This window comes from Gossypium hirsutum, chromosome D12 (assembly GCF_007990345.1).
Source record: "Gossypium hirsutum isolate 1008001.06 chromosome D12, Gossypium_hirsutum_v2.1, whole genome shotgun sequence".
Lineage (NCBI taxonomy): Eukaryota > Viridiplantae > Streptophyta > Magnoliopsida > Malvales > Malvaceae > Gossypium > Gossypium hirsutum.
The window spans coordinates 54,674,720-54,746,808 of record NC_053448.1 but is presented as its reverse complement, the minus strand read 5'-3'; the positions used below and the strand labels follow the sequence as shown (position 1 = coordinate 54,746,808).

The 72,089-nt window shown below is 32.5% G+C and overlaps 4 protein-coding genes, 1 long non-coding RNA gene and 1 pseudogene across 8 annotated transcripts; 2 read left to right on the top strand and 4 right to left on the bottom strand.

Annotated features, from left to right (window-relative positions):
- Positions 1 to 16,583: 16,583 nt before the first annotated feature.
- Positions 16,584 to 18,780, bottom strand: LOC107946595 (uncharacterized). 2 transcript variants are annotated; one of them, XR_001696963.2, is made up of 3 exons: positions 18,467 to 18,780; positions 17,005 to 17,099; positions 16,584 to 16,869 (listed from the first exon to the last, which is right to left on the bottom strand). It is a non-coding gene; the product is annotated as an uncharacterized lncRNA (long non-coding RNA). The 2 variants fall into 2 exon arrangements; XR_005921876.1 differs by having other exon boundaries at positions 17,005 to 17,627; positions 18,467 to 18,775.
- An 8,638-nt stretch (positions 18,781 to 27,418) lies between these two features.
- On the top strand, positions 27,419 to 29,160 carry LOC107946596 (bidirectional sugar transporter SWEET10). Its single transcript, XM_016880993.2, has 6 exons — positions 27,419 to 27,584; positions 27,700 to 27,736; positions 27,839 to 28,049; positions 28,147 to 28,308; positions 28,396 to 28,515; positions 28,622 to 29,160. Exons 1-6 carry the CDS (start codon positions 27,542 to 27,544, stop codon positions 28,856 to 28,858), a joined length of 810 nt encoding a protein of 269 aa, XP_016736482.1. The 5' UTR covers positions 27,419 to 27,541; the 3' UTR covers positions 28,859 to 29,160.
- Positions 29,161 to 40,225: 11,065 nt separating this feature from the next.
- LOC107946598 (membrane-anchored ubiquitin-fold protein 3) lies at positions 40,226 to 43,015 on the top strand. Its single transcript, XM_016880997.2, has 4 exons — positions 40,226 to 40,451; positions 40,541 to 40,822; positions 41,770 to 41,940; positions 42,635 to 43,015. Exons 2-4 carry the CDS (start codon positions 40,693 to 40,695, stop codon positions 42,688 to 42,690), a joined length of 357 nt encoding a protein of 118 aa, XP_016736486.1. The 5' UTR covers positions 40,226 to 40,451; positions 40,541 to 40,692; the 3' UTR covers positions 42,691 to 43,015.
- A 13-nt stretch (positions 43,016 to 43,028) lies between these two features.
- Positions 43,029 to 44,529, bottom strand: LOC107944057 (glutamate-1-semialdehyde 2,1-aminomutase, chloroplastic-like; annotated as a pseudogene).
- A 793-nt stretch (positions 44,530 to 45,322) lies between these two features.
- LOC107946597 (protein TAPETUM DETERMINANT 1) lies at positions 45,323 to 49,037 on the bottom strand. Of its 2 annotated transcripts, none has more exons than XM_016880995.2 (4): positions 48,904 to 49,037; positions 47,746 to 48,049; positions 47,400 to 47,501; positions 45,323 to 46,064 (listed from the first exon to the last, which is right to left on the bottom strand). In XM_016880995.2, exons 2-4 carry the CDS (start codon positions 47,822 to 47,824, stop codon positions 45,721 to 45,723), a joined length of 525 nt encoding a protein of 174 aa, XP_016736484.1. In that variant the 5' UTR covers positions 47,825 to 48,049; positions 48,904 to 49,037; the 3' UTR covers positions 45,323 to 45,720. The 2 variants fall into 2 exon arrangements, with proteins under 2 accessions (XP_016736484.1, XP_016736485.1); XM_016880996.2 differs by lacking the exon at positions 48,904 to 49,037 and adding an exon at positions 48,596 to 48,853.
- Positions 49,038 to 53,598: 4,561 nt separating this feature from the next.
- On the bottom strand, positions 53,599 to 60,848 carry LOC107946599 (protein MICRORCHIDIA 7). Of its 2 annotated transcripts, none has more exons than XM_016880998.2 (20): positions 59,995 to 60,848; positions 59,521 to 59,595; positions 59,361 to 59,395; positions 59,197 to 59,275; positions 58,955 to 59,047; positions 58,771 to 58,855; positions 58,173 to 58,248; positions 57,424 to 57,552; positions 56,993 to 57,091; positions 56,778 to 56,879; positions 56,240 to 56,401; positions 56,053 to 56,148; positions 55,744 to 55,795; positions 55,531 to 55,642; positions 55,374 to 55,447; positions 54,868 to 55,244; positions 54,599 to 54,690; positions 54,424 to 54,511; positions 54,201 to 54,323; positions 53,599 to 53,985 (listed from the first exon to the last, which is right to left on the bottom strand). In XM_016880998.2, the coding sequence occupies exons 1-20, from the start codon at positions 60,452 to 60,454 to the stop codon at positions 53,887 to 53,889; spliced, it is 2,508 nt and encodes an 835-aa protein (XP_016736487.1). In that variant the 5' UTR covers positions 60,455 to 60,848; the 3' UTR covers positions 53,599 to 53,886. The 2 variants fall into 2 exon arrangements, with proteins under 2 accessions (XP_016736487.1, XP_016736488.1); XM_016880999.2 differs by having other exon boundaries at positions 55,398 to 55,447; positions 59,995 to 60,790.
- Between the last annotated feature and the right edge of the window lie 11,241 nt (positions 60,849 to 72,089).

Sequence of the window (72,089 nt, the reverse complement as noted above, 5' to 3'; positions counted from 1 at the left end):
GGAGGTGGAAACCAATTCAGTTGGTTAAAATTTGTCCCTTGATCTCGCATTTACTTTTCGCGAATTATTTGGTGTTGTTTTGTAAGGCAGAATTGAATCAAGCGATAGTTGTGAAATATATCACGAGTTTAGTGTTTTTTCTGGGCATAGAATTAATGCTAGGAAACACATGTTTGTTTGTTAGCTAGCACAGATAAGGGTAATAAGGATGCTATTGTTCAAATATGATTGGGTTTCAAAGGGTTAATAATCTTGGCTCATACCTAGGAGTACTTTTGTTCCATCAGAGGGTTACAAGGGGCACTATTTAGTTTGTCATAGACAAGGTTCGTAGTCATCTAAATGGCTGGAATGAGAAACTTTTATTGACGGCTGGTCGAGTTACCTTGGCTAAGTCGATTTTAATGACGGTTCCTAATTAGTTTATGTTGACAACATTTATCCCAATTGGAGTCTGTAATGAAATAGAAAAGCTTGTTCGAAATTTTATTTGGGGTTCATCGCATAGAAGTTCACAAATGGATTTAGTTAAATGAGATTCTTTAGCGAGGTAGTCTTAGTTAAAGGAAACGAGGGGACAAGAATAGAGCTTTATGTCGAAGTTGGGGTTCAATATTGTTGACTAATTCGGACGCATTATGGGTCATAGTCATGCGTAGCAAGTATAAGATTCGGGATGGTTTCTTGGTCTCAATTTGTTTACACCATTTTTTTTGTGAAAACGGGGTCGACTTGGATTTTGAAAACGAAAACAAAAACGAGAGTCGTCACTAATCCTTTTTGATGAGGTGTGATCGGATCACCTCAAAAAGTGGTTGTTTTTAATAAACGATTTAATTTTATTAAAACAACGATTTTGGCCCACAAAATTTAGAAAAATAGGTTTGGGAGTCGGTTACGTACGAGGAAGGATTAGCGCCCTCGCAACGCCAAAAATTGGTACCTAGTTGATTAATTAGCGTCCTAGTGTTGAAGATTGAAAACTTTGAAGAGTTTTAAAAATATGATCCTTAAAAAACTCGAATAACAGGGGTCGAAATTTAAGATTCTCTTGTTTTGAAGGAATATCACATCCAACACGTTAGGATACAATACTTTAAACCTTCGAAACCATAACCAAGATTACCTTATGGTTTCCAAAACCCATACTTTGAAATTTTAAAAGGATATTTAGCTATTTGGTCGAACGAGAAATCGAAACCCAACACGTTAGGGCACGTTTTCTCGAAATTCCAAATGCAAAATATTGCCTTATTTAGAAGAATTTTCCTTTTTTGAATTTGAGTGAGAATTGATGAAATGTTTAAAAGTAGTGTATATGCAATTTTGAAAAAAGGAAATTACTTGAAACGAAAAGGAGTCATACATAACTAAAAGTAATAATACAACATGTATTTGAAACAACCATAACATGATATACATAATAAAACAATTATATAGCCTTGATACTAACAAAACCTAATGCTAACATATATGCGTAAAAGCAATGATACGAATGAAAACATAATAGCGTAATAAAAACACAAAACTAGTAAAGTGCCAAAAGGAGTAAAACATTCATGTATTATACATAAAACTTAATATAAATTAGATTATCGAATAATAGTAATAATAAGAACACAAAAAAAAACATAAAACTAATAAAAATCAGATTAAATGTTAAATATGAATAAATAAACAAATAAAATGTTATAAGGAATATTTAATAAAACTCTTTTTATTTAAAATAAAAAACAAACAAATATATGTATATAAAAATAAAAAAGGAAATAAGCAAAAAAAAACATAAAAAAGAGTCTGAGGACCGAATTGAAATCGGGTCACAAAATTAGGGTTTAAACTGCAAATAATGAAAAAAAGGTTGCAAGGGCAAAAATAAAAGGGGCTCAAAGGCTGGAGGACTGATCGGGCAATAATCCCCAGTCTTAAAACGCACCGTTTCCTCGCGAACCAAAATGAAACATGTAGAAAATTCGAGAGGCCAAATCGAAAATAAACAATAGGGACTAGATTGCATCATGAAGCAAAAGCCAAGGACCCCAGGCGTAAATAGCCCAACCACCGCGAAAGCACGCGGATCCCTTAGGCTGCTAAATCGGGTCCCGGGTCAGGGCCAAAACGATGTTGTTTTGGCACCTGAACCCAATATGCAAAACGGCGTCGTTTTATTATCTTATAAAAGCCAATTTTTTTAAAAACATTTTATTTTTGCCTAAGCCTTTTAAAAAAAACTTAAAATCCTCTCATCTCCCCTCATCCCTTTCTCCAGCCGAATGGGCCACCATCCGTCGACGCGTCGTCGCCGTGGCCAGTGGCCGACGGCGAAAGAAATGGGCCTCTCAGCCCTTATTTCGCAACGTACGAAAGTTAGGCTTTCAACCCGAGGGATCGAAGAAACTTTAGACCTTTTTTAAGGCTCGATTCCGACGATGGCGAAAAGACCTCCGCCGACGGAGCCACGGGGCGATTCAAGTACGTTTCTTTCCTTCTCTTTTTATTGTTTTATTTGTTAAACAAAACAAAGACAAAAATACAAAAATCTGAAATGAAATAAAATCACCTTTTAAGTTTGCTTTTTTTGTTTTTATTTCTCAGTGTTTTGTAAAAAAGAAGAAGAAGCTACAAAGTTAAGATTTCGACCTTTATAGCCGATCTAAACTATTCCTAATCTATTTTTTTGTCATTTTTTCATTTGGCCTCTATTGTCATTGTCGTTTTGTGCTGTGTTTAGTTGTCTGTTGTCTGCTACTCTTTGCAGGTGTTCTGACGCGTATGGGAAGGTGGCGATGGGACGTGACAACGACGGCGTTGGGGCATGGGCAGAGGCCTGCATGCGGCACTGGAGGCTTAGGGATAGGGTTTTTTTTTGAAAATTTTTTTAGTTTGTTGGGCTTTGGGATGTTATATTTTGGGCTTGTAATCAGGGTTAATTTTATTTGTATTTGGGCTTGGGTAATTTGGGCTTATTACAGCTGCCCCTCTTTGCTCGTTGTCGTGTAACGAGAACAGAGCAAAGACCTTTAAGAAAGACCAAATTTGCTCGGTCCTATCGAAGCTCGACTTCTTTTGGTGCTTCTCTTCTTCAGGTAACTTCATTCTAGTCCACTACGTCTTATTGCTTTGATCCACTTCACGGCATCTTTAGAGAGATATGACTTCAATCTACTCTGCTGCAACTCCATGAGGATGAGATTTGTGGTTTTAGTCTGCTCCACTCCAACTTTAAGGAGATAAGACTTGTATCTTCAACCTGCTCCGCTGCAACTTCAGGGACATGAGGTTTGATATGATAAGATCTATGTCGACCTACTGTAACTTCAGAGGTATATGATTCATCATTTTAATCTGCTCCACTGCAACTTCAGGGAGATAGGATTAGTAGCTTCAGTTTGCTCGACTGCAACTCCTAAAAGAGATAAGACTCGTTATCTTCAGTCTGCCCCACTGCAACTTCAGGAGGATAAGACCTGATATGATCTGCTCTACTGTAACTTCAGAGAGATAAGATCGGTAATTTATAGATTTAATCTGTTCCACTGCAACTTCAGGGAAATAAGATTCGCTATCTTCAGTCTAATTAACTGCAATGTCGGGGAAGTAAGATTCACTGTTGTAGCTTCAATCTGTTCCACTGCACTGCTAGGGAAGTAAGATTCGTCGTTGTGGCTTCAATCTTTTTAATTGCAATGTCGGGGAAGCAAGATTCACCGTTATAGCTTCAATCTATTCCACCGCACCGCCAGGGAAGTAAGATTCACCGTTGTGGCTTCAATCTTTTTAATTGTAATGTCTAAGATTCACCGTTGTGGCTTCAATCTTTTTAATTACAATGTCGGACAAGCAAGATTTGTCGTTATAGCTTCAATCTGCTCCACTGCACTGCTAGGGAAGTAAGATTCACTGTTTTGGCTTCAATCTTTTTAATTGCAATGACGGGGAAGCAATATTCACCGTTGTAGCTTAAATCTGTTCCACTACACTATTAGGGAAGTAAGATTCACCGTTGTGGCTTCAATCTTTTTAATTGCAATGTCGGGGAAGCAAGATTTGCTGCTGTAGCTTCAATCTGTTCCACTGCACCGCCAGGGAAGTAAGATTCGTCGTTGTGGCTTCAATCTTTTTAGTTGTAATGTCGGGGAAGGAAGATTCGTTGTTGTAACTTCAATCTATTGCACTGTACCGCCAGGGAAGTAAGATTTTCTGTTGTGGCTTCAATCTTTTTAATTGAAATGTGGAGGAAGCAAGATTCGCCGTTTTAGCTTTAATCTGTTCCACTGTAATGCCAAAGAGATAGGACTGGTGTTTTCAATCTGCTTCACTGCTGGTACAGGAAGACAAGATCTGCTATCTTCAATCTGCTCCACTATAAATTGAAGGAGGTCAGGCTGGATATAATGACTTTAATCTATCTCACTGCAACTTTAGGGGTATGGGTAACTTCATTAATCTGTTCTTTGGGGAACATGACCTGTAAAATCCATTTCATGGACCTATTTATGCCTAATGTTTAGGATGTCATGATTAGAATGAATCAAATGCTCCTAACTAGATGTGTATGAATGATATTTGCATTGAATGATATTTGTATGAATGCAGAATGTCATTTTTCGAGAATGATCCTCTTTTAATGCTTAGGTTGTCATTACTCGTTGTTCATCAAGGTTCTATCACTGATGCCTTCTTGTTCAGCTGGTATCTTTAACATAAAAACCAAAGAAATAGTCAGAATTTAAACTATTCTTTCTCTAATGCTTCTAACCCTTAAGTTGGTTAGTTCTAAACAGTAGCCCTATTTCAGGTCCTCATATTATTTAAAAGCCTTCAGAGTAATATGCAGAACTCCTTCTGCTTGAATATTATCAGTTCAGTAATCCCTATTTCAATGAAAAATTCTTGAAAAAGATTATCAAAATAGACAAGATAAAATTTTGTTGAGAGCAAAGCTTGAAATGAATAAATCAATCAAGATAGTAAATTTTGCTAGATTACAAAATGAGAATAAATTAATCAAGATGGTGTATTTTGTCAAAAATACAAAAAAACGAATAAAATAGAAATAGGTGCCCCCGATATCGTAGCATGAGCTTCTTTGCCCCAACCTCCTTGAAGGCCCTTTTGAACTTGATATGTGTTTAGAAGTCCTAGAAGACTTTGTTGATGCCCAAAAATGTAGCATCTCTCCTTCTTATTAATTAGGAGAGGAAAAGACTACCGAATGCCCCACCTTCGATCAAAATTTGAATTGCCCATTCCTGGGTTTTCAATTCAAAACCCTTTTGGTCTTAATGCGCCCTTTTGTGGATTTTCACCTTGGCCTCTCCTTTAATTTCTTTTTCTTTTTTTCTTATTTTTATTTTTCTTTTCATTTTCCTTTTTCTTTTTATTTTCTCTTTTATTTTTTCTTTTTTTATTTTTTTGGAATATTTTTGTTTGAATCTGAACTTATAGGATTAGGCGGGTTCTTGCCCTTCATCTTGGTCAATATCGGCGCTTTTCCAGATAAGGCCTTCCACATAAGGTCCGTTCTAGTTTGGCATCCACTTTCTTCTGAAGTCCTTTTGTATGAGAATGATCTTCTTCGATATCAGGTCCCTCTCATGAAATTCTCTAGGGCGAACCTTTTTTGGTGAGCTCGCATCATTTGCTTTTGGTACGTTTGACCATGTCAGATAGCGTTCAACCTTTTCTTATTAATAAAATTTAACTGATCATATCGGGCCTGAATATATTCTACTTCATCCAACTTCAGCTCTGACAAGACTCGAAGGGAAGGAAAATCAACTTCGATGGGTAAAACCGCCTCTATTCCATATACCAATGAGAAATGAGTTGCCCAGGCAAAGGGTTTTTTTCTTTTTTTTGTTTGTTTTTTTATTTGTTTTTTTGTTTTTTTTTTTGCCTCCACTGTATCGTTCCTTTTGGGGTGATAACTCGTTTAATCTTGAACAGACTGCAAACTTTTGATACAATGTCGTTGTTCAAATTCAGTGCATTATTAGATATGATCCCTTTTTGGCATTCCATACCGACATATAATTCCATTTTTCAAGAATTTGCTGACTGTTAACTTTGTAATATTGGCATATGAAGCGGCTTCTACCCACTTAGTGAGGTAATTGATGACCATAAAGATAATTGTAAAAAACCTTATGCGAGAACGGCTCAATGACATTCGTGCCCCACATAGAGAAAGACAATGACTTCTATTGATTCTTTCGTAAGATAGGATCTTGTTCTACCATCCTTAACAAATCAGGGGATAAACTACAGTCTCAGTTATCTTCGAAGTCTTGAGGCTTATCTGGACATATATCTTGCTCAAAAAGAGATTCTGAGTCAATAGCAGTGTCGCTCAAGTCTTTGATATCTGGAGACCTGTTGTAAGGACGAAAGCAGATCCAACGAATAAAAGAATCTAAGAATATTTATCTGTACAGTATGATTATGAATGAAATGGAAACAATGAAAGATATTTGTTAGAAGTGAGAAACAAGAATGCATTTTATTGAAATAAAACATTGGACATAAGCCTATCTCACAAAATGATTCTTATTACTAGTAGGCTCAGAGCAATAAACGTGTTTTAGACATTACTCCGAATTAGCTCTAAAAAATATAGGGATCTCTTCCACGGTCCCATTGTTCAAAACACTCTCAGGTGTGTAAGGGTAGACGCCTTATAAATTCTCTTGCCCGGCTCCCTCTTCGAATACGGCATTAATGTTCAAATTCCTCAACATTCCTTCTTGGCCTTTGACTTCTTCAAAGAATTCCAACCATTTATTATCCATTAGACTTTGCCCCAAGGCTTTGAATTCAACACACTCCTGGATTTCATGGCCTTCTTCAGCGTGAAACTCATAGTAGCTCCTCATCCCTTCTGGTCTCTTCTCCAAATTCTGAATGGTTAATCCCATGGCCATCATTTGTTTCAAAACTCATTTTAGTGGGGTTTTTACTTCTACAATATTGGTTTTCGTTCTTTGTCCTCCATTCTCAGCTATTCATTTACTCCTGGGTCTGGATGACTGCGTAACGGATTTCTTGCTACATTAGGTCTAGATGGATCATCAAACTTCACGATGCCCATATTAATGAACCTTTCGACTAACTTTTTAAATGTAATGCAGTTTTTAATCAAGTGTCCAGTATTTCCTGCGTGATACTCGCATTGGGCATTCGTGTCGTACCATTTGGAGTATGGAGGTTGCATGAGTTTTGAGTAGAACAGAAGTACTACATGTGTATCAAACAGATTCTGATATAGTTCTTTTTAGGTCATTGGGATGGGTGTGAACTGGAGTCTTTCTATATTTGGCCTCGAGTTGAATTCTTATTTTGAGGGGCCTTGATAACTAGCAGCTACCGTCCTTGGCTGCCCTACAGTGACTGATTTTGAATATCCTTTATTATACAAGCTCAGGTTGCTCACTTCATTTTCTTTGTGCTTTAGGGTTGATCTTTTGGCGCTTCTCTCGCGTCTGTCTTCCCACTTCTTATGGCATTTTCAATCATCTCACCAGACATTATCATATCTGAGAAGCTCATGGCAGTGCTTCCCAACATGTGGTTAATGAATGGGGCCTTTAAAGTGTTAATGAAAAGCATTGTTATTTCTTTTTCCAAAAGAGGTGGCTAGACTTGTGTCGCTACCTCTCTCCATCTTTGGGCATATTGTCTGAAGCTCTCACTTCACTTCTTTTTCATGTTCTGCAGTGTAATTCTATCAGGTGTCATGTTTGTCACGTGACCATATTGCTTCATGAAAACCTGTCCTAAGTCCTTCTATGAGTGAATATTGGCACGACTTAACTGGTTGTACCATTTGGCAGCCGACCCGATCAGACTGTCTTGGAAGCAGTGAATTAGTAGGTGATCGTTATTAACATACCCTGTCATTCTTCGATAAAACATCATGATCTGAACTTCAGGACAACTAGTCCCATTATATTTTTCAAATTTTGGAGTCTTGAATTTTGGCGGGAATACTAGATTTGGGACCAAACTCAAATCCTTAGCATTGATCCTACAATGATAATCAGTATTCTCCATTACTTTAAACTTTTCCTCTAGCCACCTACACTGATCCTCAAGCTGCTTCGGTAGATCCACTCTTGCTTCCGCCGCATCGTCAATATCAAGAACAATGGGGTTGGTTGGATTATCTCCCGGATTAGAACTCAAGCCTGTTTGAAAGTTTATTGGTACCAAGGTACCGGCCTGATATCGTTGGGGTCTGTTAGTAGCGGGCGCCCCTTGTAGATGCACGTCTGGTTGGGCCTCGATGCTTATTGGGGTAAAACCTGGGGAATAGGCAGGGTCTTTATTATCATCACCTAAATCGACTACAGGGCTTTTTCCTTTATCATTCCTTCCAGCCAATAGCTGTGCCAATTGACTCATCATAGTTTTTTGGGATTCTAGCATGTCTTGTTAGATTTTATCCAATCGTTTTTGCATCTAATATTGCATCTCCTTTTGTAATTGTTCCAATCTTTCTAACCTCTGATCCATTACTTTTGTTTGGCAACGGGTACCGTAGCGATGTTCAGTTGGTTGACTCTTGTTGGTTTCCAGATTAACTGAAACAACCTCATTTAATTAGGGCTCTTTCGTGAAATTTAATGCAAATGATGCAATGAAATGTAATGCAGATGAATGGAATGAATGCAAAAAGAGACGTTGATTCTGATTCAATTTTATTAGAACAACTTTACTAGAAAATAAATTTATTTACATAAAACGAATATTTACATATACGGCCTTGCCCTAATACTCGAAGTAAAGACATCGATCTTTTTCCTGAAATCCATATGTTAAGATTGAATCTCAAAAACTCTTTAAAGGGGCACCTCCTCTATCTCCTTTTTGCTTGACCCGAGCTGCGACCTATTGTTCACTCATCCTCGTGATGCTCATTGGCTTCTTTAAGAAAGTTGGCGTTAGCGGCTGTCGAATAGTTTTCATCAACTTGAGTCTTCGGGCAACGAGGCAAAGTCGTGTACTCATTCACCAAACTATCACCCTTCCCTCGTTACGTTTTCTCAGACCACATTCGGATGACCGTATTATCTTCCATTTATCAAGAAACTCATTTTCTTATGACAATCTCTCTATTTAGATACTTGAACGTGAACCAACACATCTTTTCTATTTGATAAAAAATGTAATGCAATCATAACCGAAACAAAACGAAACAGGTTAGTACAAAGCAAAAGTAAGCAAGAAAGAAACAAATAGAGCACCTATTCGGGTGACCACTAAGGGTTTGGCGTAGTTCTACCTAGGGAAAATTCTTAAGGTTCACTATATGTGGTTTGGCTCTAAAGAAAGGGTACCTAAACTTGCAGATTCCTCGATCCTCACCCATTATAGTCTCATATAGACCAAGTTCAGTTCAGGGGAATACATTTCCCTATGGCCATGAGGAGGTGAAAACCTCACGAAGACATAGGTACAGATGTATCCCGAAAGCGATTCACTATCCCATACGGAGGTGAAAACCTCACGAAGGTGTAGTTTCTTACTCCCACTTAGAAGGGTAAGATCGACCGATCATGCAATCCAATGTGCAGAAATATATCCAAACTTAAACTAACACAGGAATTATAATCCACAACGATAGAGACCAAAATAAAAACGAATGAAATGCAAAGAAAGGATCGTGCATTTAAACCAAGTTTTTGATTTTTGACAAAAAGACAAAAAAGTAATCAACACGTGGCTTGACTCTCTTATTTTGCATCCCCAGTGGACTCACCAAGCTGTTGACACCATTTTTTTGTGAAAATGGGGTCGACTTGGATTTTGAAAACGAAAACAAAAACGGGAGTCGCCACCAATCCTTTTTGATGAGGTGTGATTGGATCACCTCGAAAAGTGGTTGTTTTTAATAAATGATTTGATTTTATTAAAACAACGATTTTGGCCCACGAAATTCAGAAAAATAGGTTCGGGAGTCGGTTACGTACGAGGAAGGATTAGCGCCCTCGCAACGCCAAAAATTGGTACCTAGTTGATTAATTAGCGTCTTAGTGTCGAAGATTGAAAACTTTGAAGAGTTTTAAAAATACGATCCTTAAAAAACTTGAATAACAGGGGTCAAAATTTAAGATTCTCTTGTTTTGAAGGAATATCACATCCAACACATTAAGATACAATACTTTAAACCCTCGAAACCAAGATTATCTTATGGTTTCCAAAACCCATACTTTGAAATTTTAAAAGGATATTTAGCTATTTGGTCGAACGAGAAATCGAAACCCAGCATGTTAGGGCACGTTTTCTCGAAATTCCAAACGCAAAATATTGCCTTATTTAAAAGAATTTTCCTTTTTTGAATTTGAGTGAAAATTGATGAAATGTTTAAAAGTAGTGTATATGCAATTTTGAAAAAAGGAAATTACTTGAAACGAAAAGGAGTCATACATAACTAAAAGTAATAATACAACATGTATTTGAAACAACCATAACATGATATACATAATAAAACAATTATATAGCCTTGATACTAACAAAACCTAATGCTAACATATATGCGTAAAAGCAATGATACGAATGACAACATAATAACGCAATAAAAACACAAAACTAGTAAAATGCCAAAAGGAGTAAAACATTCATGTATTATACATAAAACTTAATATAAATTAGATTATCGAATAATAGAAATAATAAGAACACAAAAAAAACATAAAACTAATAAAAATCAGATTAAATGTTAAATATGAATAAATAAACAAATAAAATGTTACAAGGAATATTTAATAAAACTCTTTTTATTTAAAATAAAAAAGAAACAAATATATGTATATAAAAATAAAAAAGGAAATAAGCAAAAAAAACATAAAAAAGAGTCTGAGGACCGAATTGAAATCGGGTCACAAAATTGGGGTTTAAACTGTAAATAATGTAAAAAAGGTCGCAAGGGCAGAAATAGAAGGCGCTCAAAGGCTGGAGGATTGATCGGGAAATAATCCCCAGTCTTAAAACGCACCGTTTCCTGGCGAACCAAAATAAAACATGTAGAAAATTCGAGGGGCCAAATCCAAAATAAACAATAGGGACCAGACTGCATCATGACGCAAAAAGTAAGGACCCCGAGCACAAATATCCCAATCACCGCGAAAGCACGCGGATCCCTTAGGCTGCTAGATCGGGTCGCAGGTCGCGGGTCGCGGGTCAGGGCCAAAACGACGACGTTTTGGCACCTGAACCCAATATGCAAACGGCGTCGTTTTATTATCTTATAAAAGCCAATTTTTTTAAAACATTCTATTTCTACCTAAGCCTTTAAAAAAAACTTAAAATCCTCTCATCCTCTCATCTCCCCTCATCCCTTTCTCCGGCCGAATGGGCCACCATCCGTCGACGTGTCGCCGCTGTGGCCAGTGGTTGACAGCGAAAGAAATGGGCCTCTCAGCCCTTGCTTCGCAGCGAATGAGAGTTAGACTTTCAACCCGATGGATTGAAGAAACTTTAGACCTTTTTTAAGGCCCGATTCCGACGACGGCGAAAAGACCTATGCCGACGGAGCCACGAGGCGATTCAGGCACGTTTCTTCCCTTCTCTTTTTATTGTTTTATTTATTAAACAAAACAAAGACAAAAATAAAAAAAAAACAATCCGAAATGAAAAAAATCACCTTTTAAGTTTGCTTTTTTTTGTTTTTATTTCTCAGTGTTTTTTAAAAAAAGGAATAAGAAGCTACAAAGTTAAGATTTCAGTTTTTATAGCCAATCTAAACGATTCCTAATCTATTTTTTTGTCGTTTTTTCATTTGGCCTCTATTGCCGTTGTCGTTTTGTGCTTTGTTTGGTTGTCTGTTGTCTGCTACTCTTTGCAGGTGTTCTGACGTGCATGGGAAGGTGGCGATGGGACGTGACAACGGCGGCGTGCGAAAGGGAGGCCGACAGAACGTGCGGCGCTGGGGTATGGGCAGAGGCGTGCATGCGGCGCTGGAGGCTTAGGGCTAGGGTTTTTTGCTAAAAAAAATTTTAGTTTGTTGGGCTTTGGGATGTTATATTTTGGGGTTGTAATCAGGGTTAATTTTATTTGTATTTGGGCTCGGTTAATTGGGCTTGTTACACAATTGTAGGGCGATGTAGCTCTTTTGTATGGAAATCTCTTTGGGACACTTACGTGGAAGTATTTTCTAGTCAATAGGTTCTAGTTAACGGGTTCATTTTTGGAACGATACTTGGGTATCGCGCATGCTACCTCTTAAAAACTATTGCACTTTGTTAAGTGTAATGGATCATAATATGGTGGATAGAGATGAAAATTGAGATTGGGATACGTTTTCAAGTTATCTTAATGATTCCATCATATTACAGATTGCTATCATTGGCCTCCATTTGTGGGAGCGTGGAAGGATATTTGCGTATGGAAATGGTCGAAAACTAGGCAATTTTCAGTTCCGAAAGCTTATGAATTTTTTGCTCAAGGTAACCAGGGGTATCCTGATGATATTGACGGGGTCATTATGAAGATACAACCTGTCGATTGTGTGGGTCTTGGGATGAACCGATCTTCCTTATCTTACCGGATTGCCCAAGTGTAGCATCAGTTTGGAGGGAGCTCATACCTGTAATTAACAAATCATATTATTAGGTTCTTTACCTTGATTGGTTCTGTGCAAATATTACTAATCATGTTGGATTGTTTTTGATGACTTTGAATAGGAGACATTATTTGGACTTATGTGCTGGAAGGTATAGAAACAAAGGAACTTGATTATGTTCGGAGATGGAAACTTCAATGTTGATGGTATACTAGCACAATGATAGGGCTGGGCAAAGCGTGTTAAGCTTGTTGAAATGTAAGAGATTATAACTGAAATGGGGTTTGTTGCCGGTTGGATGGAAGCTGCCTCAAGCGAGCTAGATCAAGTTTTACTGTGATGATGCTGTGCGAGGGGAAGATTAACATACAGGTGTTGGTGGTTTTCTGAGAGATAGATTGGCTAATTGGATTACAACTTACAGTTAAGCGTAAGTTTCGTGCGCCAAGCAGAGGTGTAAGGTATCTTGGATGGACTTACGGTAGCCCAGGACAAGCAGAGTTGATGAGGGGAATAGACGAGCAATCCGTAAGAGACAATAAGAGTTGACTTCCATAGATATTTATAGTGGTAGCTAATGTCATCGCAGTTTTACTAGCTAATAAAGACCCAGGCTTAGTTCTTTTTAATTAACCGCCGATTAGTCTGTGGAATGGGATCATGAGCGAGGCTTTAGATATCACGTCTTCGAGGAATAGTGCTTTATAGCTTTTTGTTTCATATTGCCTTTTTTACAGAATAAAAAGTATGAAAATGGAATGAAAAAAAGTTTAGATATCTAAGTGGAAATATATATAAAATTCAAGAGGTAGTTCAAGGACTAAATTATAAATACCATAAATTTATATCAAAAGTAATTTTCAAATTTAATATTAAATTCAAAGTAATTAACTCTGAACATTAGACAATTTTAGGAGCCACCTAATGATCAATGTGCACATGATACAAATTAATCCCCTCCACTAATTTTAAGTTAAACGTCAATAACGACAAAATTGATGAAATTAGTTAAATATTCATTAATTACCCCCTATAACTAAGTCATAATTCAAACCAAATTTCTTTCTTTTTTTCCCAAAAATACAAATGTAAATTGCAATATATTTGACGCTTAGTGAATTAAAATGATTTCCATTCAGGGCGGAGTCAGAGAAATGAATAAATAAATAAAATTTGGATAATTTTTCAAAAATTAAAGAATTATATAAACAATTTTTCATTTTTGAGAGGCGAAAGATGTATTTGCGTTTGTACGAGTGCACTGTATTTCTAATAATGAAATATATATATATATATATGAAATGTTAAAATGTGTCATGAGTCAATGTAATTTGATAAAATTTAAAATTTAATCTCTGTACTTAAAAAGTTAAAAATTAAGCCCTCTTACTTTTTCATTTACAAATCTTGGTCTAATAATTAACATTGTTGGTATATTTTGTTAAAATTTATCAACTTGACATGTTGATTAGGCCACCTCTATATAGCATCACATATAATTGATGGAAAATAAATATTTTATGTTTATAAACTTGGATTGAAACTACTAAACTAATGGTGTTAACAATTGAACTAATTTTTTTAAATTTTAAAAAAGTAAAAGGATTTAGATTTTAACTTTTGAAGTATATAAATTTCAAATTTTATAAAATTATAAGGACTAACAACATAAAACTATTATTAAAAAAATTAAAACTATTATGTTATTTGAGAACCAAATATAGAAATCTCAACGTATCAGCATTTATCGCCTATTTATAACGTTTTCTTGTAGTATCGTTGAGTCGAGTCGCGATTTATTTATTATCTTTTCATTTTTGCCATATAACAATAATAGTAGTTACAAAAATATTATATATTTCTCATCATTAGACAATGATTTGGATAGAATTTACTAAAATCTGAAAAAAATTTATCCAAAACTCAATTCTTACTGATTAAAAATAACATAGCCTTATTAATATATGTTGGGTACAATAGTGAACTATATTGTATTTTCAAAAGAAAATATAGGTTTGAAATTGTTGATTGGAATAACCATAAATCTCGAACATGAAAAGTAACTCAACTCTTACCCAATAAAAACATTTTATTAAACAAAAATATTTTGCCACCAACTCGAAAAATGTAAAAAATTAGAATGCATTTTATTAATTAAAATTTAATGGTTACAATAATTAAAAGAACATCAGTTTAAACATGCTTGAAACGTGTAGTGTTGAGATATACTTCAAAATCTAAATTTTTTTCTGGACTTCTTTTGGTAGTGTTTGTGAACTAATAGATTTTAATCTTGTATTGCTTGATAGAGTAGAAAGAAAATTGGAAGGATGAAAACATAAGTTTTCTTTTCATAGGTATGTTTGATAGTAGAGATGGGAAAATGGAAATATATATAATTTTAAACTAATCTCTTTCATTAGAATGGAAAATGATCATTTCTCTTATTTTTTCTCCCCAACCAAACACTCAAAATTTATTTATTTTTTTATTCTTTCCAAATGCACCTAAAAATTTGTATTGATTATAAATAGATAGGAATCTCAATTAACGTCTGGTAGATTTACTTCCTATAAAAAGATACACTGTATAAATAATACATATATGTGGCATGCCTAGGCTCCTAGAATATGCTAAACAAAACATTAAAACCTAGAGCTAATCATATATATCTTGCCTACTACACTGCTACTATACTTTTAAATATAAATTTTTACCTATAAATTTTAGTAATTGTTGTCCTGAGATATTTACCTATAAATTTTATTTGGATTCTAGGTGGTAAACATTTATTTGGTTAATTTCATTTGGACGTAATGTATGGATACGTGTAGCCTAAAGTCAAGAAATTATTTTAAAAAGTCGAAATTAAATTCTAATTTTTACGAAAATAAAAATATAAGTTTATCATTTTAATAGCCTATATTTTATAATTTTTAAAAAATTAAATTAAAATTTTATCATTTTTAAGAGGTAAAAGTACAATTTACCCTTATTAATTTAAAATTTATGCATAATAAAATTTACACTTGGTAGCTCAAAGTTTTAAGCCTCGTCATTTACTAAGGGCCAGTTCTTCATTGCTTTTGAGAAGTGCTTTTGAGAAGTACTTTTCAGAAGTGCTTTTGAGAAGTGCTTTTGAGAAATTTGAGTGTTTGGCATTGCTGTCAAAAAGTACTTTTGAAGAATAAAATGTCCATTTTAGACATGAGATTATAAAATAATAAATATTTATTTAAATAATGTTCAAATTAGTTAATATTATGATATTTTAGTAAAAATATAAAAAAATAAATCATTATAACTTATTGTTAATATTTTAATATATAATACTAATTTTAAATATTTCTAAGTAATTAATATTAATTATTTATAAAATTTAATTATAACATATAAACTATATTTAAATATTTAAATATAAAAATTAAATATTTATAATTAAATATTGACACGATTGTATTATTATAAAAATTATTTTTTATTTTTAATTAATACTTTTAACACATTTGTATTATTTTATTTTAAAATGTATTTGAATATATAACTCATATTATATACTAACATAACATAGAAAACATAAACCTAACGAATTAAAATATTACATATATTTAGATTAAAGTTTTAAAAAGGGATAATATTTATATACCAAATATAAATACTAAAAATTTGTCAATAGCATTTACAATTTAAAGTGAATTGATTAAACTAGATGCTATATTTGATAAGCATATGAAAATGATTTGGTTATATTCAATAAATGATTTGTCAATAGCATACTTATATTTGATAAGCATATGAAAATAATTTGATTAATATAATACTTATATTTGATAAGCATATGAAAATGAAAGTCGAGACAAGCAGAAGGAAAGGATATAATTAAATGGTGTCTTTTGCTTCATTCCCACTTCCCTCACTTAGCTTGTAAGCTACCAGAAGGTCATGTCATTATTGATTTTAAAATGCTCGGTTAAGGTTCCCATGCATCCTACACTTACTAACACATCTGTAGCAATGCAACTAACAAAAGTTAGTCTTTGATCATACAATTATCCCAGCAAACAGCAAAGCATTCCAATCACTTTCAGCATTTCAAATCCCACTAATTTCGTACATACAGCGATCCATCATAGAGCTAAAGAAAACAAACTAGACTAGTACTATTTAAGTCCTTTCCTTCCCTTCTTCTGGATTCAAACACGGCCCCACTTAAACAAAACTGAGAATCATTGACAGGCACTCAAACAAACTGCAACAAACCCTTAGATTCTACATGTTTCCAAAACTGGTCTCCGACTTCTCCAATGCTACCACAAAAAAAATAAAAATAAGGCAGTAAGTAGAGAAGGCAATTCTAAACAAAGCCAGCACTAAGATGAACAGAAGCATGAGATACAGAGGAAGTCCAAACAGAATGAAGGCAAGAAAGAAAGACAGCTTACTGTTGTAGTTCAGAAGCTTCTCAATGAGGTCAAAATGAGTCATAAGCATTCTCCTACAGCAGTACCGAACCAATCCCAAAGCATCAAGAGCATCTCTGCATGTCAAACAATTTACATTTATAGCAATGATACATAAATTTAATTATGATTCGCATCAACTTGCAATTCAATATTATCAAATACATTCTTGGTCTCTTATCCTTCAGCCTATAACACTAACAAAAATTGATAATTTTGCATTTGGAGGGGCCAGTTAAAGCATGCAACACATGTTTTTAAAGCAGGAAACTCCATCAGCAGTCCCCTCTCTTAACTTTGGGAGGATAAAACTTACACTAACTCTTGATGTTTCAATGTTTACCTCTATACCTCAAAAACTAAAGCAAAAACTAAAGCTGATATACTTGAATGCTTTTCATATAAATTAAAAAAAAAACAAGATGAAACAAAAAACAGATCACATCGAATCCATCAAAGAATTTCCTGTATAATTTAAGCTTGCTAAAGCTATAAAATATCTAACAAAGAAAATTAAAGTTTGGTGCTTCATCTGGAAGCTTCATTGTGGCTGTTGTTTGGTTCATATTCTGGAGGACACCGTTTTCACCTTTACTAGAAATTACCTGAAAACCCAGCAAAATGGTTCGGCATGTGATGATTGTTTTTAATAAAATATCTAAATAACAAGGACAACCATTTGTTAGAAATTAGAAATTATGGAACATCCTATAGGGCCAAAATCTAAAGTCTAGCAAACAGATTTGAGCTATATATGATGACAGTGAAGTAACATGTAATATCAAACCAAAAATGAAAGCAGAAACAACTGTATATGCCATGATACAGACACGTATGTAAAAGAAGGGGAAAACAATATCATAAGCCAAATTACATCTCGCTTTACAAAATATTCTTGGACATAAGATATACAAAGAGGATATTGCTTTCCCAGAATCCCTATCACTTAAATTCTAACCTGCCTGATTATTTCCATTTTCAACATCACATGGAAAATTATAGAAAGTAAACTCAGAACAGAAAAGGTCTGGGACAAATTGAAGTCAAATACCCATTACAAAAGGTCTGGGATTTGCTTCCAAGAACAGAAAAAGAGTGGTCTATTGAGTCTATCTTTGAGTTTAGAGTCAGACAATTAGTTAGGAATTATGTTGTCTTGAGTTTACTATAAATTCATGGAAATTCCATTGTCATATTTCTACTTTCTTCTCTCGACTGATTCACAGCACAAGGGTAAAACCACGATTCTCCTATTCTTATCAACTAAAATAGTTTGGAAGAGTTACGAAGCGAGAAAAAGAGGCACAAAACAAAAGAGGCAGAGCAAAACAGCAGTAGAGGCACAAAACAGTAAAGCAAAAGAGGCACAAAAGCCAGAATTAAAAAGTAAATAAAAACAAAGCATAACTAATAATTAAAGAGAAGAAGAAGAAAACGAACTCACCTGCGGAAGAGGAACAAAGAACAGGAAGGAGCTTTCACAGCGAAAATGTGAAAAAAATAGGTATAGAACTTTCACAGCAGAGGAAAGAACGTTTTTCCAAGGGGGAGAAGACAGGTTATTTTGGTCATTTATCAGCCAAAAGCACTTCAAGCTTTTTAGATGGTGAAATTTTCAGCTTCTCCATCAGGAAAAAATAACGTTTGAGATGGAGAATTTTTTGAGAAGATGGAGGCCGTTCTTCTCTCCTTTTAAGAGAAAAGGACTTTTTAACGCAAAAGTCCATTTAAAACGCAATAAAGAACGGGGCCTAAAACTAACTAATGTACCTCCTTGGGATTGTGATTTGAAAATTTCCATAGATGAAAATTGTTTACAAGGAAATAGCTAAAGCTCGGTAGAAGTCAAAGAGAGATTATAAATTTCCCTTTTACCTCTCAACAATTAAATTTTTTTTATCAATCTCATTATAATGTTTCGAACTACTTATAGCCTCTCATCAACTCATAAATAGAAGGATAATACTTTTTAGCGCACTCAAACCCATATCCTCTTGCATTGGCAACAATACCCATATCAATTAAGTTAAGACTCAATCAACAACAATTCAAAATTTTAAATTTACTGCTTTTTTCTTTCTTTCTCGAAAGGATGTTATCATGGGTTAATCATTTCTATGGGTAGAAGCAAATACAATTTGGATGAACTGAATCTACATCTTACTATAAACATTTTTTGGGTAGTAAATAAGAAATACATGCCTAAAAATTAGGAATGTATAGGAATAAAATTCTCCACATGCAGAGAGCTATGAACATCCTCCTCTAGTAGTCTTCTTAAATACTTTGGTCAAGTAGTCAGCCACCTTGTTACTCCCTTCCAATATATGTCTGAACTTCACTTTCCAATCCAGAGTGCACCATTCATGTTTTAATCGAACTTAATTATACAATGTTACTAATTGATGCGAAACCATTTCAAATAGTATCAATTAGCATTGCATTATCACAATCAACCACTACCTGATTGAAGCCCTTTGACCAAACCAACTTCAAGCCTTCAACAATCATTCGTGCCTCAATTTGGAAAATATCGGACACCCTTGTTACCATATCGAAACTTGTAAACTAACTTTTGCTTGAACCTCTCACGACTCTCTCTATTGTCGCTTTATTATTGCTCATTGACACTAATCCATCATTATTTATATTTATCCAGCTAGGTTCGGGATGTTGTCACCCTTGTTTTTTTGGAAAAACAGGACAATTGTTTTATATTATCACTAAAATCAAAAGACTTAGTCCAAACAAGAGCTGAAGCAATGATTTCATGACTACTTCTACTAGCATTATTAAAGATGAAACCATTACGGCACTTCTAAAGAAATCAAGTCACAGTTGAGAAAAAAATTGGACATTCACCCCCCCCCCAATTCTTAGATTCCCCTCATTTGTGATGTAATTTGAAAAAAATATTCCAATTAAGACTAGGTAGGTACTAATGACTTCCAGGCGGTCTGAATGAAACCGCAACCCTTACTATATGAATTATTGACTCCACTGCCTTTCCACATTATTCACAAAAATAGAAGAAAATCATACATTTTCGTGTGTGCTCCTCATTTGTCAAAAATTTACTCCGGACAAGCACCCACATTATCCTATAAAGTCACATGAATCTCACTATAAACATTCTTTTTCCTCCTTGATGCTTTTGTCTGAAAAACAAAATCGGACCAAAAATTAAATTGGTCTGACTTTCTGTTTCGATCTAATAATTGCTTCAACTGGTTGCCACTTGTCAGTTTATCTAAATGGATTTTAATGTTAAATAAATGGTAAATATATTAACTAATTAGTTATGGATTTAAGTCTTATCACTTACAAAAATAATCAAATAATGATTAAATGTTTTATAAAATAAAGACATTTTTTATGTTCTCTTTTTCCCAATTTTTACTATTTTATTTTTTTAAGGTTAGCTTTAAGCAAGAGATTTTCTAGCTCAAGAGGAATTCAATTTAAATAAAACAATATTTCAAATTTAGATTTATTTATCAAATATATAAATATATATTAGTGAAATGGGTTGTTGAACTAATTTAATTTAAGCTTAATCTTAATTTTAAAAAGATTGATTTAATTTATAGATAAATTTAGTTCATTTGTTTTTTTTAAATAACCTTTTTATAGGTTTCAATATATAAATAATATATTTTAACACACTTAAGTTTACGTCCTCTTGCATTAGTAATAATATTAGTGTCAATGCAACTAAAACTCAATTAACATAAACAAATCTAATTAAATAGATATTGTAAGGCCCAACTTTGGCCCGGGCCCGCATAAATAAATATAAATTCCAAATATAAATTCAAAGTCCAATTAGTATAGTCCAGACTACAAAATTTAGCCCAGATCACTAACCCAATACAACCTAGCAACCCAAATTACAAAATCTAGCCCAATAACCAATTACTGGCCCAACGATGCAAAATCAGAAGTTGAAACCCTAGGGCAAACCCCAATGTCGCAAACAGGCACTGCCCTAGCACGAACCACGCCTTCGAGCCGCTCCCCACACGCGCCTCTGCTCTCACGTGCCCCTCTGTACCCTCCATATCCACCACACGTCCCCTCCATGTCACAGCTGGCCTCCGTACGTCGTACCTACGCGGCAAACAAACAAGCGCACACACAAAAGGAGCAGCAAAAAAATGATAGAAAAGGGACAACAGAGGGGATTTTTAGGGATTTCTTTTAGTTTTCTTTTGATTTCTTTTTTCTTTCTGTATTTTGGCTATAAAAAGCCAATACAAACACTGTAAAGAGTGGCATATTCGAATATAAAAAAAGAACGAAATACCGAAAGGTGATTTCTGGGTTTATTTTCTTCTTCATTTTGCTGGTTATTAGTTTCATTACTTTTCTTCCCTTTTCTGATTTTTGTGTTCATTAATCGATAGTTAAGAGAGAAACTAAAAAGAAAAGAAAAATCATACCTGGCGGTGGGATTTCGGCCTTCTCCGTTGTCATAGGAGAATAGGTTGAAATCAGAGGTTGTTCGCATGCTTGAGGAGCGCAGAACGGCGCAGAGTCTTTTAAGTTTATGTTTTGATTTAATGTAAACGGTAGTTTAAGGGTTTTTTAGTTTTAAACGCAGGACTTAAAACATCACCGTTCAAAGCCAATGTAATGGCATTGAAAAAGTGTCGTTTTGAAGACCCGATCCGGGAAGGATCCGCGCACTATGGATCGTTTGGTTTATTTACTTAATGAGTCCTTCCGTGTTTAATGAAATTATGATTTGACTTCTGTTTTTGATTTGTAATTTATACCTCGTATTTAATTCTGTATTCACTTAGATCCAAATATAAACGGCGTCGTTTGAGGCCGGGACCGGTGGTCTCAAAACGGTGTCGTATGACACTAGCACCCGCGCGGTGACCCGACTCGGGGAGGGATCCGCGCAGTTTTGTTTAAAGGTCTATTTATGCAACAGGTCCTCCTTTGTTTTATATTGTTTCAATCCGATTTCTTTTTGTTTTTTTTTAAATTATACCACATCTTTTATTCTGATTTCATTTTGGTCCAAGATCAAACGATGGTGTTTTTGTCCTCTGGATTTGAACTTTTGAAGTTGCGTGTTTAATTATTCTTTTGGTCCTTAGTTTTGGATTGATTGTAAATTTAGTCCTTTGAATGCTGCGGTCTTAATTCAATCATTTTTTTTTTATTTTTTAGTATTTCATTTAATTTTGTAAATGTTTATTGTTTTTACGATATCAAAACCTCTTATTATTATTTTTTTGAATTTTAAATTGAGTTTCAATTCAAATTTAGTTTTAATAGTATAATTGCAAATTGGATTAATATCTATTTTAAATTTATTTATAGTATATTTTAGCATTCGTTTGACATTGTTTTTTTAAGTGTTAACATAATTCTAAGATGTGATATATTTGTTCTAAATTATTATTTTAGTTTATCACACGTTTTTTAAAAGAAATCTAATATACTATTATTTTAAAATTTATCTTGTATTATGTATTGTTATGTATTCATTATTATTTAGATTAATCATTTTCTATGTAAATTCGTTATGTCACATACATTCTTTAATATTTTCATTCCATAATAGAGGTGTTCATGGGCCGGGCGGCCCGGCCTGGCCCGACGGCCCGCCTGAAATATGGGAGGATTTGGGTAAAAATATAGGCCCGAAATATGGGCTTGGGCAAAAAAACGAGGCCCGATTAAAATACTTTTAAAATACTTTTTTTAAATTTTTTTAATTTTAAAATTTTTTTAAAATTTTTTAAAATACTTTTTTAATTTTTTTAATTTTAAATTTTTTTAAAAATACTTTTTTTAATTTTTTTAATTTTAAATTTTTTTAAAAATACTTTTTATAATTTTTATTTTAATTTTTAAAATAAATTTTTGGTATTTATTTAAAAAATGGGCCAAGCCGGGCCGGGCCCGGACTTATGAATTTTTTCCCAGGCCGGGCCTGGGCAAAATTCTAAGCCCATATTTCGGGCCCAGGCCGAAATTTTTTTTGGGCCCGGCCCGGCCCAGCCCATGAACACCTCTATTCCATAATATGTTCTTCTTTAATTTCACTCATTATATTTTTATATAAAAATATTTTTAGCATGATATTATCGTATACATGTATATAATTTTTTTTAAATATCTTCATCTATATTTTATATATGTCAACTTCTACATATTATATTACTTGTCATTATTTATATTGAATTTTCATCTTATGCGTACTACTTGTAAATTAATAAATGTATGTTAGTTGTTACGAATTCATTTCAAAATATTGTTCTATAATGTTATCATCATTTTATGTCAAGTTTATTTTAAGTTCATGTGTAATGTGAATAAAATCATTATTGTTACTTTATTTGTATTTATTTACTGCATATTTGGCCACTTCTTAGTCTAAGTTTGAATTATCATTTATCTTTTACATTACATATTTCTTTTAAAAATTTTACTTTCATCATCCTATTTCATATGCCCTAATTTACTGGGTTCCAATTTTTCTCGATGAACTTAGGTAGCCATGTGCTTATTTTATTAAAATCATACAATTTTAAAACTAAGCATTTAGGATTTCAAAATGCCGAATCCTAACTTATTGGATGTGACATTCTGTTATCCTGATTTTAAAATAAAGGCAGTGTTTGGCGTTTAAGAACCTCGAGAAATCGAAACCTAACTTACTGGATTCTGATTTCTCATTTGACTTAAATGACCAAACAACCTCCTCAAGATGCATGAATTTTGAAATTTAAAAATTAAAAAGACATACCTAATTTTGACAATTGAGTTGTCACACCTTAACTCATTGAGTGTGACAATTTATTTCTTCGAAGGAAGTACGTCTTATCATTCAATTTGGTTTATTCAAATTTAAACTTCAAACGATCGTATTTTAGAATCTTTTCAAAGTTTCGACACTAAGACATTAAACAATCACTTCAGTACCAATTTTGGGCATCACGAGGGTGCTAACCTTCCTCGTGCGTAACCGACTCCCGAACCTATTTTCTCGAAATTCGTAGACCAAAAAATCATTTTAATGGTGAACCGGTCACACCTTAATAAAAGATCGGTGGCGACTCCTATTTTATTTTCAAAAGTCGATCCCCATTTTTCAAAATTTAAAATTAGTTTCGACAGATATATTCGATTAAAAAATTTTAATCATACTTTAATTTAATTATAATTTCGGATATATATAATACCACATTTATTCATTTTAAAAAATATTCCACATCAAGCACTTTCCATCTCTCTCATCCCTCATTTCTCGTTTTCCGTCAGTAGTATAAAGCTCAAGAACTTATCTACCCTTTTTATTTAATTAATTAATTATTTTTTTTTTGGGTGGTGGGCTTTCAACTTTCCAAATGCTAACCTTATATACAGGGTGGAAATAAATCCTTATCCTATGCCTGCCCTGCCCAATTCTTCGGACCAAATGCTATGCTCAAGAAAAAAAAAAGTTGCTTGATTCATTTGCTGATAATAATAGATTATTTCATAAATGATAAAATGGAAGTTAATCTGACCTGAAAAATAAAGTTGGAAAAACATTATACGAGAACTAAAATTTAGTTGATACGAGAGAAATCTTAAATTAAGTAGTTAGTTAAACCTAATAAAGGCAGCCATGCATGTTGCCCACACCCACCATTGCTGCCCACTTTGGATTCTTTTTCTTTTCCGGAAATTTTACGTAATGAACATACGATTTATATTAAATTAAATTAAATTAAAATAAGAAAAGATATTTCGTTCCCTCCTTATTGTCGTATGGATGATGTTTTGGATAATGTAATCCATATTTCATTCTTTTTGCAAATGCAAGTTGAACCTGGATTAGCTTTTCGGATTTTAAACTACTTTCACAATTTTTTTTTATTTCATCACTTTAAAATTCGTTATACTCACTAGAATTTTTAATTTCTAATAACTAATCGTTTGTGGAGTGACAAATCACTTACTTTCCATATCAAATTTCCAATCAACACAAGTTCAAACTTACACAAAATGATACACTTAATTTATATATATATATACCATGATGTAGGTGAACATTTATAAAAATATATCAACAAATGATGATTATTAGTGGAGTGGTAAGAGTTTTCTATATGATTGTTGGTCTTGTATTTGATTCTTAAATAATGTTATTCAATTGTTTTATTTAAAAATTATATACAAGTTTGAAAAGATAAAAAAATACCCTAATAATAATATTAATTACCCTTTAAAATAAGAGCATTTTTAATAATTTTACAACTAAATTGGTATTGAGTTGATTCGTGACACTTACTCATTTAGCCATTGTATATATAGTATATATATAATTCTGGCATTGTCATCTACTACTTTGGCCTTGAAGATAGATTTATTCATAGATCGGATTTGGCTAGACTCTGGCCCATATTATTTTTTCAAAATTTCATTTTTTTTTACAACTTAAAAACTTATAAATGTTTAAAATGATTTAATATATTAATATTTAAAGATGGAGTTGAAATAGTAAAATCCTTAATTCATATGGGCCAAACCTATTACAGTTGACAAAGAGTAGGAGTCCTGTATTTAGAATTAACTGTGAGAAGATAAAAAGAAAAATGAGAAAAAAAGAGAGAAATGTTGCTTGTTTTGGTAAATAAGAAGAACATCAAGATTATGTTGCATGGTGATGGTGGATGGATTGTGGAGGGTTGGATGGGGATGGATCCATTCAGTTCATGCCCAAGCAAGTGCGATTACACCTGGGAGTAAAAAGATGTCACTAAAAATCATGCCTTTTAAGATCCCTCAACTCAAAAGTACTCGTCAGACGGAGCAAGTGGGTTAGATTCTCTTTATGCATGGATATCCATTATGCATTCCTATGCAGTTTTGTGTTACCCTACAGCATCCCATCACCATACATACATACACCATCATAATCTTTTCTCCTCGAACAAAATTTCATCTGACAAATAATTTTAAAAAATCAAAATACGATTAGTTTAAACATTTTCATGATTATAAGTATTAATAATCCAACAATAGATTACGTGGGTCTCAATTTAATTTATTGATGAAAAACAAAATTACAAGACGAAGAACATTCAAAATCTTAAAAGTTCATACGTGTTTAAGCATAAATCATTGTATTGATTACATTATATTTGGATTTATCGAGTGACTAATCTACCTATAATGTTTTTTGTTTTTTTCCTTTTTTTGTGAGACTTGTATCTCATTGATGATCATTTTTTTAAAAACTTTTAATAAAATTTTGACTTAACATAAAAAGAACATTTAAGCATATAGTCTTAAATCGAAGGTCTTTATCAAAATCATTTTAAACCATGTGTTCATATATACTATGTTGTTATGTGGTACTGGTATGGTATGATATAATGGTAGCAGGGCAACTTTTTCTAAATAGGGCAATAGATACCCAAGTTGTGGAGAGGAATGAGGAAATTACACGAACCCAAATGTGACCCAATCAAGTGTGAGTTGTAAACCTTAAAACCACATGGTGGGTGACACATCATAAAGAGATCAATGTAGGACCCATATGGGAGCATTGTGTAAAAATATGTGTGTAGTAGGAAATATATAAGGTTAATGTGATGTAGGGGGGTTTAATTAGGTGGGGATTAGGGGTGCTTGCATTCAATTCAAGATCAACCGTCCTATTTGGGATTAATACACCTTTGTCTATTGCTAGCAAGGGAGCTTATTTGGAAGTTTAATTACAAAAGCTCTTTTTGCCTATTAACACCTTTTGTATTTCTAAAAGCTCACTGCCCAAGAAAAAAACAAATTAATACTCTTTTAATGCATGCCACACATTCAAAAAATAATAATAATTAAGTAGACTGGTTAAATCATGATTTATTTAGAATGACAAAATCATTTATCAATTCAATGGTTTTATGATTTTTTTTTGCTTGCTAGAATTATGATTTTATATGTATATTTTTAATTTTTATTTATAATTAATGATATGTTATTCTTTAATCATTGAGTTTTATGTTAAATTTTATACTAGAATTACAGTTTTTTAAATATATGTAAATTATTTATTAAACAATAAATTTAGGGTGAATTCAGAATAACAATTTTTTAGGTATATATATCACGCTATACTACAGTATATAATCTCACCGTCATCATTATTTTTACAATAATTACAAATAAACTAACCTTTAATATCAAATTATAAAAAATACAATTAAATTCAACATGAATTAGAGGTGTGATTTGTTATTTTTTTTCACAGCAATAATCAGATTTAAAAAGTAAGGAGAATTAAAAATTCAAATATTGCGCATGATAAAATAAAACTTGACCTCCCTTCTTTGTCGTTTCCTCATCCCCAGCCCGTTCTCCTCGGCTATAAATATAGACCTTGAGAATGCTTCACAAATCGTGGAAGTAAGAGGTAGAAAGAGCTTCTTCACTTTGACAACAAATACTCACTTTCTCTTACAGAGATTGAGAGAAAATCACAAACACACAATAATATAGCACAGTGATCATCATGGCTCTTCACTTGTCTTGGGTTTTTGTTTTTGGTATTCTAGGTATATACACACACACATATTCTTCATGTTTATTATTCTTCCTTTTAGTGAATATTATCAGCTTTACTATTCAATCCCTTTTGACGTTTCGTTAATTTGTCGTCATGTTTTCTAGGCAACGCTGTTTCATTCATGGTTTCCTTGGCTCCACTGTGAGTTTTCTCGTCAGCTCTATTATTTTTATTTTGCTGGATGATGTTAGTGAGAGTTTGTGTTATTAATGGAGGGTATTATGTTATCCATTACTGTTTCAGGCCAACATTTTACCAAATATACAAGAAGAAAACATCGGAAGGTTTCCAGTCGATTCCCTACGTGGTTTCGCTCTTCAGTGCGATGCTTTGGATTTACTATGCACTGCTTAAGAAAGATGCCATTTTCCTCATTACCATCAACACTTTCTGCGTTTTCATTCAAACTTTTTACATTGTTACTTACTTTTACTACGGCCCAAAGAAAGAAAAGGTAACACTCTCTTTACATCCATCAATTACTTCTCAACATATATATATATAGTTTATACATATCTGATTCAAATACGTTGAAATGGGTGAATTTGCAGATCGTCACAGTGAAGCTTATGCTTCTCTTCAACGTTTTCGGGTTCGGAGTTATCTTTCTCGCAACTTACTTCCTAAAAAACCCTTCCCTTCGTCTCCTGATTTTGGGTTACATTTGCATGGCATTCGCTTTGGCTGTGTTCGTCGCACCTCTCGCCATTGTGGTGAGGATAACTCATCAATTTTTAAGCTAATAATTAACATAATAAAAGTAAACCCTTTAAACTAATTTTTGATTTTTTTTTTTGCAGAGAAAAGTCATAAAAACGAAGAGCGTTGAGTACATGCCATTTACTTTATCAGTGTTCCTCACTTTAGGAGCTGTGATGTGGTTCTTCTATGGCCTTTGTTTAAAAGATATGAATGTCGCCGTACGTTAATTATCTCATTTAACCACAAATCAATTGATTTAGACATTTATATCTACTTTTGTTTTTTATCTTTAATGATTGTGGGTTCACGTCTAATCAACAACAGGTTCCAAACATCCTCGGCTTCATCTTTGGAGTACTTCAAATGATACTTTATGCCGTTTACAAGAACCATCCCAAGAAAACAGTGGAAGAATCAGATCCCAAGCTTCAATTATCGGACCACCCAGTCGTCGTCGTTGATGTTGCCAAGCTTGGCTCGGATGTAAATGCCGTCATTCCTAACTCAACCAAATCTAACAACGGCGGAAGAACTGAAGGGAATGCTTTCAACAAAGTTTAAAAAAAAAAAAAAAGAGTTTATTTCGAGTGGGTGATATGAAAAGAGGTTTCCACTTGAAACATGTCTTTAAGCTTACGTGTTTACTTTGATTTTTGCATGGGCTGAGGTTAACCCATGCAAAACAATAACTTTAAAAAAAAATTAATGTCTAATAATGTGGGTTTAATTTCTTTGTCTTTTCAGTCAACATCGTGAATCTTTGTCTCTCTTTCATTTCTTTTCAAATCTATAATAATCATATGTAATCTGTAATTAGCATTCTGTACTTACTGTTTTATTAATGAAACGTACTTCTTTTATAATTATTTTCTTCATCCTATGTTTTTCATGTTATTACGGATTTTAATATATTTAAATAATAAAAACAAAATTACATATAAAAAACCGAATTAAATATATTAAGTTACACTTTTATTTGGATTTAATAAGAAATTATTTTCGGGCATATAATTTTGTTAATAAAAAAATCTCTTACTTTTAAGCCTTTAAGCTAGCCAAAACAGAACAGTGAAGACTTTAATTTACTGTTTCTTTTGGCCACTCATTTATGTTTCTTGTCTTTTTTCCTACCGAAGATTGAAGTTAAAAGGACAAATTTGGGTTTTGACTTTTTTTTTTAAGAAAAAAACAAAATTCTAAACATCCTTCAGAATTCTCAATATATTTATCTTAATTTTTCCATTTTAATTTGAACAAATTATCCCATCGATTGTTAGTGAAGTTTTTTATCATTATTATTTTATTTTATTCTCATATATAATAACATTATTTATATTAAGATCCATTAAAAATATGAGATATTAGTAGATTTTATTTTACACTTTACCCTAATTAAATTATTTTAATTGTATAGAAATTGTTTCAATCCTAAAATTTTTTGTAAAAGAAATTTGGGACACCTAAATCAGTAACATATTCTTAGGTTGAACCTCGTAGATAAGAATAATGGTGATTCGAATCACAATTATAAAAGATTGTTAATAAGAACAACAACAGGAGCAGGTGTCTTGCTGTTTATCAGGTGATGGCTCTTCGAAAATTGAACGGGCTGAAAATATATTGTAATGGATTATAAATATTGAGATTGGAATGTAAAAACATGTAATATATATTATCTGTGGAAGGGTATTTTAAAAATTCTTCTACTGATGGGTGTATTATATAATATTGATCATAGACTTATTGTTTTGAAATGGTGCAAATGGAAGGCCCACAAACAGGAGCAGGTGTCTTGCTGTTTATGAGGTGATTATTTGGTTAATGCCAAACCTGAAGCACTTCCCAGCATCTGGTATTATTTACTCATTATCTTCTGTTTGGGATCCCAGCACTTTATTGCTTAATGACAAACCCATGCCCACTATGCATATCTTTCTGAAATTTCAACTACTCAATCATTGGGGTACTTCACTAAATAATTTCTTACCATTTTATTGGATAAGTCAATTTTGGCATGTTGAACTCAATCTAATTCCAACATAATCGTATTACAAATTTTCAGTTTTATAATCACGGATTTTTTTTAGTATATAAAAGCAAGATAGTTTGATTTAGGGTATACCTTCTTTGGCCAAGGTGATCCACTAACCCACATTTTGCCAATTTGGTGTTTGTACCTTGTGAAATTGATTCTTTCTTTAATCCCTCTAGGGTTTTATTTTTATTTTAAAATTTTGGCTCTGTAGAGAAGTACCTTTTGCACTCAAAGATTAAACAAGGAGGGCCTGCCTACCCTCCTAAGTCTAAATCTAAAATAGTGGAGAGTCTCAGATTCTTGTATCAATAGTGTTCAATGACTCTAAAGCACAGTACCTAAATGCCCCACCACATCAATTTTCTACCATGCTGAAATTTTAAACCAAACAATGGGAGGGGATTTAAATTTCTTTGAGAAAATTATCATAAAATTCAAGTTTTAGTTTAATTTATTTGTACAAGATTTCTAATAAGATTCTATCCTCCATCCCTAAGTTAAAAATCACTTTATAATTTATACAAAAGAATAAATAAATAAATAGAAAGCAAAAATTTCTTTTCTTACCCTAAGCTTACAACAGAGTTTGAGATTTAATATTTAAGGTCAATTGAATTCTAATTTAATTGACATTAATTTTATTGCAATAATATGAAAGATGTGGTTCAAACGTACTTAACCCCATAATACCCTTTATTGTTAAAAAGAAAAAGAAAAAAACCTTCTCTACCCCGAGTAGCAATCACATATAACTTCTTTCCGATCCCCAAACTAACTATCTCTCTATACCAAAAAAGAAAAAAAAAGATTGTAGAAATTTTCTTTGATACCGTACGATTCTTTGGTTGAATACTAAATCATTAATTTAAGTGGTCATTGCTTAATTTGTTGAAAATGTATGTGATATAACCCTTTTTGGTTAAAAAAGAGAGGTACTATTTGTTTGGCAAGGTTGTCCTGGTTGAGGAAATTATATAATTGTTCATGTTCAAAGAATTGGGTCTCATTGTTTCAACAAATTAGGCACTGTTTTTAGGGCCCAAGGTGTGCCCTACATCTTAGAATTGATAGTGGATTGTGGGGAATATTGCCCTTAACATAATAGGTGTCGATGGATAGAACCATTCCCAGATCAAATTAATTGTTTCTTTCCCCTTTATCATATATATATATATATATTTCCTCGGATAAAATTAATATTAATTAACATCAATATACTTCTAATAAATATATATATTCATTCTTTTATTGTTGGTATTGTTGATGCTGATAAATTGATTCATTTTAAATGAAAACGAGAGAAATTAAATTCGAGTGTATTGGATACATTTTCTCGTTTGGGTTTTATATTTTCTTTATTCTCACTTTACTTAGATTTTTCGATTTTAATGAATATATAGGCTGTGATTTTTAAATAAAAATTTAGCTAATGTATAATTAATTAATGGCTCATAATGATTGATGCAGATAATTAATGAAGATACTAAAATGTTTTACTTATGGTTTATTAATTTAAGTTTTTAAGTAGATTAGTATATAATTTTATATAATGTTTGTAGATTAAATGATAATAAATTATTAAAAATTTTAAAATAAATCGACGAAATTTAAAATTTGATGATTTATCATAATCTGACTCATAATAGTATATAAAATCATAAAAGAATATAAACATTATATAACTTCATGCGGATTAAATTCTATTTTATTATAAATATAAGTATTTATATTATATATAGTGGTTGATTAAGTTAATGTCACGATCCAATTCAGTTGTGAAATTACTTTAAAAGGTAATTTCATCTTTTCATATTTCTATAAAGTATTTAAATAAAATAATCGAAAAATATTATTTGAAAAGACCAACAAATTTATAATAAAAAAAACCTTTACTACCCTACTAATAATCATATTGGTTGATATATATTTCTTAATATAAAATAGATTCTATTGTGGGTGTAAATTCAATTATTTTTTATGAGAAAACATTTATTAATACTTAGGATTTAAACCCTCATACACACCTCACCAAGATAAGAAAGAAGATATGGGGAGGTGCAGTTGAAAGATATTTGCATTGCAAACAACAGCAAAGTAGCCTTTTTTAGCCCAATAATTTCCCCGAAAGCTCATGTAGGAAGAGATGAAGTTGGATTTATCTCCTAAATATAATGTGTTAGAATTTATTTGATTAGAAGGCACTAAATCATACGATTTGAGTCCCCCTTTTTTAAGTTTTTTGGAGGGATAAGGGCTGATTTGCCTCTAAGTGGAGGCCGCACGTCATACATTTCTTTATAAATTTCCCCTTTTTTCACTCAAATCTCGTGATCCAAAAACAAAAAGGATATTCTAATAATTGAGATTGGTATCTATGCTGGCCAATCTATTTTCCTCTTTATTTAAATTACAAGATAAGATATATGAGGTATGGTTTTAAGCTTAGCCCTAACCCCCACACCAAATTTCCCATGCAAAAAAGGAATTTTTAAATAAATAAAAAGATTTTCTTTTTCTTTTAAGAAAAAGAAATGCTGAATATTGTGATGATAAGGTTGACACTTTGATATACAAATGGCGTCAAGTTACTAAATAATTTCAGTCATAAAATATGAAAAGGTTAATAAGATCTGAGACAGGCAAGGAGAAATATAATACGTCATGATAAATGCTTTTTTCTTTCTCTTTACCATTTCGTTTTTGCAAAGTTGAGACGATAAGATCACTCTTACATAAGCATATGTTTTTCTTTTCTTTTCCACTCCTTTTTTTGGGTGTTAAAGTGCATCTCTCTACTAGGGTTTACATGATTATAATATGGGATTATTGTTGGCTCAATCATTGGTCCGACTAATAAAAAAACTGTATTCAAATTTTTTATAAACACTAATTTCGAGTGTGATATTTGGATAACTTTATCATTTATCTTTATATCAATTGTATATAGGATTATTAATACTTTTAGTTTGTATGGATTGAAATATTAAACTTAATATAAAAATAACATAAATACAATATAAATCGAATTTTGACTTAGCTTTGGATAAAGAAAAAGAAAAAACAGGTGGCCTAATCAATAAACACCGAAACAAAACTTAAATAAAATACATATGAATAGAGGAATTACGAAAATGGAAAGAGAGTGGGGAATCACCAACTCAACTATGCTTTTCATCTATCAAAGTGTATGAATTATCCTTAGTCCATTCATCCTAAAAATAATGCAGCAAACTTTTTTTTTTTTTTAATTTTAATTGGGCGTTCTTTATATCTGAAATATGCAGCCACAACACAGTTTGCATGACATCAGAGGATACTAATGATTTTTCATTGCTCTTTTCTTTTTATTTCAATCATCGAAAAGTGCAGTAAATTTAAAACCACATGTTCATCAACTCGAACTTTTGTCGGACGCCTTAACATTAAAAGAAAAAGACCATCTCCATCACTCACGTATCTATTTTTTATTTAATTATGCCACCTAGCAAAATGTTATGTAAAAAAAAAAAAAATCTTTGACACTAACAAAGATTAACACTTGACTAGGGTCCCCTGATGTCTCCTGAATTTTTAAGGTTCAATCATATACTAGACCGATGTAAGGGCCGATATGAATTCATCTTAAATGATATATCATGTGCATATATTCTTATTTTTATTTTTAAGAATAATAAAATGAATTTTCAATAAAAACTGAGTACAGGGTTTTAGCAAATCCTAAATTGCGACCTGACCCATAAAAGGAATAGGAGGGACTTAAAAGCACAATATCCCAAATTATGATTTCAAATCGAGACTACTACTGCATGGATTGATCATGTTTAATTTATTTCGATTATATGAACATTGTTATCAATGCAAAAGGACGTGGGATTATAGGTAGTTCTAGACATTATGTTAAAAATAACAGATATGATTAGAACATATAAAAAATATATAAATGTAGAAAGAAAACGTTTATTTGGTAGGCTAGAAGAAAAGATATTTGAGAATTTATAGCATTTGGACGGTTTTTAAAATATAAATTAAAAAATGTATGGCTATTCAAATTGAATTGAATTTAAATTTATTTTTTATTTAATTTATAATTGATTTTAATTTTTAATAATGTAAAAAAATAAATACTTTATATTTAAGTAGTGAAAATAAAAATAAAAATTTTAATTTTAGAAAAGAGTATACAAGAAATTAATATTTTTAGAAATATTAATGAAAAGAGTTTGACTACTTTTACCATAAAAATTGAGAACCAATTTGGACAAAATGGAGGGTTTGAAAATAAATAAATAAAAGGTTGAAGCGAGGGCAAGTCCTACTAATTGACAGCCAAAGGCATGAAATGTGTACAATTGTCAGGAAATTATAAAAATGAGATGAGGCGTGCATTTTGTGATTAACCCATACGGAAGACAATGTTTTATGCCCATATCCTTCTTCAAGCCCATTCTATCCGCTAGTGCATCTATTAGATTTTTGTACTAAAGTAACGAATCTTCTAAGATTTTTAAATATATGGGAAAAAAGAACTTTTATAGTATAAAATATAGATTTGACCCAGAAATTGGAATAAAATTCATAAATTACTTAGATAAATCAAAGTTTTAGGTAGTCTTAGCTCTCACTTCATTCTTTAATTTGTTTATATGTCGTGTTTCATCTTTATTAATCTTATGAGTTTTTTTTAAACAAAAATATGGATCGAAACCAACAATTTAATGCTGAAGGAAGAAAACATTCAACAACTTAACCCACCATCTTTCTTTTTCTCCTACAATCTATAGATAGCAGATGGTGATATTAGAGGCTTCTAACATGGCCCGAATTGTTAGTAGTAGGCCTACATGTAAGAGGGACTGTTGAGTGTTGGATTGTGGTGATCCTAAATTAAACTTGGGCTTCCCCACCTAACGCATTTTCTTCTTGCACATGGATTTCATCTACTACAAGTAGGTGAAGAAGAGACACACGGCTATAATCCTATATATAGGTGTCCAAGAACACACGTTTATTTCTGCATTGCTACTTCCCTCGCTTGTCTCATTGGCATATCAACAACATGCTGAAACAGAGATAACCAAAATGAATGCCAAATGAGAAAAGTAGGTAATTATTTCAATGCTTCACCAAATCAGAATGGTTTTGGTTTCGACACTTTTCCTTTTACTAGCGGCAGAGCAATTGATAGCTAAAATCCTAATTATGTTTCAATTTGTTAGAATTTATGCCAATGTTTTAACGGCAAGGCTTAAAACATGTTCTGCTGTTGCATTGTGAGTTACAACTCACAAAACAATTATATCAGTCACGTGATTATATTCTCAATTTGGATGTCTATCTTTTACTAATTTCTGTTTATATAAAATAAAACACCAAATATAAGATTTTTCATGTTGTTAATTCATTATTAGGAATCTATCTAAAGAATTTTTATGAGATTTGGATATTCTTATATCATCCGGTGAATCATTTTTGTGAATTTGGTAAGAATCCATTATTATTTAAATTAAAAATCGTTATTGATTGAGTCTTAATTCGATTGACATGGGCATTGTTGTCAATGTAGGAGGATATGAGTTCGAGTATGCTTCAGCACATTATCCTACTATTTATGGGTTGGGGAGGAGATATGAGTAGTTCTGAATATTGTGTAAGAATAAATAAATATGATAAGGACCTATAACAATATTGAATTGAGCTGAAATTGAAAAGCTAAACTTAAATACGATTGAAAGTAGACCAAATAAGATACCTAATTCATGAATACCTCTAAAACTAAATCTCCAAGTCAAGCAGTGTAATACATTATTCTAATAACGCAAAGATTTATAATATTCAATTTACTCCTTTTCATTGTTTGCAACTGTTTAGAAATTGGAAAAGAAACTAAAACCACATGCTTCTTTTAGAAAATACTGAAATTTCATAGATGACAAAGCACCAAAGATAAGCGAATGCATAAGTCAGTTAAATTGGTATTAACCTACCAAAAGCGCCAAAGATAAGCGAATGCATAAGTCAGTTAAATTGGTATTAACCTACCAATTTGATTAAGGGATAAATACTAAAACTATACATGAATTATGGTTTACTGTGTAATTGTATATATGAACTGCAATTTTGTACAATTTTATATACAAATTTTTTATTTGATTCAATTTTGTACTGACAGCGAAACAGATCGAAGACACCAGCCTTGCCTCACTGGGTTTGCAGTGGAGCAGACTGAAGATAGCAGATCTTGCCTTCCTGTACTGACAGCGAAACAGATCGAAGACACCGGCCTTGCCTCTCTGGGTTTGTAGTGGAGCAGACTGAAGATAGCAGATCTTGCCTTCCTGTATTGACAGCGAAGGAGATCGAAGACACTAGCCTTGCCTCCCTGGGTTTGCAGCGAAACAGACTGAAGATAGCAGATCTTGCCTTCTTGTATTGACAGCGAAGCAGATCAAAGACACTAGTCTTGCCTCCCTAGGTTTGCAGCGGAGCAAACTGAAGATAGCAGATCTTGCCTTCCTGTATTGACAACAAAGCAGATCGAAGACACCAGCCTTGCCTCACTGGGTTTGCAGCGGAGCAGACTGAAAATAACAGATCTTGCCTTCCTGTACTGACAATGAAGCAGATCGAGGACACCAGCCTTATCTCCCTGACCAGCAGTGGAGTAGGTTGAAAATAGCAGATCTTGCCTTCCTGTACTGGCAGCGAAGTAGATCGAAGACGCCAGTCTTATTACCTTGGCGTTGCAGTAGAACAGATTAAAGCTAAAGGTAGCGAATCATGTTTCGCTAGCGGTGTAGTGGAGCAGATCGAAGACGGTGAATCTTATCTTCCCAAGGTAGTAGGAAGCAGATTTAAGCCACTAGTCCTATCTCCCTGAGCAGCAGTGGAGTAGGTTGAAGATTGTAGATCCTGTCTCCCAAAGCAGTAGTGGAGCAGATTGAAGACGGTGAATCTTATCTTCCCAAGGTAGTAGGGAAGCAGATTTAAGCCGCTGGTCCTAACTCCCTGAGCAGCAGTGGAGTAGGTTAAAGATTGTAGATCCTGTCTCCCTAAGCAGTAGGGGAGCAGATCGAAGACGACGATTCTTATCTTCCCAAAGTAGTAGGGAAGTAGATTTAATCCAATAATCCTACTTCCCTGATGTTGCAGTGGAGTAAGTCGAAAGAAGTGAGCCTTATCTCCTCGAAGCTACAGTGGGTTAGGAAGAGGCTACTTGAAGAAGCACCAAAAGTCAAGACTTGGCGAGACCAAGCAAAATTTGTCTTTGAAATATTTGCTCCATTCTCGTTACACGACAACGAGCAAAGAGGGGCAACTATAATACCCAAATTTTACCCGGCCCTATAAATAAATAAACACCAAATTAAAATAATTAAAACCCAAAAAAGCCCAAACCATTAACCCTAGCCCATTTACATAGTGGCCCAAAACAAAAAGTTTTCAAAGAGCAGCAGAAACCCTAGGCAGCACCCCTTCTTCAGCGCCGCAGCAATCGCCCCATCACCCCCGCGTCGCAGCAATCTCGCCCACGTTCAGCAGCCTCTACGCACGATCGTCCAGCAACAAACCATAAACCGCAAGCATGTTAGAATAACAGAAAGATAACAAAATGATAAAAGGGGATTTCTTTTTTGAAAAGGGGAAAAATTAGTGTAAAACAATCAGTGTAAAGATAAAAGATCAGTGTAAAAAGAGAATCAATACGAAAAAGAAAAAATTTGAAAGAAGGTGGTTTTTCTTTTTCTTTTTTCTTCTTCTGTTTTGTTTCCTGTATTTTTCTTTTCCGTTTTTTATTTTAATCGTATAAAAAAAGAACAGAGAGGAGACGAGTGGTTTACTTGGTGGACGGACCTTAGTTCACTCCGTCGCCATCGGAGGTGGGCGAGGATCGGAGGTTTTGGAGTAGCCTGGTTGTTGGCGGCGGCTTAGGGAATGCATTTTTGAAAACCCTAGCAGAGAATTTTCCCCCCTCCCATCTGTTTTTAAAGAAAATGAAATAAAATGTTTTTTTAAAGGAAATTTTGGTTTTAATACTATAAGTAAAACGGCGCCGTTTGATGAGGCAGATCCGCGCGTTCTTGCCCTAAATGGGGGATTTGTGCAATTAGGCCTCCCTTTTTGCAACATGTTTTAATCAGATATGTTTTTCTTCTTTTAATTTGGCCCAAATATTTTATCCTTATGGCATTTTAATCCATGTCGCTGTGCAGCGTTTTGGGGAGCAGGATTATTTTCCCCTTTAGTCCCTCCTTATTATTCGCGCACTCATTTTTGTCCCTTTTTTTATTTATTTGTGGATTTGCCCCCGAATTTTTGTTTTAAGTTCAAATTAGTCATTTTTTTCATTTTTTCTATTAAATTAATTAATTTCAATAGTATTATCATTATTATTATTATTATTTTAATATTGCTATTACTATTATTGTATATACTTTATTATTATTTATTATCATTTCTCTTATTGTATCGATATTATTAATATATTTGTTATATTTTCACTTTCTTTCTTATATATTCATTTTATTTATAATGTTCTTTTTTAATTTACATAGAAACATCTTTGTATAATATTTTATATTTATATACATATACATTTTTTTATCAAATTATTTTTATTTTACGCATATACGTATGTAATATACTATAACTTTTTTTTAACTTATTTCTATATATATAGATACTTCATTCCTTCTAAATATCCTAGTTTATTTATTTACCTTAGCTTTTTACACATATTTAGATATATTATTTATATTGGTCTTTTTTATTTTATACATATTACTTATTAGATTAACATATGTACATTGTTTTATGTATTTAGATTTTCTTTTTACAATATTTACTTTAAGATTCATTTAGATATTATCATTTTATGTAGTGTTCACTCTTAAACTCAATGTATAATTTATTTCAAACTCTCATGTGTATGTGTCGTTTTACACTTGGTATTTCCTTTAAGATTAGGTTTTTTTAATATTAGCCTTCAAATATTGGTGTTAATATTTACATGAGATATGGATTTATTGCTCGTATATGTATTGTGTTGTATACTTGTATTTATTGATTATTTGGCATGCATTAGTATATACTTTTAGCTTATAAATTATTGCTTTGTGTTATACACTATTGTTCATTCGCATTTCATTTAAAAGGTTGCACTTGATTCAAACATCGAAATCTTTTTATCCATAAGTTTTCAAAATATTCGGTATCCAAGATTCTCGAAAGGATTGTGCCCTAATTTACTGAGCTTCAATTTTTCTCGTTGAATTTAGGTAAGCGAGTACCCTTTTTCAATTCAAACATAAGAATTTCAAATCAAAGCTTATTTCGGGAATTCAAAACGTTATGTCCTAACTCATTGGATATGACATTTTGTTATCTTGAGACAAGATTTTTAATAAAGGCAAACTCACGTGTTGTTATCAGAACTTCAAAGAATTTTTTTATCCTAACTTACTGGGTTTCGATTTCCTCATTGAAGCAAGATGACAAAATTTTATGGTTTTCGAAATGATAAATTTCAATAAAGATTTTTTTAAAAAGGGAATCGCTTTTAATCTTTTTTCGACATTCGACTTAAAGACATCAAAATCGATTAGGTACCAATTTTTGAGCTTTATGAGAGTGCTAATCTTTCCTCGTGCGTAACCGACTCCCGAGCCTATTTTCTCGAATTTTGTAGACCAGAATCATTATTTTAATAAATCAAAATGTTTTATTAAAATAATTAATCTTAAGGTGACCCGATTACACCTCGAAAAAAGATTGGTGACGATTCTATTTTTGTTTCAGAAGTCGACCCCCTTTTTTTTTTAAAATAAAAATGATTTCGACATTTCTTTCTTTTTTTTCTCCTCCCCTTTTGCTTCTTCGTCCCCCACCCCCAGACAAAAAGAGGGAAGAGAATAAATTAAAACGACAGCGTACTATAACTTTTAAGACAACGACTTATCTACCTCTTTTGGCAGCGAAACGACCTCGTTTCGGTGGAGCGGTTGGGGGGCTTTTGGACTTATTTGTCGTCTTCAGTTCACCAAACTCGCAATCTTTCAAAAAGAACCATAAGAAAATAATTCAAGAAGCCTTCAAGAAATCAACTACTACACATTAATTGAGGTTTGAATTTCGATCCTATTTCTTTTGGGTCTTATCTAAGTCATAAATTTAGTTTAATTTTCAGTTCGGTTTTAATTGTTGAAATTTAGGCGGCGAGGTGTTTCGCGGTTTGATATGATTTGATGAATCGAGAGAGCGGTGATTGGTGACTCGATTTGTTGGAAGAATTGGAACACGTGGCAGCATCTGGTTGGTGGTAGGTGGAGCGGCAGCGGAGGAGGAGGAGGAGAATTGAGCAGAAATGTCGGAGGCGGATTTGGTGGATATAAAGTTCAGGCTTTATGACGGGTCGGATATCGGGCCGTTTCGGTACTCCGCCACATCCACCGTGGATATGCTTAAGCAAAGAATTGTCTCTGATTGGCCCAAAGGTTTATCATCAGCCATTCCCCTTGTCCCATTTCTTTTCGAATTGCTTATGAAGTTCCTGCTGTTGGGTTTTTGTTTTGTAATTAAAATTTACATTTGTTGTAGATTTCTGGGCTTCTGGTAAATTTAGAAGAAATTTTTTGCTATATAGTATATAGTAATATTGCAGAGGTGATCCAATTTGGAGTGCGCACTTAATTATTGTGAAAACTGAAACTAAATGAAGAAAGCTGTAGGGTTAGCAATGGAATTCAATAAAAGGGGGGGGGGGGAGGTTTATAGAACAAGTTGATAGTTGAGTTTTATGGTAGAGAATTTTAGGAACTTTGGTTCTAACCTCTTTGCCGTGAAATGTTGTCTTTAGCTTTGTAAAGTACCCACAAACTATGTTACCCAGATTTAGTTTTGCTAAAGTACTTGTGTCGGAGAGACATTGCTGGACCTGAATATGGGAATATGAGCCTTCAAGTATAGCAAAAACTTTTAAAACTGAGCAAACCATGTGCCTGAATAGCATATGATGCCAATGGCCAAACAAAGGGAGGAGATCCCCTTTTTTATATTGTTGTACCTGCTCCGATGATGTATTCAGAATGATCAATTAATAAGAATTGCAAATTGTCTTATGAACCTAAATTAGGAGAGAAGGCTAAACTTGACTGTACTGTAAATACATGTTAGTATCGTGAACCATTAGGCTTTTATTGGAACATTTCATTGATGCTATTGTCTCTTATTTCTTTAAGTAAATGGATTGAAAAAAGAATGATTCATGATTTTATTTCGAATATTATGAAATAACTTCAAGGAGCACATTGACTTTTGCTCCATTGTCTTGTTGCCTACGTCTATCAACTGTCTTCTGATTTTATTTTTATCTGAAGGCCCTGAAGAAAACATAAAGGCTAAGAGTTTAAAGCATTTTGTTTTAACTTTCTGCTGTCCTTAGGTAAGACAGTTGTTCCGAAGGCAGTGAATGAAGTCAAACTAATAAGCTCTGGTAAAATTTTGGAGAACGACAAGACTGTTGGCCAGTGTAAAGTACCCTTTGGTGAAGTTGCAGGTGGGATTATAATAATGCATGTCGTAGTTCAGCCATCACTTGCAAAAACTAAAACAGGTATTCTTGTCTTTATCTTCTTGTAAAACTTTTCTCTTACAGTTTTAAGAGTTCTTTCCTTTTTGCAATTAAGATTAACTTGCTTACTAAAGTTAACGTCAGGATATCCAGCTGTTTTACTTGCATTAGTAAATGATGCTACAAGTTGAAACTTGGAATTGCTTATGACTGGTAACTGATGTTTGGATGCATGATTGATGTTGTTCTGAAGGATATGATACGTGATACCATTTGTAGGTGGAGGATTTTCTCTATTTTTGAAAAGTTTTGAAAACTATTTCATTTTATACATGCATTTTGGGAGAAAAAAATGTGGAAACTGAGAATTACCATTTAGACTTCGTCATTAATCATTGATGAGTGTGCTACTCAAGTTATGATGAACCTATTAGAGGCCATCTTTTCCTGTTCCTTCATTCATTATGATGAGATGCTCCTAGCCATGTTTTGCCTCTTAATGAGAATCCATTGAACTCCAGAAGTTATTAGCCATGGGATTGCTTCGTTTTTAAAGTCAATAATCCGTGATTCACTGACACAGTATGATTGTAATAACGTAACTTTTCTTACTGCGTTAAGTGTAACTTCATTTAAGTGGTAACCATCTAATTAACATTGAGATGATACTTCTGCATTTGCTTGAAACTTCATGTATCATCTTTACCAATTTAAGCTTGATTTTATGTTTGAACAGAAAAGAAGATTGATGATTCACCCAGAAAGACTGTATGCTCATGTTCCATTTTATGAAACCAAGCATATAGAGTTGGAACTTCTTTTATGCTGTTAACGATGTTTAAGAACGTAAAACGTCGTCTTTGAGTATCCTCTGTGTGTTCATTGCAAAGTCCATGTTTTCAAGTTCTTAATGGAGTGATGAAGATGTGCATTTTCCCTTACTTGGGTTCCTTCATTTATGATTGTTTCCAAATACTAGCTTGAATCATTTGTAAAGTTGTATAGGACCACTACATGTTAACAGAATATGCACACCAAATTGTAAGGAGAAATGTCTTTGTATAAATGCTTTCTGTTACTAATAATTTGTGTAAATGCTATCTGTTATTTTGTTTTTCGGACTCAGGGTGTGATAAATATGGGTATTCTTTTTCTAAATATTTGAAAAATAGCTGAATTATGTATTGAACATGTGTTAGGCGGTAATTCAGGAAAAATGAAGAGCAGGTAGGAAGAATAGGCCCTTTTTTTCTTGCAGGTGATGGAAGATTCAAACTAACAAGCTTTAACTTTTTGGATGTCTTCAGAAGAATACAAACTGTGAAGGTGCAAAGTATACACCTTCCTCCAGCATTCCCCAGTAGAAGAACCTCGCAAATTTTGCCGTAACACTCTTCTTTGCATTGTCCAAGTTGTGAACAGGCCCTCCGCAAATTGCATGTCTTGTCCTCTTTCCTGCATCTAGAATGCCTTGAACGAGCTCTCCTGTGATCTTATCTAAGCATCATATGTTCCGGGCTCCTTCAACTGCCGGCTGTCATTGCCAGTGGGCTCCCACTCAAGGTCCCACCCTGGTACATTGGCTCTGTTGGTGCCACCATCTCCATAATCTCCCTCCTTCCTCCATATGCTACCAACAGGTAGACCACCACCTAGTATCTCTTCCCTGTTGTTGTTAAATTGGGAGTTACTCCAAAACACTCCTGAGCCCCACCATAAAACAATCTTGGTTAGGCGACAGATGGCTTCAAGGAAGTCAGGTTTAGGTAGCCCAAGTTCCCAGCAAGAGGTTCAAGAATAATTGCTGCTGGTTCTGCTTTGTTACTCTTAAAATTATTTTCCACAGCTGATATGTCATTGTTAAGAGTTTCAGAAGTGGCTGCCTCTGGAACACCGGAGGAGTAGGGCAGCCCTAGGGTAGCAACTCCACTACCATCCTTGACAAGAAAAGGATCAGTAACGTCCCCCAAATTTGATGATCTTTGCCATTCGGTAAAAGGCACAGGCAAGGCCCATGGGCGCTTTTGTACCAGAGTTTACAAATCAAACCATTTTGATGCTAGGAACAGCTGCGATTACCGTCTCTGCCAGAACATTCTCAGAAAGACGAGGAGTGCCAAAGCTGGTTCCTTTCATCATTGTCTCAGCCAGGGCTGCAAGAACCTACAGATATCTGCAAACTCAATGAAGAAATCCTAGTATATCAGAAGCAAAATTTGTCGATTTCTCTCTTTTATTGACCTACAAATTCTTAGTTGCGACGATCTTGCACCCCCTACAACAAAAATAATAATTCAAAACTAGATCTGCATACGGGGCGTCAAAATAATTTCTGAACAAATTTAGTATGAAGAAATTCGTAAACAGTGAAAGGGAAGTATGCAATCTTTCTCAGCAAGTTAAAACAGTAAGATAAATGCAAGATATCAAATTATGGTAGAATGCAAAATTAGACCAAGGAAGAAAACATGTAACCTCGTCATCATCTGCATGGCTCCAGGACCCAACGTAGTTGACATACTCATTCCCGTCTGTGTCCCACACGCAACAACCCTTAAGGGAATCAATTACGACCGCTTGTCCACCAACCAAATTAAAAGCACGAACAGGAGAATTTACACCTCCTGGCATCAAATTCTACCTTGTAGAAGTTCTTGCGGGAGTCAGAAGGCAATGACTTGGCAAAACAGTGATTCAAAATCAATGATCACTTCATGTTTGTCAAAAGCAAAATAGTTACTTTCTGCCTGCCACTGTTGTCTGTATAAAAAGCAATAATATTCAATTAAGCACGGCTCATTTCTTCCAATTTCAGATCAGAATTTAATCCAAAATTGAAGTAGGATTAATCTACAATATAACATTCTAAATTTCAACTCAAATCAATTCATCCGACATATATTATAGAGAATTCAAAACAGATTTTCAGTTCATAGCAAACCCAATTGACAAATCAAAATATCCGCTAAGAAGAAACAGATGATAAAAGGAAAAAAAGAAAAGGGGATGAAAATTACCTTAGCAGGAGTGAAAGCTTCTTCAGATTTTTTCAAGGGTATAATTCTTCTTCTTATATTCACCAGAGGATCGCGGTGAAAGAAATGCTTTATATAGCTTAGATCCAATTGTTATGATTGTAAATCTTCTTGCTTGTCTCAAGAAGAAGCTGCTGAAACTGTAAAGAAAGATTAGCCTTTGGATACGAGACAAATATGGTGGGTCGGCTGTCAATTATTGTTCCTCAGGAAAACCGTTAAAAGTCAAACTGGGTGGGCCGGGTTTTTTCCCTTGTCTTTTATGCATTAATTGTTTTTTCATTTTTTAATGGATATTGAAGAATTTAAGCTTTTCCTTTTTCATATTTGTATGTTATTCCGTTGTATTTCACCAATCCAAACATGCAAAAGTAATAAAGGGAGGAGTGTGAGGAAGGTTCATCTTTTCTTGAAACAAACAAACATGGATACAAAAGCATGGAGGGTGGATCATCATCCTCTAAGTCACAGTTTCAAATTGTCGGATATATGTATGTATGCCTCAAAATATAGTAATGTTGCTCCTCATACCTACAAACCAATCCATTATATGCCCCACTATTTACAAAATACCCTCAAATCAAAACTCCCGCATCACACACTATTCGACCGACACGAAATCACACTTTACAGTATCCCATCAACTCTTTTTAATCAATCGACAAAAGGACTCACACCAGTAAATGACATAAAAAGAAAAGCTAAAGCAGTATCAGCAAAAACCCAATAGGATCCATTCATGATGATATATGCATGGAAAACTAACCAAGTGTTTATGGGTATATTACTAAGAACACACCACACGAGAGACAGAAAGTGGGTAAAGGAAGGTATTAGCGTATTGAAAGGAGAGAGTGCCACCGTTGATCAATGGCTTGCCGTCGTTCACGAGGCAGTCATTGTAACGAAGGCGCTTGAATATTTTGGGGTTGATGAGACGAGCGGAGCTGAACCAGCCGCAGGTTAAGTGGATCCCTGAGATGTCACAGCCACTCACACATACGTTCAGGATTTCCACTGTGTAGGTGGGAATGCCGCTTGGCAGTGGGGCGGTGGGTCCCTGGTTTATCACTATGTCAGCTTTACTACACTTCTCTCCCCATATCCGGTTGGGTTCCGCCAGTGCTGTTCCTGCACACACATAACGACAAAACCAAATATGCCTTTTTAAAGGTCCCACCCCAAATAAACCCCATTCATATCCATTTTTGTTCAATATCAAATCCATCCCATACTTTTATATGGTTCCAATTATGGAGAAAATATTGTTAAAAGGATATAGAAGATAACTTCGTTTAAAAAGAATTGTGATGCCGACTGAATCTTAACTCAGTTGACATCAACATTATTATAATGGATAGTACTAAGTATTATAAAAAAAAACTGTGATCCACTTCTTCTTTTTTTCTGTATGGCAAATAAATAAATAAAATAAAGCAAATGTAATGTGAAAGACCGCCAAACTAAACCAATAAAGGGGAAAGGTCTACAGACAACATACACCTTTTAGGAGGATGATTCACAGGAATTGTAGGGAAAAAGATAAAAAAGACAAAATTTATCCTAAAAGGCATTGCTACAAAGGGGGGACACAATATGCAAATTGCTTTTAAAGCTTTGACCTTTTCATCTAACTTACATTTTTTATTGAAAAAGAAAAGAAAATTTCAAACAAGGTTTTGAGTTAGCTCTAAAAAAGCACTTTTCTCCAAATATATCAAAAGATTTTGTTAAGAGTGTTGGAAATATACTTTTTTTAGATTAATAAGTATAATAGCTTCATTCAATGCATCTTCCACTTTTCATTTTGCTTAAAATACAAAAAATTAAGTGATAAAGGACTTGTATTTAAAATTTCACTTTATACATCTTAAATTCAATACTTATACAATCCCTACTCCTAACTCTTATTAAAAATAAATACTCAGAATTATCAAACATATTCTAACTTAACATTTACATTAATCCTAATGACAGACAAATTTATATTATAAAAATACTTTTAAGGCAGTAGCATAAAAAGATGGTGTTAGATTGTGGAGTAGGCACAGTGCAGGACTGAACTCGGTGGGCTAAAGACATTAGACTTCCAATTACGAAGAAGGCTAAAGGTTGATAAAACTTTGATGGGATTTAAGGACTCCCCATCTTAATTAAAGAGACTGAATCATCAATGGCAAGGCAACATGACAGCCATTGTTAACAGTGCAAGTTAGCTTCAACCATAACAGAAGAAAAAGAAAAGGACAAAGAAATACAACAGACGTGTGCGCCTCTGACATTTGAACCGTACGCATTGCTATTTGTTACTACGAATTTTTGGCATCAAAACACCCGTCATATCATAAGCCCCCACACATTCGGAAAACAACTACCAAAAAAATCCCAGTTTTGTTTTAAAATTCATTTTTGCATTTTATAATGAAGAAAATTTGTGGGTAATTCTAGTTTTTTTATTGTACTTACGAAGAAGCTTGCGATGTGGCGTTAAAAGGGTGTGGTTCCCTTGGTTGATCCTTAGCCTCAATAGCTTCAAACCAAATGAGCCATTGATGTTTTTACCTTGACCTGCAACAAAATCCCACAATTTTAGTTAAAGAATGCCTTTATTATACTATAATAATAAGCAATAGAAAAAGACAAAGAGGAAGATAACAAGGAATTTAAAAGGAAAAAGAGAAACATGGAGAAACCCCCCATGCTTCTGAAAGAGAGGTGTCCATCATCCACTTTGATAAAGGAAACAAATAATTTATATATTAAACTAAAAGAAAAAAAAAAGTCTCTATGACCATGCATGTAAATCGCGCACCTGAGAAAAGGGCGACGAGGAAAAGGAATAATACGGCGAAGGACAACGATGATAGTACAAATAGGAATCGCCGATTCATCGGTGAAAGCAACCAAAAATTCAAACGAAGAAGAAAAAGGAGAAACCCTCTTTTATCAGATTCTCTTCTCCAAGTCTTAATGGTCAACGAGTAGACTCGGGGAACTTGAAGCAGGTGAGTTGAGCCTCGAGTTGATAAGAGGTGCTCAAAACGCCATGGGGGAAAAAAAGACAAACGAAGAGTTTTCTTATTTTCTTTTGATGGGTGTTTCAGATACCAGAAAATCTGCATCAAAACAACATTGAAGATTTATATATATATAAGAACATCACATCCATCCATCCATCCATCAAAATCTAAATATATATATATGAAAAACGAAAAGGGGAGATGAAAAAACAGCCGTCAGATGAGGAGTAAGGGGCGATTAAGATTTTGACTAGAACCAAAAAGGTGTACAAAAACCGACTAGGTTTCACGAGAGCTAAAGTTTAGGGTCCAAAACAGACTAAACAGTGACCTAAACGACGGCGATTCGTACCACACCAACTCACTAAACAAAGAGTTTTGAAAACCCATTTTCATTTCTTGTGTTTTCCTATTATCTCAATAAAAAGGGAAGTGTTTTCTAATGGTGATAAAAAGTAGCAGTTCTTGAGAAAAGAGAAAGAAATGTTTGCAATGAAAGGGAAAAGAAAAGAGTTAGACAAACCCATAAAAACTCAGTAGAACTTGAATAAAAATAATATGCATAGAAAATCAAATTCCCAATGGCTATAAAAAAAAGTAGTGGAATTTACTGAGCAGATGACAGAGCAAATAGTACAGTACACAAACAATGCAACAGCGATGCAGAGGAGAAGCAGGCCAGATAGAATTGCCCTTATTTATTATTGATTTGCATGAATTATATTAATGGGCTTAGCTTCTTTCTTCTTCTTTTCTTCTTTTACTAAGTATAGTTGAGAGGAGAAATTTTGCAGAAAGAAGATCGTGAAAGAGGGAAATGACAATAAGAAATAAAATCCCGAAAAGTTAATCACAATTATTGAACTAAAATTCAAGTTTTTACTACAATTAATCCCCTTTTTTTTCTCAATTTAATAAGAAACGTAGAAAAATAAAGAGAGATTCTTCACCTTAGGATCCGTGACAGAGAAGAGAATCAACAGTTAAACGCATGCGTTTTGGGATTTCTTTTAGCTCGAAAAAGGAACTCGGATTTCGAAAGAAGATAAGCAATGCCAAGGGCCAAGGTTGAAGGCAAAGTATTATTTATAGTTGAGAAAAAAAAGTTATTATTATTTATTTACTTCTTTTTAAAATGGCGTTAGTGTTTATTTGTATGGCGTAAAATTATTTATAATTCTTTTTAATTTTTAAATATATTGATAATAATATCAATATTAACTATGTTAAAATAGGATTCAATAAATATAAAATTAAATTTGCAAATATGTTTGAAATAGTTAATAATTTCTTATTGAAATTAAAAAGAGAGAGAGAGAGAGAGAGAGTATGAAATGATGATAAAAGGACTGATATGAGATCAGTGTGTGGGCGTGTGGGGTCAGTGGACAACGTCACGTGCGGCCTAATTATATAATTTAATCATTATGACATTGTTAAGTAGGGAATCCTTGGGTATTAACTACTCTTTATTTGAAACTCTCTCAAAATAAATGAAAATTTCCATAAATAATTGTGTACCAAAATGTAAATTCTTGAAATTCCCCCAATTCTCCGACGTTGACCATTGAATAATTTAGAGAAATTTTGGATTCGAGTTGAATTTATGTTGACTCTTTAATTTTTATTATAATCTTTTTGTTTTCTGCTGTTTTTTTCTGTGATGTTTTTGTATTTTTCAATCAATTTATGAATCTGTTATTCTGGCCAAAAATATTATATATATAATCATTTCAATAGTGTTGTCTTCAATATTCGAATTTACATTTTCTCCTTAAAAATACAATATGTCTTATCATTGTATCTAAATCAATTGATGTTCTTTTTTCTTAATATTAATCTTATTGCAGGTTTTTATTATATCTGTTTTATTTTTACACAATGTCTAGAACTATCCAAAGCCTCTCCCCAACTTTTAAATAGAAAGATAACGTGCTTTAACGCACTCAAACCCACGTATTCTTGCACTGATAATAATATTAATGTCAATCAAACTAAAACTGGATAGGTAAACAAATAATGAGAATATAGAGAGAGTAAAAATGGCATGAAAAAAGAAGAAAAGGGAAGTAGATGATGAAATGAAGCAAGTTGAAAAGGCCCAAAAGAGAGAATGGGTGATGTTGATAATTACATGAGAAAGGAAAGGAAAAGGTCAAAACAAGCAAATGGGTAAGTGATGAGTAGAACTTGAATGGGTATTGAATTAAAAGTGGATTTCCACATTTATCATTATTCTCATTACTAGATTTTGACAGCACCATTTTTTTCCTTTTCAAAATGAATGCTAATTTCCTTTGAATTAAATTTTCAATTAATTTTGTAAATTTTTTTTTTCATTTTACTAATAATGGGGCAAAGTATAAACTTTTGATTAGCAAAGTAACGACTTCCTTTTGGATAGAATTGGAGCATATAATTATAACTCTTATATATTTATGTATAATTCCAAAAAAAAAAATCTTATATTTTTATAGTAATTTTATAACTCGAGATCATATTTTTATGTTTGGATAAATAATATTATCTTGATTTAAGATAGTATTATTTTATATCATACTATTTGGTATTGTTTTTTTTACGTCGAAAATTTATTTTATGTTGAGTGAATTTTTTGATTATATTACAGTTCGTCAATTAAGTATATATTTATTTTTTATTCTAATAAATGAATCAAATAGGATGATGTAACATATCTAATAATACACAGCTGTAATCTTATTAGCAAATATTATTAGACATCCCTCAATCCAAACACCTTTAGTAGGATAAAGATGATTATCTTGAACTAATATATGATATACCAATGGTGCTAAAATTCGATAATATAGGAAGCAATTTCGATCCTTAGGTGATGTAAGATTTTGAGCAGAGTCTACACTTCTATACTTCACCTTTTGCCATCGTTTTTTTTTCTATGTCTAAGTTTTACTTTATGATTAGTTTTAAACTTGTGTTGTAACACCCGTCACTGAACTAAAGACAAACTCAAATAACTGATGTCACATTTAGATGTTTAAACTCGTCATTCGATTCCGATCACCCCATCATATGACTAATCAACCAAATAACACATCTACTACTCATTTCTGCACCATCATTCAAGTTCTTTTTGGGCCCAATACATCAAACAACAAAAAAAGAGCACTTTCAGGTTAATTTGTAACACTTTGATTCAAAATAAAGCAGAGGTATCGATACTTTGAAACTTTATTTAGCTATTAAATTATATGTATCTATATCAAAATGCTAGGTATCGATGCTAAAGTACAAAGACATAAAATCAAACTCAAAAACACCTTCAATCAACTCCAAACATCTCCAAATCAAGCCATTGATATAAACATAATCAAATCAAATAAATACCAGATGTATTTAAATATTTATATAATTTCATAAAACATCACCAAAACACTATCATAGGTTGATCCTTAGTTTCAAAATAAGTAGAAAACAATTTAAAAGAGCTATAATAGGAATTCAAATAAATTTAATTCAAAATTTCAATAATTATAATGATCATCGATTGCATATTCATTATCATTTTTATTATCTTGATCTTTTTTTCGTACTTATCATTCAAATTCAATAATAACTTTTAATAAACTAGTAGTGGAATGTCAATCTAATATAAGAAATTGTATCCAACCAAACACACCAATTGCACCAAATGGTACATTTAAGCAAAATGCACCAATATATAAACAATACGAATCATGTTAATGTTAATCTCCCTCAGACACATGAATGCACAATAATATATACAATATTCCTGACATATCACAGATCACATAATTTGTACATGCGTGAATAACTATTCCTATCAGCATGTTTGTCATATCCAATTAATTCACACCAAGTTTATTAGGGCAATATTTGACAATCATATCTCAATTCTCTCAAAATTTTAAAATATAAAATATTTAGTAATCACACTATTTAAATTTAATTAATAATTTATATTCACTAATTAAAAATTAAAAATAAGTTAGAAACTATATATAAAAATAGAATTTTGCACAATCTATTATATTTAAAAATTCAAAATATATATTTTTAAATTCAATCTAATTTCAATTATCAATTAAACTTTTTTTCTCATCTATTAATCAAGCTTTTATATTATTATGTTGTAATTTTATAACCATATTATTAATAAAATGTTACAACATTTATAAAAATAAAAACAGTTAAACTTATTTTGATTAATACATACAATCAACCAATGCAAAAAAACTAGTTATAAATATTATTAAATTTTAGTAATACACTATACATTCCATTAAAATATTTCAAATAATATTAAAAAACTAAATAATATTCATTACAATTTACTAAATAAATATATATTTGATCTAAAATTTGAAAGATAAACCTTAATACATTAGATGGTTTTAAAATTTCCCATAAACTCTTTTTTCTATTTAGATAGATAAATAAATTTAAAAAATCGCACAAATATAAAAGGTTGAAATTAAATACTAAATTGCAAATTAAACTACCAATTATATATTCATGACTTAAAAGATCAATAGCTCAATTCTTTGACACCAGTTTAGTATTATATTTTCCATATTTTTAGTATTGATCGTCTCCTTGGTCTCTGCCATCAATTTTTTCTTCTTCATATTAGGTGCAATAGCTCATTTAATAATATTTATAAAATAACTAAGAAAGATATGACTAAATATTAAAAAAAACAATTTTAACCATCAAAGTAAAACATGTACATAATAACCAAGCTATTCAAAGTTAAATTGGATGATTTTCAAATAATTTCTAATACATTTGATTAAATTTTAGATAATAAAGGTAGATATTGTATTTTAGTTTTAAATCTAAAAGTAAATTATCTAGTTTTTTAATTTTTAGATAACAAATATTTATAATAACTTCAATTTTATTCTTTAAATAATATTATTTAAGATATTTATATTTCTTTTAAAAATTTGATAATTGATTTTAAATTTTTTTAAGTTATAACCAAATTTTAAAATAAATAATATATAAGTAAATCATTATTTAATTTAAATATGGATAAGTTGTATATCTAATTTATTCTAAACAAAAAGTTGTCCATGTAGTTTCTATAATTTAACTCAAATGATTTAATTTATCTAATCAACTATTTAATTTTAAAAAATATTTATTAAATTTAGTTTTTTTTAAAACAATCAATAACGTGCCAATAAATAAAAGTATCACTTTGTCATAATATTATATAAATGTATGTCCTAAGTAATATTATATTCCAATTATCTTAGCTTCAGTATTTTGTTATTAGCACAAAGTAATGTTATTATTACGGGGCGGGGGGATCAATGAATGGAAAGGTGCAGTAGGCCCTAAGCCTAAAGACAGACAGACGAGAAGAGATCAAAAAGACTCAGGGGGGGATTGGCACTTTGGCTTTTCCATGTTTTTGGGGTTTTAATTTATTTGTGTTCAAAATTAGAAAAGATAACTTCTTGCTATTAATTCGCCTGCAAATGGAGATTTGTCTGGACGCCACCCAGAAACGCACTTAATGCCAAGCCAGACAGACAGACAGCCAGAGAGAGGCTACCACCACCCAATGCCGCTTGCCTTCGCCAGGCCTTTTGCAGGCGACTTTAGTTATTAAAACTTAACCGCAATCCAACATCAAAATCAAAATATTCCCACCTCAGTAACAAAAAGAGTTATAAGCTGGCAAACTACTCAGTAACCTCCTATAACTATTAAAAAGTAAAAAAAAAAAAAAGGAAAATACTATATGCATAGTGTATTTGGATTGCTCGACAACCCAAGCTCAAGTATCAAAGCGTTTTTCAATGTACAATGGCACTACTCATACGTTAGGGATGTGAGAATATGGGGCAAAGTAACAAAAAGAATATAGTTCACGAATCACTTCGGTTGCTTGCTAGCGGAAAAGCCGATAAAATAGTGCTCTACAGTAGCTCTCTACGCTCCTGCTTGATGTTGGGAGTTTTCATCTTCTCCAGTATCTTAACTTTGTCGAGCAACTCTTGGATGGTATCCGATGCGTCCTACAATGCCCCAACCATTCTCAATATTGTTATCCCTTCCAGGGAAAAGTGAATATTTGATTGGATGAAACCAAAACAGATAAAATGAATGAAACTCATGCTTTTGTTAGCCACCAAACAGGTGCAGGGAAACCAAAGAATGAAGCCTTAAGATTCATTCACAAGTTTTACTTGGGAAATGAATCACATTAGATAAAGGGTGGACAGATCATCACCTTTAGCTTTTTTCTTAACTTCTCTTCCTCTTTGTCTCTTCGATCTCTCTCCTCCGAGAAGATGCTAATGATACTTTCTTGTTCATTGTTCAGTTGCTCAATTTTTTTCAGCGCCTCCGCCAGCTGATATACAATAAATAAACAAAGAGTGTAACAAAACCAGACAAATTATACCAGACAATTCCTTGCATTCTACTTAAGCTAGTTGGAAATTGGAGCATACCTCAATTTCAAGTGACTGGCACCGGTTTCTTTCCTGTTGCAAATCATCATGCAATTGTTGTTGATGCCCTCCCTCATATTTCTCTAATCTACAAAACATAGTAGTATCTTTTAGGTTGAAGTCATGTAATCCTGAAACCATTAATGATACAATATAATAGATATCTTCTAAAAACCTTTCTTTTAATTCAGAATTTTCCTGTTTCAACTGCTCCAGAATATGCAGACCAGTCTGGGAATGGCAACGCTCATCATTGAGACTACGCTCCTGCTAGTTCAACAAAGTGATTATTGAAAGGACCATTTTTGCAGACAAAAAACTATAACACAAATATAACACATCTGAATGCTTGTATATAAGAATGAAAAAAAAGGCCAGCATGCAGATAAAAAAACATCGCAACGAAAAAAGTTGAATTAAAGATAAGAGATGCATAAAAATAACCTTCGACTTTGATCGTGTAACAAATTTTTGACTGCTCCCATTAGCTTGTCTCTTGGGCAAGACCTCGCACACATCATCGCTGTCATCCTCTGCAGAAGGAGAAGATGTTTCAACTGAGCTTAATCCTTTTCCAGGTCTCGTGGTGACCTTTGCACTGCTATCCATCCGTGCCGTTTTCCTATTTTCACCCTTGCTAAACACATGACCATTCCCATTTCCACCATCCACTGCTTTAGGTAATTCCTGACATTCTTTTCCTTTTTTATTCCAATTTGAGGGTGAATACAACTTGTCCAAGTCTGTAGGTCTCTTGGTGCTGCTTGTACTCTTCTTATTTGATTGAGTAGATTGTTGCGCATCATGATCAGAAGAAGGATCTACAGGATCAAAAGGTTAGACATCAACCAGGGATAACTTAAAGTCCACTGTCCACAACAAGCTTAACTTTTAAAAGAGAGAGAAAAAGAGATAGATCACATAATTGAAATAAGATTTCAAGTGCACACCTTTGCCTAAAGACTGTTCTATACCTTTCTTATTACGCCGTGGAGCATAGCCAATTCTATGACAATTGGTGGTCCTAAAATGAAGTGAAAATCATTAGAAATTAGTTTGGATCCAAAGCAGCAGTAAAAAGAAAGGGTTACATTGTTGACAACAAACCAGTAAAGTTTTTGAATTTCTTTTAGTCGTGTTTCAAGTCTAGAAAGAACTGTTGTACGCTCAAAACCCTGCTTATCATGAGCTGGCTCAACAAAATTAGCCTCCAAAACACCTTTCATAAGAAGTAAGCACATTAGAACATTTTATGGCCAACTCTGCACGTTAGGATATATAAGTAAACTAACTAGGGTGTGTGCGTTGCTGAAAACATACCTATAACCCCACGACCATCACTCCCAGCAGCATTCCAAACCCTCCAAAAAGGCTGGAGAAAGAGATTTAAAGGACGAATTAAGCAAGAGCATTGTCAAAAGGAATTATGTGGATGGTAAATTTGACTACTATGTTAAGCAAAGTGCAAAAAAAATCCTGTCATTAAATACATCATTAAAATATAAGCAAAATAAAAGGAAGACCCAGTGTAGAAGAAAAACATCACAATTTAAACTGCCAGAGAAAACAAAGGAATATGTATAAGGAATCTGTGCGATACATTGTATGCAAAACAAATATAAAGCAAACCTTGATGAGTCGGTTTTTATGATAAACATTGAAACCTTGAACATCAATGTGATATTTGGCATCTTTCACAAAACCAATGGTCACCAAAGCAGCCAGCTGATAACAAAAGTGCAAGAAAATCAGGCATCGGACAAGTATGTAGTGAAGGAAATAGAAGATAAACATAATACTATTCAGTACTTATTACATTCAAATCCTTAGGAGCCCCCTCTGCACTGGGATTTGGTCGATATGTTATCATCTCAGTGAGCATCATATCATTCACTATGTTGTGGTGCTCAACATCTTTCCCACGTAAAATGATTCTGAAGTTAGGTGGAAGTCTCAAATAAAGTATTGATGCATAACTCTGCCAAAGGAACACAGAAAATAAATCAAATAATATAAGCCAAAATTTAGATGTGCTATCTCAAGTTAAACATGACATCAGTTAAAAGCAAGTAAACCATCCAAGCTTTAAAAATCTTCATGTTTTAACCAAGAAAGAAATACCTGCAGGTTCAATTTTTGAAAAAAATTTCCAATTTCACCTTTCCACTTTAGATTTCAATATAATAAAGTAAAATTTCCTTCCCAAGGATAACAATTAAAAGTTAAAATTTTTGGATATTGCTGAATAAAAGGTCCAACTCAACAGCTATGGCATGATAAAACACAAAGAGCCATTATCAAGGGTAAAAATCGTAATTTGTGCCATGGTAAAATAATAAAGTGATGATGGTTACCCTCAATGAATGTCTATATGTCAGAAAGTGCCTAGAGTTTGGAAACTCTTTTGCCATTTGTATATTTTTCTCATCACGGTTAACACCTCTGAGTTGAATATCCTGCCAATAATAATTCACTCCCATAAGTTGAACATCACAAATGCTTTATATCATATTCTGCTCGCCTTAGATTTTTAATAGTAAAGACAAAGTCAAAGATATTTGAGACATACATGCTGGTCGGCATGAAAATCAAGCTCCAATAGCCCTTGGTCATCCTCCCAGAGATTATAAATAATAATTCGTGTGCCATGGTCTTTCATAAGATTGAACTACAAGCAGGAAAAGGAAACAATTTATCACAAACAACAAACGGAAAAGCGTAAAGCAACTAAAGATTAAAAGACAGGTACTGACAACCAAACTGATAATGACAAAATATGGACAAAAAGATTATGTAAACTTATATATTGACAACAGTGCAAAGTAAAGAAAGAAAAGATAGGTCGGAATATGAGCAACTACTTTCCGAAACACCACAGCAACAATCATCTTTCTACTGGCATCAAAATGCTTGTTCCCTTCTGCCAATCAAAAGGATTTTTAACACAAAATAACATTTTTGGACCCAACATAGAAGTTGTGAAAAATGAACCACAATTACCTGACGAAGGAGGTCTGCTTCACTTGAAAATGGAGACCACTGTACTATAGTTTCCGCATTCCTATCCCAATCACTGACAGTAGATCGTGTTGTCTTGCTCCACTCATCTTGTTTCCATTCATAATCTAGCTGTTCAATTCAACCCACATAATCATTAAAGGGCTCAACTAGAGCACAGTTTCTGTCATAGCGTACCAACTATAAGTACATAAAATATCAAGCAAAATAGAAATATGATCCAAAATTGATCCCTACTTTCTCTTTTCTTTTTCTATAGTGAAATTGATGATGATACCAAGCATGAGTTGAATTAGGAAAATAAAAAACAGAAATGCTTGGCGAAATTATTTAAACTTTAGTTTTATGCATGCCATTCATAGAAACACCACCATAAATTAACAACCTCTGCAGTGAATAATGGGATGAAGTAAATCACAGATTAGCCCAATAACATGGAGTAATGAATTGATGATTTATTCACTTAAGCCAAAGAGGAGAAAGAAATAATGTCACTAACACAAGAAAACTGAACCAAAAACAAATCTTAACATAATTCTGTCAAGTTTGCATGTCAATGAAAACATAAGTTCCACAATAGAAATAAGTCTACTTCTATTTCATTGAACCCATATCCACTTGGCTATAAAAGTTATAGTGCTTATCTTTTGTGTTTTCATGTCCCACTCCATGCAATGACATTTACTACCAGTATTTTCATACAGACAACATAAGGTTCTAGTTGACATTACCATGGGTACCACAATGTCTTCCTTTCCTGTGCTTGTCAAAAACGTGTAGGACAACAGTCCAATGCTCTGTGTGGGGCTAAAAACAAAACCAGATAATATGATTACTTGCTGCAGTGACAAAAAAATGAAAAGCAGAGTAAAAGAGGAAGCAGAGGAATTTTGGCATGTCAAATATAAAAGTGTAGCATAAAATCCAATAAATGATAGCAGATATGCTTGAAGAGAAAGCAACCAAACACAAACTCAGATATTTGAAAACTACTGCCACTGCTACAACAATGCATCAGTGTTAATATGGACAGGGATAAGTTAAGGCGAAGATTATTAAACACACCCAGTATTAACAACCAAAATGTTCAAAACTGAACAAGAAACCATAGAACGATATCTATTTACCCACTGAAAACTCCCATTCTGCACAACTTTAACCACTAGCACCTTACTGGTGAACCCAGTCTAACTCTGATCACTCTGTTTGATCTTACATTCAACATTCCCAAGTAACCACAATAAACAGTTACTATTTTACCAATAATCGAATAAAAACAATTGAATTAACAAAGATAACTCTAGTCCAAAATAATGAAGAAAGACTAACCGCTTTCCATTTTTTCCACAACACCGAGAAAATACAATAACATCTGCACCAAGCCTCATGGTACTAGTCTTGAATCCATTTCCATCTGTAGAAAAGGAATAGGGATATTAAAAATGTTCTATGAGAAAGACAAATAGGCAGCTAAAAAGTATCTCTTTTCCAAATAGAAGAAATTAGTAAATACATTGTCCAATGGTGTTTGCTATTTTGCTTTTTACAGAATATCCAAGGGACATGCACTGACGCATTTTATCAGGATCCATCCCACCACCATTATCTGCAATGAAATGTGATGAACATTCAAAGCTTTACCACGTTATGAACAAAAAAAAATTGAAAATCTTAAGGAAACTAAATACTCATTGAAAAAAAACTATTTTCAGTAGCACCTTCGCACATGTAGAATAAAGAACTCAAATGAAGTACCTTCAAAGACCAACATTTGACTCCCATCCTTCTTACTTTTGAGCACATCTACATTAACATATGTAGCTCCATTGCAAACCTGAAATCAGAAAACTAATATGCTTGCAAAACTGGAAAAAGGAAAGCAAACATCACACACTAGGAAAGGTGTTGGTGTTGAGTACCTCATCCAAAGAGTTGTCCAGAAGTTCCGCAAAAGCTGGAGAAGTGAAATTAAAAAACATATCCAAAGGCCAGAAAAAAAAAAGAAAATGTTAAAAGAGAAAAATAGCTAAAATGCATAGCAAATATATGTATATTATATATATGTTATGACAACTCTACCTCCAAGGGCCCATTTATGACTCGTTGCATTGGAATGTAGAAATTTTGGATGAACCCTGACATGATCCATGCCACCTACAAGTCAAACGTAATTAAGTGAAGAAGCATTGAACAAAATCAACAAATAAAGAAAAAAAAAACAGAGATCAAACAATCATTCGTTTACGCCCCGCATGATTTGAATTTCCCAACAAATTCAGCAATTTAAAAAAAGTGATCCAGGTATAGAGAGGTAAGCATATTCATCAAACAATGCAAAATTCAAAATGCATATACCCCAACGAATTGAATATCACTCATAACTCATAGAATTTCATCTTCTGATGGCAACATACAGTATCGTGTACTAAAAAAAGACTACAAAAAATTTTCGTGCCAGTAGGTTCCAAATTTGGAACCATATTAATATCGCCATCTTGCAAGCAAGATATAAAACTAAACTTATAACATAGCATAATTAATCAACAGTTGTACCTGTAGATAACTCCCAAGCGCTAGATGGAGCTCCTTCATAATCCCCAGCCTTCCAGAACTGCTTGCAAAGCACACTTGAACTTGGACTCAAACTCGCACTTGCCGCCTGTTCCAGCGGGCTCACCGTCGCAGAAACCTCCGCAGCCGCCGTATCATAGGCTAACGGAATAGGAGCCGGATCTTCCGGCGGTAGAGGAGCCAAAAACCCCAGCGGTAGCACAAAATCGACATCATTCACCTTCCGCTTCTTCGAAGCCCTACCTTCAGGTCCTTCCCCTGCAGAAACGACACCGTTTGGGTTATCGTTCTCGTCCAGATCGTCCGAATCGCTCGAGTCCGAATCGCTGCTACTGCTGCTGAGCTCGATAACCAAGGCAGATTGTTCCCGCACAACGCCGCTTAGTTTCCGTCTTTCCGCGTTTAAAGTTTCCATAATCTCTTGCTTCACGCGAACGTTCATTGTTTAACCGCCAAAAAAGATTAAAGGGGGAAACACAACCGAAAATTCAAAAAAGTAATAGAAAAAAAATGATTCAATTTTCCAAGATTTCCTAAGCAAAGCCGCTTTTGCATGCGATAATTGAAAAGTTAGAAGTTTAAAACAAATGCAGATTCTGGAGAAAATTTTCTCTTTTAGTTTCGCTTGGAGAACAAGATTCGAAGAATGAACTAACTTGGATTGAAAAAAGGTCTAGTAATAAATAAAGAAACAGACTGCTGGCGATGGTGTTGGCGTTTGGGCTTCTGGAGTAAGCCGAAAACGTTGATTTCCAGTTTTTACGTCGGCTACTCGGCTCCCCCGACGGTTTTATATTTTCAGTTGTTTATTAATGGACCAGAGCCGAAGCCTTTGCGGCGCCAACTATCTGAGTCTAGCTGTAATACATGTGACCTATATTTGGGCCTCATACTTTAGGCCCATCTTCAATAATGTGTATTTTTGTTTGGCGTGTATAATGCGGAAAATGTACTTTACAATTAACACTTACGTGAATAACGTAACAACGTAAGAGAATATCTCGATAACAAAAATTTAGATCTTAGAGTATCTCGATGACTAAAATTTAGATCCTGATAATATTGATGTGATTTGATATTTAATATTTTTAATAATCATATCTGTTTTTTTATTATAATTTAAAAGAATATAATAAATTTTATATTTATTAATATATAAATTTAAAATGGCACTATATTAATAATCGTGTTAGTAATTTATAAAAATTAAATTAAATTATTATTTCATATGTAAAATTAAATGTTAAATCAAAGTTTATATATAATTTTAATATTTATCCCAATTCTTTCTCTTTTATTTTGTAATTAAATTTATTTTTTAAAAATATTTTAAACATGAATATGAGAAACTAAATATAAGATCACAATACACGTATTCTCAAATTTAATTAAACATGATTTATATATTATTTTAATTTTGTTTAATAAGGTGAAACGAAAATTGAAGGAAGAGAAAATTAGACATATAAAAAATTAAACATGCTTTAGTGTCTGATAGGATCATAGCTAGTAAAACTATATATGTTTTATTAAATTACAAGTTATTGTTTTTCTATTAATATTAAAATTTAGTTTATCATTAAAGTTAAAAAATGCTAATTAATGTCAGCTTGCTTTCATTATGTGGATCATCATAAAGTAGAATCCGTCTTCAAGTTGTATGTTAGAGTTGAGTGGCTAGAATTTTTATTAAATAAAATACAATGGTAAAATAAAATAAAAGTAAAATCCATATAGAACTATACTTCTTTTATTTTACATTAATTAGAATATGGTTTTTCAACCTTACTACACTTCATCTATTTAACATTGATTAGAATAATGTTTTTCTAACATATAAATAGATGTAGTTTAAACTCCTCTTTTATCATTCAAATTCGACGTTAGTGAATTTTCTTCTTCTCTGCTCGTCGTTTTTTCCCGAAAGGATTTTCCACATAAATCTGTGTGTTATTATTTTTCTTTCTTTTTGTTTTGCAATCGTTCTATATTGTCATTATCAATGTTAGTTCTACAAAATGGTATCAGAGCTTTTCGGGTTACTTGTTTCAATCACAGTAATGGCGATAATGAATTATGATATTCCGTTATTGGATCACAATACTAGATTCGCTTTGTGACAGGTAAAGATGCAGGCGTTCTTGCACAAATGAATTTGGAGGATGCATTGTCAGGGTTAGACAAGATGCTTTCGACATCAATGGATGAAGATAAGAGTCGTAAAGATCGAAAGGCATTAACGCAATTACAGCTGTATCTGTCAAATGAAATTCTACAGGACATGTTGAAGGAGAAGAATGTCGCTGCATTATGGAAGACACTTGACCAGTTATGTATGTCGAAAACCCTAACTCGCAAGCTACATATGAAGCAACGTCTTTATGCTTATCGTTTGAAGAAAGGTGTGTTTGTGTACAAATACTTAACTATTTTTAAAGAAATTCTCTCAGATTTAGAGGCCATGGAGGTTCAATATGATAAAAAAATTTTATGATAGTAAATCTAAGGGTAGATTGAGATATTTAAACAAAAGTAAAACCTATAACTTTTGCAAAAAGAAAGGGCACATTAAGTCTGAGTGCTATAAGTTGCAGAATAAGATCAAAAAGAATGCTACAAATTAAAAGGGAGGTTACGAATCAAAAGGGAAAACAACCAGAACAATCCGCTGAAGCTGATGTAACAGAAGATTATAGTGATAGTGAACTTCTAGTTGCTTTTTTCGACAACTCTAAAGTGAGCGAGGAGTGGATCATCGATTTTAGTTGCACGTTCCATATAAGTCCTAATCGGGATTGGTTTACAACATACAAAACAGTGCCTGAAGGTGTTGTTTTTATGAAAAATAATGCTTCATGTAAAATTACAAGTATTGACACGATCAAAATTAATATGTTCGATGGAGTCGTCAGAACACTTAATGGTGTACGACATGTAATAGAATTGAAGAGGAATTTCATTTCTTTGAGTACCATTGATTCAAAATGGCACTAGTACACAATTGAAAGTGGAGTTTTGAATATTAGCAAGGGTTCCCCCTTGTGATAAAAGGGTAGAGAAAGACTGTCAAGTTATATGTGTTGCAAGGTTCAACTGTTACTAGTGATGCAGCCGTCGTTTCCTCTTCATTGTCAGATAATGATATTACTAGACTTTGGCATATGTGTCTAGGGCATATGAGTGAGGACGACATAGAAGATTTGAGCAAAATAGGACTTCTTGATGGATAAGGCATTAGTAAACTAAAGTTCTGTGAGCATTATATTTTTTGGAAGCAAAAGAGAGTTCGATTCACCAGAGGATTCCATAACACGAAGGAAACACTGAATTATATTTATTTTGATCTTTGAGGACCATTTAGAATGCGTTCGAGGGGTGGAGCTAATTATATGCTGACGACCATTGACGATTTTTCCAGAAAAGTTTGAGCATTCTTCTTAAAGTAGAAAAGTGATGTGTTGTCCACGATTAAGAATTGGAAAACTATGATTGAGAAGTAGACATGAAAATAGATAAATCACCTCCGCACAGATAATGGTTTGGCATTATGTTCTTATAAGGTTAATGAATTATGCAAATTAGAAGGGATCGGTAGACACTTAACAGTTCGTCATACTCTATAGAAAAATGGCGTTACAGAACAAATGAATAGAACAATCATTGAAAAAGTTTGATGCATGTTGTTAAATGTTCATTTACCGAAGTCGTTCTGGACTGAAACAACCTTTGCAACATGTTTTTTGATTAATTGATCTTCGTCCATTGCCATTGAAAAAAGACTCCACAAGAGGTATGGTTTGGTACTCCTATTGATTATTCTAATTTGAATATTTTTTGGTGTCCCGTGTATGCTCATGTTGATAATGGGAAATTAGAGCCTAGATCTATTAAATGTGTTTTTCCTGGTTATAAGGCTAGTGTTAAAGGGTATAAGTTATAGTGTCCTGAAACGAGGAAAGTTGTAATTAGCAGAGATTTTATTTTTTATGAAATTTCTATTCTGCCTAACTTACCTTTTAAAGACTTTTTCAATAAAGATCACCAAAATTCAAACACACATATGAAGCAGGTGGAGCTTCAGATTGATCCAGGACCTACAATAGAGTTTGCTTCTCAAGTTAAAATAGAAACTTAGAGTAGAGTTTCTTTTTCACCACAATCAACAGCATAATATTCTATTGCCAAAAACAGACCTATAAGAGAAATTAAACCTCCAAAAAGGTACGGAGGCTGGTCTAGTTGCTTATGCTTTAAACGTGGCTAAAAATATAGATGCAAATTAAGAGTCATCTACTTATTTTAAGGCAGTTAGTTGTGAAGATTCAGAAAAGTGGATGATTGTCATGCAAGAAGAGATGAAATCGCTATATAAGAACAGAACATAGGATCTAGTAAAACTTCCTAAAGGTAAAAAGGTTGCTCATTGTAAATGGGTGTTTAAGAAGAAAAAAGAGATTGTAGGAGTTGAAGAACCCATATATAAAGCAATGTTGGTTGTAAATAGGCCAGCCCTAGGGGTAGTTCGGGAGTGCGGCCGCTCAGGGCCTAAGGCTAGAAAAAGCCCAAAAATAAAATTTTCAACTTTTAACGTAGAAATTTTTTTTAGCCTTTTAAATTTTCTGATGGACGCTTCATTGTAGGCAGAAAAAAAAGGGCCCCCAAATTTTATTTTATTATATTACATTTTATATTTTTTTTAAAATGAGTCTCATTTATTATTTCGTCTAGGGCCTCAAAAATGTCAAGAACGGGTCTGGTTGCAAAAAGTTACAGTCAAATTCCAGCTGTAGACTTCACAAATGTGTTTTCTCCAGCTGTGAAGCATTGTTCTATTTGAGCCTTGCTTGGTATTTTGGCAAAGTATGATTTGGAGTTTGAGCAGTTAGATATAAAAACAACGTTCTTGCATGGAGAACTTGATAAAGATATTTACATGCAACAACCAAAGGATTTTATAGTCTCAGAAAATGAGGACTATGTTTGCATGTTGAAAAAAATCCATTTATAGCTTGAAACAGTCACCAAGATAGTGGTATAAGAGGTTTGATGCTTTTATGACTACTTATGAATTCAAAAGAAGCAACTTTGACAGTTGTGTTTATTTTAAGAAAAACAGTTATGGTATTTTTGTGTATCTACTTCTCTATATTGATGACATATTAATAGCAACCAAAGATAAAGGAGAGATAAGAAATGTCAAAGCCCAGCTTAGTAAAGAATTTGAGATGAATGATTTGGGAGCAGAAAAAAGATACTTGGGATGGAGATTCCCAGAGATATAAAAGCATGTAAATTGTACTTAAGTCAGAAAGGGTACATTGAAAAAGTTTTTGTAGGTTCAATATGCAGAATGCCAATGTAACACCCCCATACCTGACTTGATCGCTGTCAAGGCATCAGGATGTCACATTCGTTGCTGGCAAAGCAACTATTGAAAATTTTAGATCAATTTATCTCATTATTTAATTAATGTAGATCATTAACTAATTTTAGTAATAATTGAATTTAAGATAGAATTAATTATGAGTTAAATGAGCTCATTAAAACATCCACAGTTGATCATAAAAATTTTTGAACTATCGTCGCGACATTGGGAGTTTTCACGTCGTAACATGGCGAACTTGTCATTGTGACGTCATCTCTATTTCCCAAGCTTTATTTTTACTTTTTTATTTTATATCATTACTTGAACCATATTCAGATGTCATAACCACCATTTCATTTTACATATTATCCACTTACATCTATTTCTAATCTCAAGTCCTCATAAAAACATTATATTTAATTAAATATAACAAAGTTTATAAAATTAACACAAATATTAAAATTTTACAAATAAGACCGTTGGAGGACTTGCACTTGCAAAATTAGTTTACCCACTTTATGTCTATTTCATATTTATTTCTAAATTGTGCCAATCAATTCAATTCTTCATAAAATTTTAACAAAGAATTCACAACAATTAACAATTATTCACTTATTATGTTAACAATTCGTTTAAACAAACTCATATGTATCAATCATTCCATCACCTACAACCATTTCAAAACATTTCAAATTCATCTACTATATATATATTCATATCTTTTTCTTCCTCCTCCTCTCCATTCCATATCCTTTATGTATATATTTGTTAGAATATATAGCTTTTAGTATATGAAATGCTTATATGTAACATTATCTATAATTTTACTATTTACTTATGTGTTCATATCAAAACTGTCCACTTGAGTCATAGTCACTAAATTATTTATATCTTGAGCTAAATAATTCTAAATTAAGATACACTTATTGTTTTTGAAACTAGACTCAAATATATTTTTACCATAAAAATTTCAGAATTTATAATTTAGCCAATAAGTATAGTAAAATCTTCAAATTTATCCTTGTTCTATTGTTTGATAGCTTCGACCTTTCTGTTTGCTTCTCTTGAAAATAGACTCATTAGGAATTTAAACATATAAATTTAAACCCCTAATTATTTTTTTATAATTTTGGATGATTTTCTAAAGTTAGAACAGGGGAACCTAAAATTAATCTGACATTGTCTCACAAAAATTCATATATCTGATAATATGAAATTCTTTTGCTTACATCGTTTCTTCTATGTAAAACTAGACTCAATAGGCTTTAATTTCACACTTTAATTAGCCTCTAATTCAATTTTTACAATTTTTGGTGAATTTTCAAAGTCAGACTACTGCTGTTGTCTAAAATTGTTTTAATGCAAAATGTTGATAACCAAGTTTATAACACCCTCCTTTCCTTTCTCTACAATATTTCTCATCACTTCCTCTTATTTCCCTTCACTAACATATCAAGAACATAAAACCTTATATAAGAAAACTCTACTTTAACATCATTTTCATGCTTTTTCAATAATATCAAACTTAAAAATATATTGAAATCTTGATGTTCTTATCTTGTCCTATTGATTTCAATCTTTTACTTGATTTTCTCTCTCCTCCAACTTCCATTTTTTTGAACCCAAGGTGATTTTCTTGTTCTCCATAGTTTCATTATCAATTTTCTCTTTTGGTGATTATGAAAATTTCTTGAAATTCTTGGTGAAAATGGTGGATTTTTGGTGGAAGGACGAAATTGTAAAGACAAGAAAATTTTCTTCTTCTCTCCCCCTCACTCACGTTGGAAAGATAGGAGGATCCTCTCTCTCTCTCTCTCTCTTTTTTCATCTTCCTCTCCTTTTATACTAGTTATTTATAATAAACTATTAGCAAAATATCTCATTAAAATATTAATAAAGTAATATTTATCTAATTAAATAATTATAAAATATCATCAAAATATCTCCAATATCATCATTGCCTTATAGAGTTCTCTCTCTTTCTAATTGACCATTTTGCCCTTTATGATATTTTAAAATTCCATAATTAAATCATCACTTAATTTGGTAAAATTATAATTTAATCTCATATAATTCTTCACCTATTCAATTTAGTCCCTGCATGCCAATTCCATATCATAGTAAATTAAGTTATTTTCACTTTTGGTCCTTCAACTTTCTTATTTTTACACTTTGATCCCCTAAATTTTGAATATTTATATTTGAGCAAAAAACTTTTGACATATTTATAATTTAGTCCTTACTTTAAATCAATATACTAAAACCTATTTCTTAATTATTATTATTACTATTTTTAATACTCCTTAATATTCTCTTTTATCATCTTTATATCATTTTCTCAATTTATCGAGAAATCAATTATACATCATGTCATGCTTATTAATTTAACTCTCTTTTGATATCTTGCAACTTTCATTTTTTTTGATCTTATACCTTATTTCACTAAAATTTTATCTCATATCATTTACGACCAATGGAATTTTGAGGATGTTATAACCAAGCTTATTAGTACTCCATTAGCAACTCACTTCAAACTTTCATCGGCTTTGTCTCCGCAATCAGATGATGAGATTGACTACATGTCACGTGTTCCATATTCTAGTACAGTGGAATTTCTTATGTATGCTATGGTTTGCTCATGTTCAGATTTATCATATGCAGTTAGTGCAGTTAGTAGATACATAGAGAATCCCCGGTAAAGAACACTGAAAAGCAGTTTAATGGATTTTCATATACTTATGAGGTACTACTAATGTTTGCTGGAGACCTTGATAAAAGAATATCTCTCATAGGGTATGTCTTTACTGTTGGGGGTTGTGCAATCAGTTGGAAAGCCAATTTGCAAAATATAGTTGCTTTGTCCACTACTGAAGCTGAGTACATGGCGATTATTGAGGCTTGTAAAGAAGCTATATGGTTAAAAGGACTCTTTGGTGAACTCAGTAAGGACCTTCAAATCAGTATAGTGTTTTGTGGCAGTCAGAGTGTCATCTTCCTTACGAATGATCAAATGTATCATGAGAGAACCAAGTACATTGATGTTTGGTACCATTTTGTGGGTGATATTGTTACTTGTGGTGATATTGTTGTGAGAAAATTTAACACTCATGAAAATCCTGCAGATATGATGACTAAGTCGCTTCCTATAACCAATTTTGAGCATTGCTTGGACTTGGTTGGTGTTCATCGTTGAATAACACCCCTTAAAGGGTTTCGTGGAAGAGGTGGAGAACTTGTTCATTAATAATTCATATCAATGTGGAGACTGTTAGAGTTGAGTGACTTGAATCCTTGTTAAATAAAATATAGTGGTAAAATAAAAGCAAAATTTATATAGAATTATACTTCTTTTATTTTACATTGATTAGAATAAGGTTTTTCAACCTTACTACACTTAATCTATTTAACATTGATCAGAATAAGATTTTTTCAACCTATAAATAAATGTAGTCTAAACTCTTCTTGTATCATTCGAAATCGACATTAGTGAATTTTCTTCTCCTCTACTCGTGGTTTTTTCCCAAAAGGGTTTTCCACGTAAAATCTATGTGTTATTATTTTCTTTCTTTTTGCTTTACGATCATTCTATATTGCAATTATTGACATTAGTTCTACATTCCAAGAATGCCAATTCAACCTTATACATGCCATATAAACCAAAATTTACATTGCAAAAACTACCGGATTAAACTGGATAGTGTAGCTTGATGTGTTGATCCGATCTTCCGACTACACGTTAATCTACAAGAACATTAAACAACACGAGTAAGCTTAGTGAAGCTTAGCAGTTCAATAGGTTAAACATTGATCTTATCGAACTTCATATAATATAATAAATTAAATTGTAAATAAATTATACATTTTCCCCTATCAAATACAATATAATCAATAAATACACTTCCTTCGGATCAATATCAATAATAATCTATAAATATTTCAATTCAATTACATAAGTCTCTTACCATTTCTTACTGAATCGAAGAACGGCTTACAGATATGAGTACATCGTTCTTTTTGTGCCATAGTCCAACTATGGTCTTACACATGCATTGCCATGGCCCTATCATGGTCTTACATTTGTAGTGTCATAACCCAGTTATGGTCTTATCATCAGAATGCCATAGCCCAGCTATGGTTTTACACATGTATCTATATTGTCATGGTCCAACCATGGTCTTACGTCCAAAGTGTCATAACCTAGTTATGGTCTTTTCATTAAATTCCATAGCCAAGCTATGGTCTTACATTTAAACATTGCCATGGTCAAACCATGGTCTTATCCGTCAATTCATTCTTTGTCACAAAACGATCGTACTCAATCCTGCGTTCTACTCATTTTAAACATTCAATTCAATTTTTATACTTTTACAATAATCTTAATTTCAACAAAAAAATATGAATAAATATATTATACCATTCCTAAATTAAAAAATAATCAATAAAGTTTAACTATATGAACTTGTCTGGGTTGGATTGTAAAATCGGTAATAGTTCAAAGACTACTCGGCTAATTTCCCCTTTTCTCGTTGATCTACGAGCTCTTGATCTAGAATGTAAAATTTTTCACTCATTAGCATATATTTCAATTTAATTTCACTTCACAATTTATACCCTTCAAAATTTGAAATTACACAATTACCCTAACTTTTATAATTTTTTCAATTTAGTCCCTTACCAAATAAGCTAATTTTTCTCAATTAACACTTTATATAAATATTATAAGATATTACACAACCTTTGATAAATATAATTTAATGTAAAACCCTAAGATTTAATCTTCTTCACAATTAGGTCCTAAAATCAATTTCTATTGAAATTTCTTGATAAAATCATCATATAACAAAATTAAAGCTTCAAATCCATGTTAATTCATTATAAACATCCAGAACTCATCAATTGTAACTTTCAAAATTACCCATAATATCAAAAACTAATGAAATAGATAGTTGGACCTAATTGTAAAAGTCTCAAAAACATAAAAATTTCAAAAGAAAATCAAGAATTAAACTTACATGAAGTAAAAATATAAAACCCAGCTTAATAAGCTCTCTAATGGCTATTTTTGGCTGAGAATTGAAGAAGAATTGCCTAGAAATTTTTAGATTTCTTTTTATTTAAGCTTAATTTCACAAAATTTACAATTTTACCCTTAAATCACCTAATTCCAAGATTTTTTTTTGCTTATGCCGCCTCAGCCATTCTTTGGGTGTCTAATTTCCCTTTTAATCCTTCATTATTTACTATTTATGTTGTTTAATCACTTTAGTAAGTTTTGCACCTTTTTCAATTTATTCTTTTTTAATTAATTAACTATCGAAACGATAAAATTTTTTAACGAAACTTTAATACTACCTTAATGACACTTATAAATATTTACGGCTCAATTTATAAAATCGAGGTCTAATACCCCGTTTTCAAAACCAATTAACCTAATAATTTCTTCTAAACTCAAATCACTATTTCACAAATCTTTCTAAAATCACATTTAAATCGTAAATACTAAATAATAAAATTTATGAGCTTACTCATTGGAATTGGAGACTTCAAATCACCGTTTCTGTTACCACTAAAAATTCAAGCTGTTACAGTTTAAGTATTTTCTTCATCAGATTTGTAACTTGTAACATTTATGTCTTTTAAGTTTATAAAATTATCAGAATTATTAGAACTGCTACTACTACTATTTGTAGTGTCATAGTTTAACATATAATGATAATTAAATAATGTGAACAAATCTTTATGTTTTTCATAAAGTTGTTCTATTAGTTTTAGATATTCTATTCTTTCATTTTTATCAGATGTCTTGGTAAATTTATTCTTCCAATGTTCTATAAGTTGTTTATAGGATTGGAAATCATATTTTTGTTGATAAGCATATTTTCTTTTCTATTTTTTAGGTTTTTTATGTCTTTTGTTTTTAGAAGACGATTCTTTAAAGGAAGTGTCTTCTTCTTCTGATAAAGTTAATATTATGTTACTATTTTCATAATATAAAGGTCATAAATCTATTTCTTGCTCTATATTTTCATTAATAAGAACTTGTTCTAATTTATTATTAACTTCATATAAGATTTCTTCAAATTCGTTATTCAAATCTAATTCTGTAACTTCTCCTAAATTATTTATTTGTTGTTCTATTTTACTTACTTTATTATATAACTTATTAAAAAAAATATGGAAGTAATATCTATTAAACTATTAAAACCCTTACTAAGAGCTGAAAAATTGTTTTCATTTTTAGAATCAATATGCATAACATGATTACAAATTTTATCCTTATATAGACAATCAGTTTCTTCCATGAAATTTATCTCAAGTACCTAAAACCATCTGTTATCTTTATATGTTCTTACTTTAAAAAACCAATAGTCTCACTCAGACATAAATAGGCTATTGTAAGACAAAATAACAGATATATGAGTTTTAAGATAAACAAGCATGAAATAAACAGAACTAAGAATAAGAGATAAGAACTTACAATGAATACTATGATATTATTTCTCCAGATAACGTTATATTGACGCTCTGATACCAATTACAAAGGGATACGGGAGACAGTAGATAATATTACAAATTTACAAAATAAAACTAGTAGTAAGAAAAATATTTTTTACAAAGAAAGAGAGGATGGTGGATAAAAAGTAGATATCAAGAGAGGATGGTGGATGAGAAGTGGATAGGGAAAGGTTTTTCCAACTAACTTCGATGCCTC

Bases quoted from the DNA above. Each gene is read 5' to 3' on its own strand.
- LOC107946599 (XM_016880998.2), bottom strand. From the start codon at position 60,454: ATGAACGTTCGCGTGAAGCAAGAGATTATGGAAACTTTAAACGCGGAA. The intron at 56,880-56,992 runs GTATGTCTCAAA...TATTATTGGCAG, and splicing joins ATTTTCATGCCGACCAGCAT to GATATTCAACTCAGAGGTGT. The intron at 55,643-55,743 runs GTATGTTTTCAG...TTCTTATGAAAG, and splicing joins TGATGGTCGTGGGGTTATAG to GTGTTTTGGAGGCTAATTTT.
- LOC107946597 (XM_016880995.2), bottom strand. From the start codon at position 47,824: ATGAATCGGCGATTCCTATTTGTACTATCATCGTTGTCCTTCGCCGTA. The intron at 47,502-47,745 runs GTGCGCGATTTA...ATTTTGTTGCAG, and splicing joins CCTCGTCGCCCTTTTCTCAG to GTCAAGGTAAAAACATCAAT. The intron at 46,065-47,399 runs GTAAGTACAATA...ATGTGTGTGCAG, and splicing joins GCCACATCGCAAGCTTCTTC to GAACAGCACTGGCGGAACCC.
- LOC107946596 (XM_016880993.2), top strand. From the start codon at position 27,542: ATGGCTCTTCACTTGTCTTGGGTTTTTGTTTTTGGTATTCTAG. The intron at 27,585-27,699 runs GTATATACACAC...CATGTTTTCTAG, and splicing joins TTTTGTTTTTGGTATTCTAG to GCAACGCTGTTTCATTCATG. The intron at 28,050-28,146 runs GTAACACTCTCT...GTGAATTTGCAG, and splicing joins ACGGCCCAAAGAAAGAAAAG to ATCGTCACAGTGAAGCTTAT.
- LOC107946598 (XM_016880997.2), top strand. From the start codon at position 40,693: ATGTCGGAGGCGGATTTGGTGGATATAAAGTTCAGGCTTTATGACGGG. The intron at 40,823-41,769 runs GTTTATCATCAG...TGCTGTCCTTAG, and splicing joins TGTCTCTGATTGGCCCAAAG to GTAAGACAGTTGTTCCGAAG. The intron at 41,941-42,634 runs GTATTCTTGTCT...ATGTTTGAACAG, and splicing joins ACTTGCAAAAACTAAAACAG to AAAAGAAGATTGATGATTCA.